The sequence below is a fragment of the Schistocerca gregaria genome, chromosome X (genome assembly GCF_023897955.1).
Source record: "Schistocerca gregaria isolate iqSchGreg1 chromosome X, iqSchGreg1.2, whole genome shotgun sequence".
Lineage (NCBI taxonomy): Eukaryota > Metazoa > Arthropoda > Insecta > Orthoptera > Acrididae > Schistocerca > Schistocerca gregaria.
In genome coordinates this window covers 143,982,675-144,054,763 of record NC_064931.1, presented here as the reverse complement: position 1 = coordinate 144,054,763, position 72,089 = coordinate 143,982,675, and the positions used below count along the sequence as shown (strand labels likewise).

At 39.2% G+C, this 72,089-nt stretch overlaps 2 protein-coding genes across 2 annotated transcripts; both read right to left on the bottom strand.

The window, feature by feature from the left end:
• Positions 1-28,329: 28,329 nt before the first annotated feature.
• On the bottom strand, positions 28,330-33,456 carry LOC126297943 (uncharacterized). Its single transcript, XM_049989265.1, has 6 exons — positions 33,391-33,456; positions 32,063-32,208; positions 31,475-31,938; positions 30,953-31,059; positions 28,536-28,609; positions 28,330-28,441 (listed from the first exon to the last, which is right to left on the bottom strand). The coding sequence occupies exons 1-6, from the start codon at positions 33,454-33,456 to the stop codon at positions 28,330-28,332; spliced, it is 969 nt and encodes a 322-aa protein (XP_049845222.1).
• A 29,136-nt stretch (positions 33,457-62,592) lies between these two features.
• On the bottom strand, positions 62,593-67,720 carry LOC126297942 (uncharacterized). The gene is made up of 6 exons (XM_049989264.1): positions 67,655-67,720; positions 66,327-66,472; positions 65,736-66,202; positions 65,214-65,320; positions 62,799-62,872; positions 62,593-62,704 (listed from the first exon to the last, which is right to left on the bottom strand). Exons 1-6 carry the CDS (start codon positions 67,718-67,720, stop codon positions 62,593-62,595), a joined length of 972 nt encoding a protein of 323 aa, XP_049845221.1.
• Positions 67,721-72,089: the final 4,369 nt, after the last annotated feature.

Genomic DNA, 72,089 nt, shown 5'->3' with positions numbered 1-72,089 from the left:
AACAAATCAAAAGCTACACGGGGCATTGTGAAGGCTTCAACACAAAAGAGATGTGAAGACCTAGACATAATTCTCAAAAACACAGAAAATGTCAATATTAAATAACAATATTTGCCAAATCATATAAACACTTATTTCATTAAGTTCTAAATTTACAAACCAAGAAAAACAAGAAATTCCAACAGCTGCTTATAGCGTGAGAGTAGAGCCCAAAAATATATATATATATTGTGCCTCTCTACCGGCGCTTTCCCGCTTGGTAAGTCATGGAATCTTTGTTTTTAATATATTTTTCCCATGTGGAATGTTTCTTTCTATGTCAGGGCCCACCTTGCAGATTTTCAAACAAATGCTGACTTCCATTAATACAAAATAGCACAGCACTCTATATTACACAAATAAAAAAATAAAATAAAATAAACACTCAATGGCACTGGTACCAAACTTTACAACAGACTGCCAGTCAACATCAGCAAGTTAGAAGATGAAAACAAATTTACAGCAGAATTAAAAAAGTTTCTACTCAAACAATTCTTCTACTTGGTTAATTACCATTTAGGCAGTAAACACTTTTCTGAATGTTTATATTCAGGGAAAACTGAAAATATTGTCTTTTTCTCCTAAACATTTTATTATATTAGCACATGTGATGGACAGCTGTCATGTCATGAAAAATCTTTTCTTAATTAATTTAATGTATATAAGGATTTGCTGTCTAGGAAGGACAAAACCAAAGCCCTATGGAAAACATACTATGCCACTGCAATACCACAAATATACATGTATATAAAGTTGTTTTACTATGTATTTTATGATTTTGTATTATCCGGTGTTACTATGTATTGTACAATCTTGCATTATTCTGTGTTACTACGTATTGTATAACCCAATATATTTTTGTCTATTTTTTTTATTTACACATTTGTATGTTCCATTTCCATGAAGTGGTTTCCCATAAATTTACATGTACATTTGGGCAACACCCATAAAATATTTATTGTCTACAGAAGATTTAATGAAACAGTTAAAAAATAAATAAATCAATGTTGAATTGTGTCATTTTATTTATATTAAATACAGTATATTAAAATATCATAATATAAAGCATCACATTTACATAAATCTATCACACATAATCAGAAAAAGTTCTTCAGTTATTGAAAGTCATAAACAGTCATTCATATCTAGCATTCAGTAACACATTAAATAACTAGTTAAAACTCCATATCATCATTATCTTGTGGGGGAGTCAAATTAGTTTATCCTCATCTGGTACGACAAATGTTAAAAATTGTCATTACTCTTTAAATTCTACACCACCATAATCTTGTTTGGGGGTCATAGCTGGTATATCCTCTTCTGGTCCTGCAAACTCCAAACAATGTGCTCACTCTTCAGATTCTGTATCAGAATCATCTTGTGGTACAGATATCACTAGCGTACCCTCCACTGATCTAACAAACTCTACAGGTTCACTGTCACTATCACTTTGCAATGGATTGTTTGCTGATGTATGTACTTCTGTTTCCACAATCTCTTCATATAGCGTTACATAGTCACATTCCATGTCACTATCATTTTCATATGGTGACATTTCTGGTGTGATTTCTTCTGGATCCACTAGCTCAATAGGGCTTTGTACAGGTGTTAATGATGCTGCCAACTCTGCTAAAATTAAGAGGTTTGCAAAAATATTTGAATTGGTGTTTTCTTCAGTTTTATTGTCTGATTCACATTTTCTGTTGTCCTCATATAGAGGTGAACAGTGTATGCTGGAGTGATGTGGTGACTGAACTGCATCCTGACCTGTTGCCACATGTGCAACAAGCGGTCGTAACAATGATGTCACCAACTCGGCCAATATTAAAAATCCTGCAAAGGCACTGACCTGAACTGTTTCCTCAACATTTTTATTGGGCATATTTCTGCTGGTCCCCTCATCTACATTTGATTGTTCCTTCTCAGAGTGTAGTTGGACAATTTGATTTACCCCATGACTGTCTGTAAGTTTAACTCCTTGATCAACATTCTTGTCATGTGGCATGCTCTTTAGTTCTGTTGCATTATATGTGTCTTCTTGTAGTTCGTTTGTCTCCATACTCATCCTGTTAGGGAGAGAAAAAACAATGACTATCAAAAATGAAAGATTAACCAATATATATAGCTGTGTGCTAGAAATCTGTACTGTTACATATGTTGTCAATGTCGGGGGGGGGGGGGGGGGGGGGGATTGGCAATCATCCTTTAAAAGAAGATATCCTTGCATTTGTCTGAAGTTATTTAGGTAAATCATGAGGGAAATAATTCTGGTTGGTGAAACAGCAATTTTCCTGATGTATGTGCTTATAGCAGACCTAGCAGGCATGCGGGACAAATGCTGAAGGAAAAGAAGAAGAAGATATATGTGCTTATGAATAAAAATACTCTGAGGTGTACATGTGACAGTAAAAGTGAAAAATAAATAACTCAGAAAGTATTGTCAGTGGTCTGAGGTGTCACTTAACAAAACGCTCAGGTTAAGACATGGAGTTATTATTTGAATAGAAATAATGCATCTATCAATAACTCCAGTAGGTGGTAATAGTATCCTACCCATAGCTCTAAGGAAATCAATGCACAAGCAGGGGAAATGAAAATTCAATACTCAAGTAATACTTCCACACATGTAATAGACTGAATGCACAAGTTAGAACAATGAATTTCTGATGATGATGGAATAGAAATCCCACTAACTATATTCAGTCTCTAAATGAATCAATAAAATTTTGTTACAAAAGTAGCAAATTGTGAAGTTACAAGTCAACAACCTGTTATAATAAAGCACTAACTAAATAGTTTGCATTTCAACATTTATACATCAAGGGTCACAGAGGAATTAGAGGATTAGAGGAAATGGACAGGAAGAAAAAAATTAATCGCAAGGGTTCTGGATAATGCACTCATGAGTAGTTATAATCGTTTCAAAAAGTGGTAGCCCTCAGGGCAGTGCTCTGAAGACATTTTTGAAACAATCATGATGGACATGGAATAGAGCTGTAAATACTACTCGAGGCACATAAATGTGGAAGAAGTACTGTCCGACATGAAACAGACTATGACAAAGTGGACTGAAACAGGTTTAACACCAGGAAAAAAACTGAGTTGTTAATGGGAAATCCTGAATGAAATACAGAACAAACACAACACATGTGCTGTACAGTGGCTTTCAGTGTATATATGTAGATCATTTTTGGAAGGTGACTATCAACAGCCATCAACTAATGCATAAAATGCATGTTTGACCATCACCTGTTTTTATATTAAACACAAATATCAACTGGTTTCAGTCTTGGGCCATTTTCACGGATAAGGGTTAAAATGGTTTAAGCCAGCAAGTGTCAAGAACTGGGATGCACTTATGATGGAATTTCTTTTTATGATTCATGAAGTACATTCAAAGTTTTTGTTGTGTACTTGGAAGAACTGATTTGATGTGGAACTAATATTGTATTTCACTCTATATGAAAGTAAGACTGAGGTTTCAAGATCCCTTTGATAATAATATCATTAGAGATTGAGTACAAGTTTAGATTGGGAAAGGACAGGGAAGGAAATCACGTATGCCATTTCGTGGCACGTAATGACAAATGTAATGTGGTGGCTTAAGCCATTTTAGCCCTTATCCATGAAGATGGTTCAAGACTGAAACCAGTTAATATTTGGGTTTAAAATGAAAACAGCTGATGGTCAAACATACATTTTATAAATATATGCAGGTGGCTACATTGTCCCAGTTGACTACACCGTACCAGTTCTGCAGCCATTAGAGAACATCAAGCCATGTAGTGAATGATTTATTCTGCAATCTGTTTGAACAGATATGCAGGGTGAACCCTAACTCCACAATAAAATTTTGAAGGTTGTTCAGGAATATTTTCTAAGTATTTTGGTATGAGGTACCTGAAGTCTCCAGTGTCTCATTTACATATTAATTGTATTTCACGTGATTTCTTACCCCCACTTCTCTTTGCATTTGTATTGCACTGACAATACTGTCCACTTAACTTTTTATCCTAGAACTTGCATTCAGTACAAGTACTGATAGATTCTGTTTCAGGTTTGCTGCGTGCTAACAAGGATACACAGGAGAACGGAGAAGTTTACTGATAAAGAGTTGGATATATCTACCTTGTGCATGTGTACAGTGTATGTAGCGAAGGAGTGGCACAATGGTGCTAGATTAACCTACTCCCACAGTGATGGGAACCACAACATATTGCTTTTGTGTCTCGAGCTTTCTACATTACTCTGTGTTTTGTGTTGTACACTTTGGTGATTGTATATTACATACTTTTTCATTGCTGTGGATATATTTTCAAAGAGGCAAATGTACCTAAGGTAACAAATCAAATAACTAAATTATTTTACTACTCTGTAATGAACCATGAGAGACCATGTGTCCATTGTACCAAAATACTCAGTAACTATCTCCAAACAAACTGAAATTTTCTCAGTGGTGTTCATATTCATACCCTACAAGAAGGGACCAATACTGCCTGACTTTAGAAGGGACATCAACACTATACATTAACATAAAGAAGATGCACAGGGATGTGACATTCACAGGATAGTCTTAAGTCCTGAAAAATATGATGAAAGGCAATTTACACAAGTTTTAAGTTGGACTGTGGATTGCAAACAAACAGTAAATTTTTATGAACTTCTGTTTATTTTTGACACTATCCCATTTCATGGTACATCCTTACCAATTTCAGCCCATAAGGACAATCTCCAGACGGTATTGGTCATAGGCAGAATGATCTCCTTAAACGGAATGTCAGTTTCTTCCAAAAACAGTACTCCTTTATGCCAAGAAAATTATATGACTGAACAATAATAAGTTTTTAGTGTAAGACAACAGCTTGAAGCAAAAATGTTAAGAGACACCAAGCCAACTTAGAAAACAAAAATTAAAAAATATGCTACATTCTAAAAAGACTTGACCCATCCATCAATGCTCGTTATGTACCTACCAGCCCTGTAAGTAAAAGCAGGCAGGGCAAGATTATGCCATTGTGGCAACTTACTTCGTACAATATGTCTCAAAGGGTCAAGATTAGGTCTTTGCAATGGTCAGTCCTGCAAATCTGCTTGTCTTCTAAACACTATACCCTGAGATAAGAAAAGTCATGGGATACCTCCTAATACTGTATCGGGCCTTCTTTTGCCAAATTTAGTGCAGCAGCTTGATATGGCATGGACTCAAAAAGTTGTTGGAAGACTCCTGCAGGAATATTCAGCCATGCAGCCTCTATAGTTGTCCATAACTGTGAAAGAGTTGCTGGTGCCAGATTTTGTGCATGAACTAACCTTTCAATTGTGGCCCATAAGCGTTCAATAGGGTTCATGTTGCAGGATCTGAGTAGCTAAATCATTTATTTGATTTGTCGAGAATGTTCTTCGAACCAATCGCAAACTGGTGAGTGACATTGTTGTTTAGGAAAATGAAGTCCATGTATGCAAATGGTCTTCAAGTACACGAACACAACCATTTCTAGTCAATAATCAGTTTCGCTGGACAAGAGGAACCAGTCCATTCCATGTAAACAGAGCCCACACCTTTATGGAGCTACCACCGATTTGCACAGTCCCTTGTTGACAACTTGAGTCCATGGCTTCATGAGGTCTGCAACACACTCAGACCCTACCAACAGCTCTTACCAACTGAAATGGGCACTCATCTGATCAGGCCACAATTCTCCAGGCCATATGGTCATGAGCCCAGGAGAGGCACAATAGGTTATGTTGCACTTTTAGCAGGGGCACTTACATCAGTCAACTGCTGCCATAGCCTATTTATGCCAAATTTTGCCATACTGTCCTAATGGATACATTTGTCGTATGTCCCACATTGATTTCTGCAGGTGTTTTACACATCTTTTCTGTTGGCACTGACAACTCAACGCAATCACCACCACTCTCAGTTGGTAAGTGAAGGCTGTTAGCTACTGTGTTATCCAGGCTGAGAGGTAATGCCTGAAATTTGCTTTTCTCGGCACACTATTGACGCTGTGGATCTCGGAATATTGAATTCCCTAACAATTTTCAAAATGCAATGACCCATGCATTTAGCTCCAACTACCATTCCGCATTGAGAGTCTGTTAATTCCCACCATGTGGCCACAGTCATATCAGACACCTTTACACAAGAATCACCGAGAATAAATGACAGCCCTGTCAATGAACTGCCTTTTATACCTTGTGTACATGAAACTATTGCCATCTGTAAATTTGCATATCGCTATGCTGTGACTTTCATCACCGCAGTATTTAATGTGTTTTGTAGACTGGAGCATTGTCAAGTTGACACAGTATACCAGCACTATAGAATGTGTATAATGAACATTATGATTTAAACAATGGCTACTAGGAGAGGGGATATTAATAGATGTCAGATAATTTTGAGCTAGTATTGATATGTTTCTGGTAATTATAACCTTACAATACTTTCAACATTAGGATTCTAATGGACAATATGAAAACAATGATTAGTCCAGTATCAGTGCTGAATAAATTATCTATTATTTTATCTGAAAATGAGTAATGAAGCTTTTGCCACTGACTGATGATTTCTGCCATAAGAGCAGGGTACTTATTGTTCCAGTTTTTATATGGATTCTCTTGACAGTGCACATGTATTGGCAAAGCAATATTGCATGGGGGGAAAAAATCACACAGTGTAGGAAACGGTAAAGAATAAAATGCCAGAATAGTTTGCAACACATCAACAAATGTCTATGGAAAATAGGGATTGGTATGCAGTGAAGAATATGGAGCTTTAAAATTTTGCTTGTACCTTCTTAAATTTACTAAGGTAGCAAAATAAAATATTGCAGCAGGCAGATGATGAAGATGTTTTCCATCATCAATCTGGTTTTCATGTTTCAAGTATTCTAAGAAGACTTCTGCTTCTCTTTAAGAATGGAGTGGTTTACTTGGCTTCACCACTGCAGTAAAGGAGACCATGCTTGACATGGCTATTGCTATTTCATAGAAATATTTTTAAGTAGCATTAGATTCACTGGTAGTGATTTTGATCATTTTTAATGATAATATGAGGCATTACTTGTAACACACGGAAAGTTTTTGGAAATATGCGTATCTAGGATGCTAAATGTTTGGAATGAAGCAGCTAGCCAATTCCATTATTATTAATGAAAGCAGCTTCACCATCAAATGCAAAGAGGTGCAAAGTCTACAGTAGCGGTTCCAAAACTTTTCCACTGATGGAATATTTTGAGAATACTCTGATGGAACAGCTTTTTTATTTTGAAGCTAAAATGATAAAAAATGAGAAAAACTTTTTTACTTACTGATTACTTCAATTTTACATCACAACTAATAGCATATAAATCATAATAAAATTGTATAAAAATAATTATTATCATTAATATGTCAAAAAACATCCAAAGCTATTAACATTTTTTCATGGAACATTTTTTTACTTCCCGCAGAACATCAATGCTTCTTGGAAGACAGTCCGAGAAACCCTGGTAAACAGCAAAGATAATGGTAATTTACTTTTCCAAATACTGAGAAAGGTGTAAGGGCACGCTGTCCTGTTCCTCCTTCCCTCTTTGTAGAACGGACACCAAAGCATGCTGCATGTCAGTTTCAAAGATACTGAATAAATACATGTTGAAAATAGCTTGAAATGTGTCGACCTGCTTGGAACCTGCCCCCTTACTGCCAAACATGTTACTCTATCAACTAAGTTCTTGCCCTGGGTGGCTTATCATTTAATGTGTGTGTGTGTGTGTGTGTGTGTGTGTGTGTGTGTGTGTGTGTGTGTGTGTGTGTGTGTATGTGAGGAAGAGAGAGAGAGAGAGAGAGAGAGATATTTACCTGGTCATTGCTACAAGCAGATGCAACAACTATTATTTTTATACTGTGTATTTGTTGAAGAAAAAATGTGTGACAGAATGTTGTGCAAAAATTTGTATATCACAATGATGCAAATGAGATTTATTTCAGTGTCCTGCTGTTTATGGTTAGTACCTCCAATTGTAGCCCACACAAAACATTATAGACTTTTGCTGTTGTAGTCAGCAACAAGCATAACAGTCAAGAACTGGTACGTAGGACTTATTGGTTAAAATCCCACTTATATCCCAGCCAGAACTCAAGGCCACACTGCCTTTCACTTCAGTTCCTATTGTAAGGCTAATATCAGCCTGCAAATAATGCATACAGCATCAGTTCTTGTAATAACAATGTCATGTTACATGTAATGTTATTGGATTGTGTTACATATGAGGGGATGAAACTGAAATACCCAGTTTCAGTGATGCAAATAAATAGCAATATTTATGATATTGCCATAGGCTGATATATAACTGCCAGAATGTGAACATATTGATCTGAAATATATTTCTGTAGCGGCAAAATGTGTTCTGCAACAAAGGGGCGTCGCCATAAATGATAAGTAAAGTGATTTTTGATGCTGGAATATGAACGAAATTAACACCACTGAAATGAATCTCCCTTGTAGATGTATCTGAAGAACAAGTCGTTGGACACCATAAGGACTACCAGTAATACGTGGTAAGCAATAACTGATTATCTACTTCCAGGGACTCAGTTTTAAGTACCTCGTCGAAACTAAGAGTGGAATATTTTCCTGGTACGTTTCCTTAAAAGTGCAGCTCCTGTTTCCGAAAACGTCATAGTTGTGCACGGAGAGAATGGCGGCAAAGAAAGAAATAGAGGTAATCGTGATTGCCGAAGCGTGCGTTCGTTCACCATATTTCAAATGGCGGCGCGTCCTGTTAACGCTGTGGTTGTATTCTGCAGCTATGACAATTATGTTTAAAGCCCTTTACCAGCAAACTATAACGAACCAATATTTTAGAGAAATGTAATTCTACTGCTAGACGAGGCTATTATAAAGAATAGGTCAGGGAACACATGTGGCCACACCCATTGTGGGAAATACTGCGCGACGAAGTGTACCCAAGAACTGATCTTGTCAAACACGAATCTGCAGAAATTCTGAAAAAAACATCATCTATTTGCAACCTACATACACCTATTTCTATAATAAGGCGTACTTTAGTACTAGTATTGTATCAGCACACTTCACAACAGCAATGGCAACAAATACGAAGAACTCCTAGGGAAAGTGTTACATACGCTGTACGTAAAGTTGCATGCAAATGAGATTAAGTTAGGAAACTTGCTTTAGAGTCCCGCAATGAGCCTCAAATTTAAAGAGCAGCGACACTGCACGTAATGTCGCGGTGGTGTAGTGCGTTCAGAAATGGCAAACGCAACGGTGCCAATGCTGTCACCGGCTGCTTCTGCGGGAAAAAAAGAAAATATTAACATCATAATTCCCACAATGCAGTTACAACTACTGTAAGTGAATTTAAAATAATCCTACAGGAATTTTATTAAGAGTCTACAGTAACTAGTCACTACAGTAACTTAGTCACAAATTTGCAGTGCAGACCAATGAAAAGCAGAAAATACACCTGCCAATTTAACCACAATTTTACTAGTACCTTTCACCAGATTAGTTTACTTGTTGCATTGATTTATCGTCCTTTCTCAAGAGGCGCTCAACACACTGCGACACTAAGATGTCCATTGAAGCTTCCTTAATGGTTGATGAGCATCAGTAAACTGTTCCGTTTCAGAATCGAACTTTGTCGATATCTCCTTTTTACTCCAGTTGATGGATGCGGCAGTGTACATGTAGTTGTTCAGTCACAAACACATAAAAAGTTATAAATTTAAAACATAACTAATTTTTTGACTTTATTAACAGATTTAGATGTCCTATCTCGTCCTACTGGAAAATTAGCTCTGTGAGAAATAACACTATACACTAAAAAAAAGCCCATGGAAACTATCGACTGATTCTAGTTAGTCGTTCTCGCTAATACAGCTCGATTAAAACCAGTCCTTGTGTGAAACTTCCTCTACTCAGAAAATTTTGTCTAATATGAACTGAATCCACTACAGAACGGCTGCCTATAATGATTCTCGTAGATTAACAGTCGGCTCCAAGGTAATGCTCTAAATTATCTCGTACAGGTGTCTCATAGAAAGACTGACAGAGTCAATTTTCTATACTAGAGAAAAATGCAGAACTTTTGGCTTATCAGTAAATAATTATTTCTAATTAAAAAATATATTAATATTTGAAACGTGTTCCGGAGCCGTTTTATTTTAGATGTTGGAACAAGTGCAAGACAGAGGGCAGCAAATGTAGTGAATAATTCGTACTTCAGATTACTCCGTTTTCCTGTTACTGAAGCACGTATGTAGGCAAATTTATTGTCTAGGTGGAACATGATTTGTCCAACACAGGTGGCGCAGTGGTCAAGCACTGCATTCATAGCGGAGGAGCAACATTAAAATCCATATCCAGCCATTCACACTAGGGCATTGCACTGTTTCCTTGAATCATTTAATGCCAATACCGCAGTGTTTTAGGACATGGTCCATTTCTTTCGCCAATTAGGTCTTGTGCTTCGTCTGGACTGGACGTTCAACTTTCACGTCTTTCGTACGGTACTTATTTCTTTTGCAATCTCGGACTCTTCTCACGAATCTTCCCATACACTTGGTCTAGGGTAGTAGCAAATTATTCGTCAATTATTGTTTTATCATTTGCATATTAAATAGAAACAATTTTACCAAATACTGTCCATGAAATTTTCGGCAGATGAAAATGACTTCATCTGTTTTGATTCAGGATCATCTGCATCTCTCCACTTCTTTGACCGTTCTTCCTTTTCTGAAGTGATGGAACTGGAGGATTCTTGCCAAGACTTCCTATTCATTCGCGAGAAATCCGTTTTTTGCGTTTGCTCCTGGTCAGGATTCAAGAAGCGCAATAAATGCAGTATTCGTACTGTACAGAAGGTCACTTACAATGGAAACATATTAGATCTAATGGCAACAAATAGCCCTTGACCTCCTTCGGGATGCCCTCATTGAAATTGGTATCAGTGTGCATGTAGCAGTTATAACAAACAATAATTACCAAGATACAAGCTGCAACTGAAACAAATAAGTATTATAACAATGCCGATTCAGGCACCAAATTAAAGGTCACAGTTCATCATGACACCATGATCACGCCTCTGAAACAGTTGTATGTGGTACATTCAAGGAGAGGATGTAATTTTATATTCATCACATGTTCCCCTCCAAGGCCACCCATCGTCATTTACCACTCCAGTCCGTCTCCGATCAATACTACATAGTCCATTGACAACATCACACAAATTAAGCACTTCTCGGTCATCGTTTATAGGAATTTATTTTACATAAAAGCTCACAACTGCAAATAAGTATTGACTTAGTAAACTTAAAATAACTCCACTATACAGGATGGTCCATTGATAGTGACCGGACCAAATATCTCACGAAATAAGCATCAAATGAAAAAACTACAAAGAACGAAACTCGTCTAGCTTGAAGGGGGAAACCAGATGGCGCTATGGTTGGCCCGCTAGATGGCGCTGCCATAGATCAAACGGATATCAACTATGTTTTTTAAATAGGAACCCCTATTTTTTATTACATATTCGTTTAGTACGTAAAGATATATGAATGTTTTAGTTGGACCACTTTTTTCGCTTTGTGATAGATGGCACTGAAATAGTCACAAACATATGGCTCACAATTTTAGACGAACAGTTGGTAACAGGTAGTTTTTTTTAAATTAAAATGTAGAACGTAGGTACGTTTGAACATTTTATTTCGGTTGTTCCAATGTGATACACGTATCTTTGCAAACATATCATTTCTGAGAACGCATGGTGTTACAGTGAGATTACCTGTAAATACCACAGTAATGCAATAAATGCTCAAAATGATGTCCGTCAACCTCGATGCATTCGGCAATACGTGTAACGACATTCCTCTCAAAGGACCACCCTGTATAACCATGAGCTCAGTGGAGGTACGTTGTCTACTTGCATAAGAGAATTGGACAGGAATTGCTGGGGAGATAGAGTCTGTCCGTAACTGGAAAATCGAGCAGTGCTTGTGATGGAGAAGGTCGCCGTTCCCCGAAGAAAGCTACAGCTGCGATACAGTATGACTAGGCACCAGTTTCCCCTCTAGCAGTGTAGAAGAGTGTGCAGAGATCTACATAGAATGTGTCCATATGGGGAAATGCCTGATCGCTCTCCATTTTGCAGACCTGTGATGGAAGGAACAGAAAAGTGGATGACCATAATCCGGTGCCCTACCTTTCATCCACCTTGTTAAACCCCAGAACTCCCCTTAATACTGCTCTGCTACACTTCGACACAGTACATTCATTTAATACTTGTCCTTTAACCCATTTCATTTATCAATAAACATCAGTTTTATACCATCGAAACACCATTTTTAACAATCTGCGATTTTTCCTTCCCCTGTAATGTGGCAACTATTATTCTTAAAAAAAAATGAATAAGTATATTTCTTCTAGGAAATTTGATGTACTGTAATTTGGTACCGAGAAATATTATCGCTAGAGACTACGGTTTATGAGATTTTCAACAAAAACCTAAAATATTGACCTATCCACATTCCCCAACCGCCACACTTACACTCCATCAGTCAGGATTTTTAGGACGTTGTTCATGACGCTCCCCGCTGCTGCTGTACACAAATTTGTCATTACACGGATTTCCCTCCCAGACGACATTATTTACTCTTTGTTGACTGGGCTATATAAACTGTAAGTTGGGTTACCAATATATAAGTTGCTTTTAAAAATAAAAACTTTTTCCTACTCAGCTCTTCCTCTACAATTGACAGGTTTCAAGACATCCGAATTTTCGACTGCACATGTTGCATTTGGCGTTCATCAAGGATAGGAGATATAATTTTACATGTGCCATGAAATAGGTGATAGCAGGTTCACAACCGATTGTATTAAGATAGGGAATCAATTGTCAGAAAGCATTATTTTTGTATTATGGGCATATGTAGTGTGCATCGCATAACAACAATGTAGCTCATGGTAACTGTTCAAAGTGATGACCACCACTCTGAACACATGTATTGCAACAGCTCATGTAGTTCTGTCACACTTTCACAAAGATCACAGGTGTCTGTTGTATGTTGGAACAGCATACACCCCTGGCCAAAAAACTGACATAGTGTACAAAAATTAACTTACAGTGGGTGTGTCATGCCACGACTGTATGCATCACACAGGCATATTAACCTGTGCCACACACACACCACTATCCCTGATGTCCATTGTCCATTACATCAGACATGGTGAGGTGGGTTACTGTGTACAGTGCATGGTGTCTAGTCAAAGATGGAACATTATTCGGCATGTGTGTTGGCAGACATTCATTTCATGTATTGTGTGGCAAGATGTAGTACCCATAAATCCACGTGAACATACAGAGAACACTTTCCCAACAGGTTTCATCTAACTGGAAGAACTTTACCTCAGTGGATACAAACCTATGAGAGATTAGAGCCAGCCAGGGTTTCTGCCAGAGACATGTTCAAACAATAGTCTTTGAGAAGACGGTGTTGGATCATGTGGCTGACCATCCAGCACGAAGTACCATCAACTTTCCCATGAAACATATACTTCAAAGGGTATAGTGTGGAGAGCAGTGGTGGAAGAAGCAAATACACCCAATCATAAAGAACGTGTGGAAGCTCCGGGATCAATGACTTTGAGCCCCGTATTAACATCTGTCAATAGATTACCCATTGCAGTGCCGAACTTTGTTCAGTTTGTGTTGTTCAAAGCTGGGGCCTCATTGAGCCATGATGGTGTTTTCAACAGCCACAGCAATCATGTCTGGAGAGAGGACAGTCTTCATGCCATCCACGTCAGTGGCCACCAGCAAAGATTTTCTGTAAACATATGGGCAGGCATTTTCCATGATCAAAGATCACCTAATAGGACGTTATCTCCTGCCTACTGACTTGACTGGTCCACATTATCTGGTATTCCTGTGAAATGTGCTGCCACAGTTCTTGGAGACTGTACCCTCATTCACCACAAAAGGATGTGGGTGCAATATAATGGTGTACTGGCCTCACTTCGATGTTAATGTTCATGAGGACATGAACAACGTGTACCTTAATCACTGTATCCTGTCCCACACCCAGCAGGATTGCCACACCTTTCGCCACTGGACTTTTCCTTTACGGTTTTGTCAAGATAATGTTACATTAAATACCCACAGTAATGGATGAAGACCTGTGGGATAAGGTCCAAGCCTCCTGCCTCCTAGTACAGCAGGGATCTTTGAGAGAGTGCAGCAGAATATCATGTGCCATTGAATTGCATGTACTGAGACTGGTAATACTCACTTTTAACAATTACTTTGAGCTACAAATGTGCATTTCCGATCATTGGTTCCCTACCTCAATATAATCGGTTGTGGGCCTACTATTGCATGTTTCAGTTTGTCTCAAAAGGTTTGGCATGTCTTTGGGATCCCTCACTTCCTGTTGCCAAGAACTTATTAGAGGAGTGTTGGAACCATCCAGAGGCAGGCTTGGCAAACACCACAGCTCAGTCCCTAGACAATGACATGACCCTGACCTGGCCCAATAAATGAGACTCATGACCAAGTGGTGCTGTATGCAATGCTAAGAGATGACATAGCAATAGATGATGTAATGAGATGCATGTATTTCAGCAATAAGGATGCTGACGATTTTCATAATATAAATCATCATTTTTATTGGCATACGTGTATGATTCTTGTTACACACTACATACTTACCAACGTAATTTCGTTTTCTTTGTTGAGTGAATTTTGTTAGTTTGGATCTTGCTTTCAACAATATCATACTTTGAGCCATCAATGATGCATTCACTGTGCACACCAGAGCTGCTCTCTCCACGCCTGGGCCCACTGATGATGCATTCACTGCACCCTGGACCATATTGCTCATCTCAGCATTGGCCATCACCTCACCCAGGCCATCCTGCCCACCTCATCTTCGACCTTGCAGCACCCTAGCCCATGCTGTTAATGAGCACCAGGTTAGTCGAACACCTGCTTTCAACACCAGGTTAGCTTAACACTTGCTTTCAACTACTCGATGGTTGCAGGGGATTTTGGGAACCGTATCTTGCATGGACTCGTACATAACTGTAATGGAGGCTATCACGACCCTGCCATTTTCCTAAATGCATTACTACCCATTTTGGAAAGGGAGCATCCCAGAATAGTTAACAACACGTGTATCCTGCCAGTAAGTGTTAATGTGGTTCTTCACTGCAAGGTCACATACCCCCAAAAGTAGGTGGTGATGTATTAGCAACATCTGAAGGGAAAATTGTGCGTATAACAGGGTGACTCAGTTGTAAAGTTGTTCAGAACTTTTACCTTCAGCGTCATACTGAGTCTTTTTTTCAGCCATTTACTCCACCTTGTATATTCGCATGTTTTCGATCCCAATGATATTGCTGCTAAAAAGGCATGTATTAATGTCGTGAAATGATATGAGTGTGGTGAATTATGCTTTGCACGGGCGCTTCTGACTTGTGAAAGAAATTACAAGAAACACGCAAAGCATGTGAGTAGAAATCAAAAATCTAATGTTTGTCAGCTTTATAAAATCAATATCATTCAATTTCCTGTTAAAATTCATGACATACTTAAATTTAAAAGGCAGAATTTTCGTACATCCATTCATGTTTTCAGCCTGGAGGTAGACGAAAGCAAGCCAGAAGAAGACGACGACAATGTGCAGAACAAGAAAGCTAACGTTCAAAATGCCAGATAGCACTCCAAACACATAGTTTTGATGTTATTCTCCAAGGGGAAGAAACACTATACAGGGTGATGGTCAGTAATTCACACATGGGAACTACAGGCCAAAAGTAAGTTGTCGAGATGCAACAAATTTTCTGTTGCAGTTCATCAGTGTCTAGGGACACATGGCATGTTTAAAGGGTAAAGGAGGTGTTCGAAATGTTGTCCATGCATCTGAATGCAACATCGAACTCGTCTCTGAAATGAGTTGCGAATCCTCTCAGGCAGTCCTGGGGAATTCTGTAAATGCTAGAAGGCTACTTCAGTCCGCAAGCGTAATTCTTCAAGAGATCTGACCTCGATAGTGTAGACAAGGCTTTTGGCATGACCCCACACACATAAACCCGTGGGATTTAAATCTGGAGACCTTGGAGACCATGGCACAGGCCCTCCTCTACCTATACAATGTTGACCGACTTAGAAGCCAGCGCACTCGTAAATGAAAGTCTGCTGGAGCACCATCACACATGATGTCATTCATTGGGACACCATCATGTACATATTGCTGGGAAAGTGACCCTGGTAGACCACGTAGGAAAGGTCATCACCACAACGCTGCTCCATTAAGGTTTCATAAACCACAATCAGAGGAGACTGGCTATCATGTTGTTCTCCAAGGGGAAGAAACACTATACAGGGTGATGGTCAGTAATTCACACATGGGAACTACAGGCCAAAAGTAAGTTGTCAAGATGCAACACATTTTCTGTTGCAGTTCATCAGTGTCTAGGGACACATGGCATGTTTAAAGGGTAAAGGAGGTGTTCGAAATGTTGTCCATGCATCTGAATGCAACATCGAACTCGTCTCTGAAATGAGTTGCGAATCCTCTCAGGCAGTCCTGGGATGGGATTCATTGTTCTGCACATCAAGAAGCACTTTGTGATAAATTTGCAGGAATCTGGTTCCACGAAAAGTATGGATACTTTATACACTTAAGAGCCAAAGAAACTGGTATACATCCCTAATATCGTGCAGGCCCCTGCTTTATAGATCATCACACTGGCTGTGGAGACGGGGTGGCGTGTGACAGTGGCGGAGAAACTAAACCATTCAACAGGTTGTCTGTATACCTGTATGTGGTTATCCTCCGTCGCCCAAATGAATTAGGATTCACCACGAAAAATCACATTTAGCCAACCTGTGGACGTTCTCGATGTTCTGACTTGGCACAACCGTAGACGGAGTGATAATGGCAGTACACGATAAGGGCACCTGGATTGCAAATTCGCATCTGCAAGCCATCTGGAAATGGTTTGTGGAACAACTGGCACCAGTAGATCTGCTTGTAATGTGGAGACAGTCACTGTAGGACCCTGACCCCTTGCCGCATGATCCTTCGATCCTCTCTTCTCGTCCTATCCTTGGTTGATCCAGACCCGGTACATTGCACGCGGCTTTCACTGTCTATTGCTCCCAACATAGCCCGACAAAACACTCAGAACGATCGATCTGGCGAACCACGTCGCGTGTCGACCAGCTGATGATTAGGCTTAACTGTGAGAAATGTCGTCTAACACGTCTACCTGGCATTCTGCACCTTCTAACGTCCTCTTCGAATTTCGATGTGATCGTCACGCTTGTGACTCGTCCGCTATGTGCCCTTTAATAGGACCCTCTGCTCTTTTGCAGCAACACTGCAGGAACTGTGAGCACTCACATTGGCACCAAACATTGATAATTTTCATATCAGGTCTCACTGTATTTATTTACAAAGTTTCGCATTTGTAGCTTTCTTCTCACTGGCTGTGCTATTTTCAATGCTGCTGAGTGTATATTATGCATCCACATGAGCGACGGTTACTGCAGATTTGCTATGAAATGACATTACAATACCATGAAGAAAGAATTTAAAGATTTATTTGACAATGAAAGAACAAACAATTGCAACGATCGAGAGATGGGATTCATTGTTCTGCACATCAAGAAGCACTTTGTGCTAAATTTGTGGGAATCTGGTGCCACGAAAAGTATGGATACTTTATACACTTAAGAGCCAAAGAAACTGGTATACATCCCTAATATCGTGCAGGGCCCTCGGGCACACAGAAATGCCACAACACGACGTGCCGTGGACTCGAATTACGTTTGAAGTAGTGCTGGAGGGAATTGACACCATTAATTGGGCAGGGCTGTCCGTAAATCCGTAGAGTATGAGGAGGTGCAAATCTCTTCTGAACAGCACGTTGCAAGGCATCCCAGATATGCTCAATAATGTACATGTCTAACGAAGCTTCATGGCTAGAGGAAATGTTTAAACGCAAAAGAATGTTGCTATAGCCACTCTGTAGCAATTTTCGACGTGCAGCGTGTCGCATTGTCCTGCTGGAATTGCCCAAGTCCGTCGGAATGCACAATGGACATGAATGGATGCAGGTGATGGTTCAAATGGTTCAAATGGCTCTGAGCACTCTGGAACTTAACTTCTGTGGTCATCAGTCCCCTAGAACTTAGAACTACTTAAATCTAACTAACCTAGGGGCATCACACACATCCATGCCCGTGGCAGGATTCGAACCTGCGACCGCAGCGGTCTCGCGGTTCCAGATGGCAGCGCCTAGAACCACTCTGCCACTTCGGCCAGCGATGCAGGTGATCAGACAGGATGCTTACATACGTGTCACTTGTCAGAGTCGTATCTAGATGTATCAGGAGTCCCACATGACTCCGATTGCACACGTCCTACACCAGTACAGTGCCTCTATCAGCTTGAACAGTCCCCTGCTGACATGCAGGGTCCATAAATTCATGAGGTTGTCACCATACCCGTACACGTCCATCCGCTCGATACAATTTGAAATGCGATTCATCCGACCCAACAACATGTTTCGAGCCATCAATAGTCCAATATCGTTTTCTGACGGGCCGAGGCGAGACGTAAAGCTTTGTGTCATGCAGTCATCAAGGGTGCACGAGTAGGTTTTCGGCTCCGTAAACCCATATCGATGATGTTCTGTTGAATAGTTCGCACGCTGACACTTGTTGGATCAGCACTGAAATCTGGAGCAGTTAGCAGAAGGGTTGCTATTATGTCACGATGAACGATTCTCTTCAGTCTTCGTTGGTCCCGTTCTTGCAGGGTTTTTTTTCCGGCTGCAGCGATATCGATGATTTGATGTTTTATCGGATTCCTGATATTCACGGTACACTCATGAAATGGTCGTACCCGAAAATCCCCACTTCATCGCTACCTCGGAGATGCTGTGACGCGTCGCTCGTGCGCCTACTATAACACCACGTTGAAACTCACTTAAATCTTGACAACCTGCCATTGTAGCAGCAGTCACCGATCTAACAACTGCGCCAGACACTTGTCTTATATAGGCGTGACCGACCACAACGCCATATTCTGCCTGTTTACATATCTCTGTATATGCATGCCTATACCAATTTCTTTGGTGCTTCAGTGTATATTACTTCAAACTACGTTGGTTAAGTCAAGAGGCATGCCTGCAACGATTTTTCGATTTGAAACTCACTGTTGCTGGATTTCTAAAGGAAAAAGGAGTGCAGGAACGAAAATTAGAACATCCGGAATGGATAGGAGACCTCGCATTTTAAGTGGACTTGACTGCACACTGCCCATAGTAAGAAACTGCAAGGCGAGAAACTGAGTTTATGGGGATACATTTAAAAATAAAATCGCGTTGTAGAAGGCACACAGTCTGACAAACACAGTCCAGCTCACTAAATCGGCTGGCGTTAAAGGAAACGCAAGGTTAGAAGAATTCACCGTGGGCTTGACAGAATTACAAGGATAATTTCCTGAGGGTTTTGAAGACACCGCCAACCGAACATATGATTTCCAGTTGTTTTTGAGACCGTTTGCCGTTTCAGTTGAAAGCGCCCTTGGGCATGTGCAGATATAACTGATTGGACTGCAGTGTATTCCCCGTTTTTAAGGACAAATAGTTTTACGTTGAAATCGCCCTGGCCTTCTGCCTTGTTTTGTTCAGGTAGACATTCCATGTAACTGCAATTAGTTGCAAAGGTATTACAATATTTCGATCAAAGTGTGTGTGTGAAAGAGCTTATTTCGATTAAAAAACTGAATAAGTCACAATTATATGACAACCTTACTGAGAAAAACTGTGAAATTGTTTGCGACTGTTGATATTTCAACAGTTTCTACCGGATAAAAATTGTATTACATCTTCAGCATTCCAAAAATACACTACTGGCCCTTAAAATTGTTACACCAAGAAGAAATGCGGATTACAAACGGGTATTCATTGGACAAATATATTATTCTAGAACTGACATGTGATTACATTTTCACGCAATTTGGGTGCATAGATCCTGAGAAATCAATACCCTGAACAACAACCTCTGACCGTAATAACTGCCTTGAGACGCCTGGGCATTAAGTCAAACAGAGCTTGGATGGCGTGTACAGGTACAGCTACCCACGCAACTTCAAATCGTTACCACAGCTCATCAAGAGTAGTGACTGACGTATTGTGACTAGCCAGTTGCTCAGCCACCATTGACCAGACGTTTTCAGTTGGTGAGAGATCTGGAGAATGTGCTGGCCAGCGCAGCAATCGAACATTTTCTGTATCCAGAAAGGCCCGTACAGGACCTGCAACATGCGGTCGTGCAATATCCTGCTGAAATGTAGGGTTTCGCAGGGATTGAATGAAGGGTAGAGCCACGAGTCGTAACACATCTGAAATGTAACGTCCACTGTTTAAAGTGCCGTCAATGCGAACAAGAGGTAACCGAGACGTGTAACCAATGGCACCCCATACCATCATGCCGGGTGATACGATAGTAGGCCGATGACGAATACACGCTTCAAATGTGCGTTCACCGCGATGTCGCCAAACATGGATGCGACCATCACGGTGCTGTAAACAGAACCTGGATTCATCTCTTTTTTTTCTTTATTGTTATTTTAAAACCTGTACAACAGGCACGCTGGCAGCAGCGTTCTATGCTGCTCTTCAGCCAGAGGATACACAATGAGGAAATACAGAGAGATTACACATAGGTTACAGAACGGCGGGCAAGAAAACAGTTGACACAGAAAGACAAACACGGAGCCGTTCACACTCGACGATAATCCACACTTGAAACTGTTGACACGACGCACAAACACTGAAGACGGTGATGGCACAGGTGAACGATGGAGTGTGACAGTGAACACTGAACACTAAACACGACGGCACACACGAGACACTGATGGCGACGATCTCCGGCACGCAAAAGTCCACGTAGCATGTGCAAGTCCGGGGACCTTCTAAGAGGGGAAGAAGGGCTGCGGTGGTGGAGAGGGTGGAGAGGGGAGAACAAAGACGCCAATGGCTGAGGAGATGGGAGGAGGAGTAGAGGGACAGGGGAGGGGAAGCCTGGCGGAGGAGTGGGGAGAAAGGGAGGAGGGAGGAGGGAGGGAGGGTGCCCAAAGGAACAGACACAGGAAGAGGGAAGGAGGATCAAAGTTGGTAGGAGGGGTATATGGAGGGGAGGAGGACATCATCAGGGAGGGGGAGCTGGCGAAAGCCACCTTGGGAGAGGGTAAGGAGGGTGGAGAGATGGAGACCGGGTGGGATGTGGGAATACAGGTGCAGCAGCGGGTGGGGGTTGGAGAGGATGGGCGAGATAAGCAGGTGAGGAGGATCGAGTTTGCGGGAGGTCTACAGGATCCGTATCCTCTTAAGGAAAAGGAGGAAGTGGGGGAAGGAATGAGATCATACAGGATCCGCATGGGGGAGGGGAGTCGGATGCGATACGCGAGGCGAAGAGCATGGCGTTCAAGGATTTTGAGGGATTTGAAAAGGTAGGGGGGGCGGAGATACAGGCCGGGAGGGCGTAACAAAGCATAGTGCGGATGAGGGATTTATAGGTGTGGAGTATGGTGGAGGGGTCTGGACCCCACGTACGGCCAGAAAGGAGCTTGAGGAGATGGGAGTCAGGAGCGTGCCTTGGCTTGGATTGCCCGGAGATGGGGGGTCCAGGAGAGGCGACGGTCGGTGGTGACGTCAAGGTACTTGAGGGAATACATAACTGAGGCACACAGACAGTTTTACAGTGAATTGTGTCAAGACTGAACAGTAAAATGATTACTGAAGGTAGAAATATTACAAAACTTGTTTGGTGGACTTAGCCCATTTAGCATTTCAGTGAAAATTTATCTAGAAAAGTCAGTGGTTATTTGTTATTTTGTATCATGCCAAATGATAACTTGCAATGGGCAAGCCTTAATGTGAAGTTAGAGCATATGTATGTTCACATTATTTGGATAAAACTTATTTTGTTACTTAGGCTCTTTAGCATGATAACCCTTCAATCGACACCTGAGGAATATCAGCCCATAGTGATAGTGCCAGCAATATATCAGGAAAAATTCATAGAATTTTACATGAACACAAAATCAAGTGCATGCTCAAGCCACTAGCCGATACTAAATCCCTCCCTAAGTCAGTAAAGGATTATCTGGTACTTGGTAAACCTTATGCATGTCACATAACATGTGAGCTGTGCTGAAAAGTATATGTTTGACAAACCATTCATGTGGCTGAAGAAAGATACATTGAATGTAAATGACACACCAACCTCAAGTGGACAAAAAATCAGAAATTGCTCAACATTGCCTAGTGTTAAACCACACAAAATGAGGTTTTGAAGCACATAATTCTTGAAAAACACATCTCTCAGCTGTGTATACAAGAAAGCCATAAAAATTCAGCTTTTAATAAAACAACTCAAAATATTCAAGCATGGAATCCACCTCTGAAGCTGCTACATGTGGCAGAGGCAGAAAACCAACCAGGGTGAAAGTGAAGTTCAGACTCAGGCCCACCACTTGACTTCGAATAGCAAGCCACCCCTACCACCATACTAGGCATATCATGTGGTCCAATATGGAACAGAAGAATAGGAGAGAAAATGGCAACTACGTGTGTCACACCCACCAGCTCAGGACATCAATCAGTCAGTGGGAGTAACTTGATGATATGAGCACATTATACCACTGAAAATTTTGTTCTACAATGACCAATCAATCCATCTGCAAACCCCAGTATCTTTCCAATCTGTCCACAGATGTTTTTCATACATCAAGACAGCATCTTTACGAGAATTATATACTTTCTACTTTAATCTTACCTACTTAACAGAATGCAGCATTTCGTTTATCCTTAGAGAAATAAAAGTAGCTTCAGATCTATTCCACAAAAGGTAACATACATTATACAGTTTACCAATCGTTTCAGTCTTACTCTCAATTTATTTTATGCTGTGTCAAAATATTGACATCAAAGATATATGTGGAATAAGTATACTTTAAATGACCTATTTTTCAAAGACATTCATTAATATTTTAGATGGACTGGTAACAGAAAAGAAATAAGCTTTTAAAATTGCATGCATATAGACTGTTTTGTCCATTGCTGGCAAAATGATTAACCATTTAGTTTCACTATGACTAAGAAGCTTCTTATAAGTAATATCTACAAAATTATAATCTCCATGTCTATGTAGAAATGTAACTAAAGCTAAAGAAAAGTACATTGATAATCAGTGTCTAAATTATATTACTCATTTTGAATGCTGTTGTGGATGGTATCTGCTGTGTACAAAGTGAACTGTGTTATTTATAGATGTAATGTGTCACAAACACTTTTGCCCACAAGTTATTTGATGCCACTAAAGTAATTGCCAGTAATAGTACACATTTCTTTCACTTACCTCAACACTAATGTATCTCTAATGTAAGACATAATTGTTTCACCAGCTAAATTTAGAGTTGCTTTAATTTCAGATACCTTGGACAGTATATCTCCAGCTTTTTAACTAAAGCACTACACTTAGATGAGGAAAACTTTCTGGGAATCATAGTTACCACCTTCGGTGCATCACAAGAAATACCATGAAGAAACTTAATACACAAAAATGAGAAGCACCCAGAAGTGGTGAAGAAAACAAAATGAAACTTCATGAGCTGAGAAGGTATGTGATATTATTTCAGCGATCGCAAAATCAAGTCAAATTTATAAAAAACTTGACAGTCTGTGCCCACTTTTCAGTAAGGTGTTTCACTTCCAAAACTGATTCAGTTGTGGAAGGAATCATGAAGTCATTATATCCTGTCATAAAACAAGCTGGACCACAAATATAGTCACTGGTCCTTCTTATCCCAAATACTGGCAGTGGTCCCACACACATTCTATTGGGGACAGATCTGGGTACCTTGCTAATCACATGAGTACCTCAACATCACACAGACAGTTCATAGAGATAAGTGCCATGTGTGGATGAGCATAGTTGTGTTGAAAAATAGTGCCACAATTGAGGGTGCACATACAATAGTTTGTTTGGGGGGAGGGAGGGCTAGACCTGGGGCTATGTAATATTTTTAATACTTTGGAAGATGAATGAAGCCATGTTAACAGTTATAAAAAAGTTCCAGTTATGATCCTGTTAGAAACTTGCATAACACCAACTTTTAAATCTTTTTCGTGGAAGAAAAACACCATATTACATATATTTTTTCCTTTCCCTGAGAGCTGATTTGGGGGTACAGTGGCCTCCCCTTGCCCCAGGTACGGGTGCCCTTGGCCACGACACTGTCAAGTGAGAGGTGTTACCTCTGCATACAGAGATGCAGGATGTCCATGTTGTACTACTGTGCTGTCAAAGCTCCCTCAATCGCTACTATCCATCACCTGAAGTTATTTATACCTGATGGCTTCCTACTTCATGTTGCCTGGAGTAGTACCGCTGAGCCCCTCCAGAGCATTGAAAGCAGGGACCTCTTCCAAGGTCACTACCATACTCACCATTGATAGTCATCTTGGGCAATGCAGAACCTTGATTCAACGTTGAACTCAATGTGATGCCATTCATCAGCAGTCCATGTTTCCCAGTCATGGCACCACTCCAAGCACAGTCTTTTGTCTTGTACTGTTAATGGCAGTATATGTGTGGGATAGTAATTCCTTAATGCTGATAGTCTCTGACAGTGTGGGATAACAAAAAAATGTTGCAGGGAGTCCATTATTCGTTCTTGGATGGTAGGCACACGTGTAAAGTGGCAATAATGTGCTTGGTGCATAATACAGAGGCCTTTGCTTGTGCTGGTCATACGTGTTGATCAGAACCTTCACACTGATTATGCCTGTATTCATATACCCATGCAGTCCAGCATCAAGCCACTGTCAGATCCAAATGCCCCACAAAACTGTAGATTGCATGATTCGACGAGCCAGTCATATGGAGACCCACAATGAGGTCTCTTTCAAACTCAGTCACATACTGATAACACTGTCTCACATGAGTACACACCATCTCTATGTCTGTCACAGTGATCACTCACGATACTGTTCACATACTGAGTGAGGTGTCACAGTGATTAGGGCACAGGGCTCACATTTGGGAGGATGATGGTTCAAATCTGCATCGGGATTCCAGACTTATGTTTTCCATAATTTCGTTAAATTGCTCCAGGCAAATGCTGGCTTGGCTCCTTTCAAAGAACACAGCTGATTTCTTATCCCACTCTTGAAACAGTCCACGTTTGTTCTCCATCTCCAATGACCTCAATGTCAATGGGTCATCAAAAATTCCTTCCTTCTTCCTTACTGTTCACACCCCTTGTATGCCCCACCAGGACTGGTAGTAACACTAGACACAATGTACACTAACGGCTTCTGGTGGATATACTGCCTGTCATAGAAAATTACTGCTCTAACGATCTACACATCCACAGTGCTGTCTAAGTGTATGGAGTTACATTCACATCTGTGCACATTTTCTGGGTGCTTCACCATTTTGTCAATCATTGAAGTTCCATCAATAGAATGTTGTGCAAATACCTTATTTACAACTTTTTCAGTGTTTGTCCTCACATAGGACACTTTTCTTACAATCGTAGATCCCCAAAATATTTTATAATTTAAATTTGATGAACTGTCTATGGATTTATATTAAGCAAGATGTCGAACAGCATTAAATGGGAGCATCATCTCAGCTCCACCAGTATGCAGTGTTGATTTTTTGATTACACAAAAAATTCTATAATCTCAGCAATTCCATATGTTACTTGCCTTAAAATAAGCACAATTTTATAGTATCTTTTAAAATTGTAAATTTAATGTGTTTTATCAGAAATTAATTTACTGTAGATGCCCTCATATCTGGTATCAGTTTAAATAGCTGCTCAGTTGAGTGACTAGCACTGGACATATTGCAGCATATTTGCTTACTCAAGTTAGTTACTGAAAGTTTTTTTTTCTGTTGATGAGCAGTGAATGTCCATTCAAATGAAACATGATCAGTGCATCCACCTTTGCCTTACACATAACACAGCACCATGTAACTGCAGGTATGGTGGCGCCATTTATTGGCAGAGAGACTGACGTGTGCACACTGTTTGATGTTGCATAGCGCCAGGTTAGTTTCACACCGAAGAGAAGGTGGCCACACAAGTTGTCATCCACCACTGAACATGCAGACGAGTAAGCAGGAACAACAAGGAGTGATTCGATTTTTGGAGGGAGTTGGAGGCCATGTAATGTATTGATGGATGAAGGCTGTGTATGATGAGTACAGTCTGAGTCATTCAAGTGTTGCAGAATTGCACAAACGATTCCGTGAGAGGTGCGAGTCACTGGAAGACAATGCTTATCCTGGACAGTCTCATAATGTCATCACATCTGAAATGGTTGAGGAAGTGAATGCTTTAGTCTTGGACAAACATAGAATCACTGTGGATGAGATCCATTGGTTAGTGGGTATAAGTGTGAGCCTCACCCACACCATAATGAATCAACACTTGAACTTTCGAAAAATCTGTGCACAGTAGTTTTCCACCAACTGACCACTGAACAGTGCAAAACTTGAATGGTGCTATCTTTGAGTCATCTCCAGTGTTATCATGAGGAGGAATACAGCTTTTTGTTGCGTATTGTCACAGGTGGCAAAACATGGTGTCACCAGTTTGAACCGGAAAGCAAGCATCAGTCCAAGCAGTGGAAACATGCATCTTCACTACCTCCAAAGAAATCAAAGGCCATGCACACCAGTTCTGGACAGATAACCACCATCAATGCCCATTGTTATCAAGCCACTTTACAGAATTTTAGACAAGCCATAAAGTCGAAACGATAAGGTATGTTGTCCAATGACGTTATACTCCTACATAATAATGCCCGCCCACACATGGCCAATCTGGTGAAGATGATATTGTAGTAGTTTCGGTGGGAAATGCTGGAACTTCCACCATACAGTCCTGACCTTTCACCATGTGACTTTCATGTGTTTGGACCTCTAAAACAAGCTATTCGCGGACATTGGTTCACAAAGGATGACTCGGTCCAAGCCTGGATCTGACAGCAGCCTACTCACTTCTTCAAGGATGGAATGGGATAAATGTGCCAACACTTTTTGGGACTGTTTTTGAGTATGTGTACTGTGTATAACTACATTTTTGAGTTAATGAAATCATCATCGTTACTTTACTGTAGTGACTAGGTTTCATTCGAATGCCCCTTATATTTTCACATGCACATAATATGTTTTGTGTGATTATTTCTAACTGGTCACTGTAATTTATTACAGGTAGATCCTGATGATAGATACATTCTGCAAAAGCACCATACATAAGAAAATAACATAAAATTGGAGTATTTACATTTTTAAAAAGCATTAATGTGTCTCTTAACATCATTTTTCACAGTGTTTAGACTACATAGAATAAAAGTCGTCCTTCTGTAACTAATTTTAATGGAGAAAATAAAAAATGAAAATACAGTTCAACTTCATTTATCTAGAATAACTTGGACTAATGATTTGCAAACAATGTTTGGAAAACATCAAAGGCAGTGCTGCAAGGCAAAGTGGTAGTCCTCCTTACACTCAGTGTGATAATCAGACAGCAATGCCGTACAAGCAACAAGGTGAAATATCAGTCTTCCCTAGTGGTGAGATAACTGAGCAGGATGTTTATGCTGCCGTTAGTAGAAGATCCCATGTTGACAGCAAAATAAGGAATAAGAATCATACTTCATACCACAAATTTTGGAGACACTATCGCTTTGCCTTTTGAATGCCACCAGAAATCAATAAAAGAATTCCCAGTTAAGATTGTAATATTGTGCTGCTCATGTAACTGTGTCATCTGTGTCTAAGGCATTAACAGAACTGTGTTTCGTGCAAAGAGGATGGCTCAGTGACAAGGCATATGCTTAACGCTGAATAGCCTTCAGCAGAAAAAATAATACTTTGATAACCAATTCATTTATCTTTATATGCCGCAGAAACTTATATCCATTAATCACAAAGTAGACATTATGCTCATTTCTTTCTGCTTCAAACACTTTTATCTAATTAGATACAATTTCACCATTTTACAGTTCCCCTTCTACATTTTATCGCGATACATTTCAGGTAAGCAAGAAACAATCAGCAAACATATGCTGTAAAATGGCTTCTAATGGTCTTCCCTCTCCTCTACTCCCTGAGACCTGCATTGGCTCAAACATCGTTAACCTTCAATAATGAGGGCTACTTTGCCAATTACAACTATATCCAAATGGCTTTATTTCTCATTGGACATGGGTCGGTCATACACAGAACCATCATAATTGGCCATAATATCTAAAAGCTTTTCTGCAATATCAATAACAATAATGATAATAATAATAAAATTTCTGCGAATGAAAAGAAATTAAAAATCTTTCTTGAATTCTTCAAAGACATGAGACAGAATATTAAAATATAGTACGTCTCTAGGAATTTCTGTACATCTGGTGACTACACATTTCACTTAATGAAGTATAACACAGCCAACTCTTAACTGTACTGTCTCTATATGCTCTCTAAATATTGTCAAATATTCCTTAAATGCATATATTTTGCATATGACTTTTATTATTAGAGATATATGTCTTTTTGTGCATTTCTTTTGAAAATTTTACTAATCAGTCTGAATACCATGGAATACAGTACTGCTCACAATTCTAACAAACTATTTTTCATAGTGTATTACAGATGAATGTTTTTGACATTGATCTTGTTCTTATGCTGTGACAAGTTTCATGAAAAGTTAATTAGTTCAGTATCACAGGACTATCAGTTTACTATAGATGTGATCTTATGCTATGGAGCTTCTGTGCCTTCCCATAGAAAATAACATGTAGATATTTACTGAGCAGTGAGAAGAACAAATGCAGTATTGCATGGTTTTAAACTGGCCCTCCTTTGAAGGTGAACACATACACATGTTAAGTAAGTAGTCATATTTGCAGAATCACTATCATTTCTTTTGTGTCAAATCTTGTACATGTCTGCAGTAAACTGCTAGTCCACTATCGTTAGGTCAATTCTAGTGTGTGAGTTCAGTTCTCAGCTTAGATCCATGATGTCATGAGGTTATGATGCGAAACATGTAAGCGGCCTCTTGTTAAATGTTATCTGTGGTAATCTTAGTTACTGGTATAAACTGTGCCTATTTATTCTGAATACATCACAATTTCTGATGGGTAAAACATTTACAAGTACTGGTGCATGTTTGACTCCAGAAATTCCCAGACATACTCTACATTTTAATCATCTGTCTCGTGTCTGGGAGGAATTCAAGAACAATTGTGAATGTATTACATTTATAGAATTTTTATTATCATTAGTATTATTTTTTGATACAGTAGAAAATCTTTTAGATATTAAGCACCAAGCGGTGACAGGAGGATGCACACATAAAACAAGGTTATACTTATGCAAGCTTTTGGAGAAGGGTTGAAGGGGAAGGAAGAGGGGTAAAGAAAAAGGACTTCAGAAGTTTTTGAAAAGGGGTAGGTTTTGGAAAGGTCACCCAGAACCGTGGGTCAGGGGAGACTAAGAAGACGGGATGAGAAGAAAAGACTGATTGTTAGGGACTGCATCAGACGAGGTTTGAAAACATGAGAGCTTATAGGTGGAAGACAGGTAATAAGCAAGACAGAGATTACTGCAAAAACAACGTGCATGAGTTAATAAGAGTGAAAAGCTAAATTCATTTCATGTAATAGAGGGGTTTAGCGAAAAATTAACAGGTCAGAAAATGAAAGATGTAGAAAAATAAATGGAGTAGAGAAAGGAGTAGTTACTGTGAAGAAATGCTGAGACAGAAGAAATTAACATATATTAAGGCCACATGGGTGGCGAGAGCCAAGGACATGTTTTAGCACTAGTTCTCACCTGAAGAGTTCTGAGAAACTGGTGTCTGGGGGAAGAATTAAGATGGTGCATGTGGTGAAACAGGCACCAAGATTACAGCTGTCATGCTATACAGCATTCTCAGCAGCAGGATATTGTGTGTAGCCAGTATACACCCTCTGTATATGCCCATTCATCCTGACTGATAACTTGGTGATAATCATGCCAATGTAAAAGACCAAACAGTGTTTACACAACAGCTGGTATATGAGATGTCATTTCACAGGTGGCTATCTCTTTGATAGTATATGTAGATATAGTACTCATCTAGGGAATAAAAACAGTTTTCAATTAGAATCCTTTTTAGCTGATCTTTTAATTTGTTAGTAGGAAGGGCTGTGAGACTTTCTGGCATTGCATACCTTCAGCCCAGTATGAAGTGCATTTTTTTTTTCATATAAAGCTGTTCTGTGGCTATTTAAATGGTACCTAAACTATTGCCTTGTATCTTACTGGTGCAGTTCAGAGTTGAAATTTGGATTTATTGTCTTCACGAGCAATATAACTTTCAATATGTATACCCCTACCAATTCCGACACGATTCTCTAGGTTTGCCACCACAAATAATTCTGGTAACTTTTTTCTGTAGTATTAATAACGTTCTTAGGTTACTTGAGTTGTTGCACCCCATATTTCTACGTCATAGTTTAAATTTGATGAGAATAGGGCATGATAAGTAGGTTTTAGTACACCCAAAGCCTTACAATATTTGCTAATCAAATTTATAGCAAATACATTCTTCGACAGCTTACAGTCCAAGGAATTAATATGCATGTCCTATTTGAGGCTGTCCTGGATTGTAATTCCCAAGAACTTTGTCCATTTTTCCTTTTTTACAATGTAATTTCCTATGCATAATTTCATGCCAAATTCTATTTGTTTCCTTGTGTTAAATTCCATCATTGCGGTCTTTGAATTACTTACATTTAGATGGCGTTCATTAAAATACTTGACTATTTCATAGTTACACTGTTGAACAGCACCTCCAGACTGTCATAGTCTTCGTGTTTACACACAATTGATGTATCATCTGCATACAATATTTTTGTACAATTATCAGAACGATACTGTATATCTAGAATTAAATTTTCACTCTACAGCGGAGTGTGCACTGATATGAAACTTCCTGGTAGATTAAAACTGTGTGCTGGACCAAGACTCGAACTTGGGACCTTTGCCTTTCGCAGGCATGTGCTCTACCGACTGAGCTACCCAAGCACGACTCACACCCCATCCTCACAGCTTTAATTCCGCCAGTACCTCGTCCCCTACCTTCCAAACTTAACAGAAGCTCTGCTGCAAACCTTGCAAGCTGTGAGGATGGGGCGTGAGTCGTGCTTGGGTAGCTCAGTCGGTAGAGCACTTGCCTGTGAAAGGCAAAGGTCCTGAGTTTGAGTCTCAGTCTGGCACACAGTTTTAATCTGCCAGGAAGTTTTGATACTGTATATAATTAACATAAATCAAGTAAAGAAGGGGTCCCAAGACAGAACCTTGAGGGCCTCCATATTTGATATTAGTAATTTTAGATTTGAAAGACCCACTGTTTGTTTTAAGCAAGACAAATTGTTTTCTATTGCTCATATATGATTTTATTAACTCATGGCCAGTCTCTCTAATACTCAGGTTCCACAGATTGTCAAGTTTTATGGTGATGTTGACACAATCAGAAGCCTTTTCTAGATCAAGGAACACTCCAGTTACATACTCCTTGTTCTCTATGGCAGTAATTATTTTGTCTATTAATTGTGGTGTGGCTACTGAAGTTGACTTGTTTTTCATAAAACTACTCTGATTTCCAAATATTAAATTGTCACTCAGGAATGTCATTAGTCTGGTATAAATAAGTTTCTCAACTACCTTAGAAAATGCAGGTATGATTGAGATGGGGCGGTAGTTTTCAATTTTAGATTTATCACCTATCTTGTAAATCAGGGTTATTTGTGCTATCTTTAGACTATCTGGGAAACAACCTGATGCAATTACATCATGGCATCAGATATGTTGTCTATGCATCTTTTCAGTGTACTGATAGACAATCCATCATAGCCAGCTGATTTTGTATTTTTTAATGACCTTACTAAGTTTTTGATTTCCTTGCTTTGGTTGGGGCCAAGTTTATGCTTCGTTTGATTGGATTGCCCTTATATCTATACTGAATATTCTTAAAATGGTCATTGACAGATTTTCCAACAGAAGAAATGTACTCATTAAAAACATTTGCAATCTGACATTGACATTTCGTGATATGCTCTTTATGGCTTATAGTAAAATCCCTAAAGGTATTTATTACTTTCCAAACAGCTAAACCAGTATTAGTACAGTTTCTTAACATTGTGGCTACATATTTACTTTTAGTTTCTAGCAGCAGATCTTTATAATAATCATGATAGTTCTTATATTCTTCCTTTATTCTATTATTATTATTATTATTTACCACTGCATATTGGAAAAGTAGAGTTTCTCTCTTGCCGTTTTTCAAATCAAATGGTTCAAATGGCTCTGAGCACTATGCTGTGGTCATCAGTCCCCTAGAACTTAGAACTACTTAAACCTAACTAACTTAAGGACATCACACACATCCATGCCCGAGGCAAGATTCGAACCTGCGACCGTAGCAGTCACACGGTTCCGGACTGCGCGCCTAGAACCGCAAGACCACCGCTTCACCACTTCATGATTTATCCAGTTATTGTTTTGTATCTTTTTGCAGTCATTTACTGTAAAGGTCATTTCTGGGCATGGGACACTGAAGCACTAATAAAAATCTGATGCAAATTCACTGACAGTACTGCTGTTTCTTTAACCCCATTGTAAGCTTTTCAGCAGACTGTTGAGATCTTTAACATTGTCACCATTGGTAATTCTTTTTTTCACATATTGTTTCTCTTTTCTATTGACATGATGATTTTCAGCTTCTATTGATACCTGTATTCCATGGTGGTCAGAAATGGAAAGCTTCAGAGCTGATGCACTGCATGTAAAGTGAGACATGTTAGTTATAATGTTGTTAATGCATGATTTTATACTATTGACGTTCCTAGTGGGCTCGTTTATCAGAAATGTTAAGTTAAATTCAGCTAATATTAGCATTAGTTTTTTAGATACAGAGTCATTGGACAGCAAGTAAATGTTTATATCTCCAGTTAGTATTATGTTAACCCAGCCATTTTTATTGCAGTGTTTACTGTCAGTGTCAATAAGCAGGTCATTAAGAATATCAAAGAAAATATCTAGGCTACCAGATTGAGGTCTGTATAGGCCTAAAAAAATTAATTTTTAATAAAAATGAAACTCCTCCAACTGTACTTAAGATTTTATATTTATTTTGCTACTAGTTTCGACTTTGCGTCAACGCCATCTTCAGGGTCATACACTTTGATGAAATCAGTTGTGTGTGGTTCAGTACTAGAAGTCCACGACTATCTTTGACCCACTGGTTTAAACTTCGCACTAGTTGCTGCCCGACATCCATGTGGAGCATGTGTTGGTCTCACCATGGACTTCTAGTACTGAGCCACACACAACTGATTTCATCAAAGTGTACGGGCCTGAAGATGACATTGACGCAGTGTCAAAACTAGTAGCAAAATAAATATAAAATCTTATGTACAGCTGGAAGACTTTTATTTTTAATAAAAATTATACCAGCTGATTCCCACTTTCATCCAATTTAAATATGGATGTACAAAGATTATAATAATTAAGTTCTCTTTCCCTCACTTATAATTAATTGCTGCTAGTTCTATTACATACTCAATGCTGAAAGCACTTACATCTATTACACTATAATTACTACTGCTGGCTGCAAAGATTGCTACCCCACTACCATGTTTCTCTTTTCTAGTGAAGGCAGAGCAAAAGATCATGGATAGTGGCTTACGTACACTAATTAGCACATCTGTGTACCAGTGTTCGCTTATAACTAAAACATCAGGGTTATCATTTGCTGCAGTGGTGTACAACTCATTGTGCTTATTGCTAAGACTTTGAAAGTTCTGCTGAATTAATTTGAATGTGAGTTTGGATCGTTGAACACTCGATGGGTGTGTCACCCTACCAGATTGATTCTGTACTTCTGGTTCTTCTCGCTTCTTCTACTGCCGTTTTGGAAGAGTTTCTTGCATACATTTTCATGGATTACATTGTCATTTCTTTCATGGATTTCACTATAATTACATTGAACATTTTAAGTAATAGTTAATTTTAAGTAATTGTTAAAACAAAATTTACAAGTGGTGACAGCTTAATAAGACAGTCTGAAAACAAATCAAAAGCTACACGGGGCATTGTGAAGGCTTCAACACAAAAGAGATGTGAAGACCTAGACATAATTCTCAAAAACACAGAAAATGTCAATATTAAATAACAATATTTGCCAAATCATATAAACACTTATTTCATTAAGTTCTAAATTTACAAACCAAGAAAAACAAGAAATTCCAACAGCTGCTTATAGCGTGAGAGTAGAGCCCAAAAATATATATATATTGTGCCTCTCTACCGGCGCTTTCCCGCTTGGTAAGTCATGGAATCTTTGTTTTTAATATATTTTTCCCATGTGGAATGTTTCTTTCTATGTCAGGGCCCACCTTGCAGATTTTCAAACAAATGCTGACTTCCATTAATACAAAATAGCACAGCACTCTATATTACACAAATAAAAAAATAAAATAAAATAAACACTCAATGGCACTGGTACCAAACTTTACAACAGACTGCCAGTCAACATCAGCAAGTTAGAAGATGAAAACAAATTTACAGCAGAATTAAAAAAGTTTCTACTCAAACAATTCTTCTACTTGGTTAATTACCATTTAGGCAGTAAACACTTTTCTGAATGTTTATATTCAGGGAAAACTGAAAATATTGTCTTTTTCTCCTAAACATTTTATTATATTAGCACATGTGATGGACAGCTGTCATGTCATGAAAAATCTTTTCTTAATTAATTTAATGTATATAAGGATTTGCTGTCTAGGAAGGACAAAACCAAAGCCCTATGGAAAACATACTATGCCACTGCAATACCACAAATATACATGTATATAAAGTTGTTTTACTATGTATTTTATGATTTTGTATTATCCGGTGTTACTATGTATTGTACAATCTTGCATTATTCTGTGTTACTACGTATTGTATAACCCAATATATTTTTGTCTATTTTTTTTATTTACACATTTGTATGTTCCATTTCCATGAAGTGGTTTCCCATAAATTTACATGTACATTTGGGCAACACCCATAAAATATTTATTGTCTACAGAAGATTTAATGAAACAGTTAAAAAATAAATAAATCAATGTTGAATTGTGTCATTTTATTTATATTAAATACAGTATATTAAAATATCATAATATAAAGCATCACATTTACATAAATCTATCACACATAATCAGAAAAAGTTCTTCAGTTATTGAAAGTCATAAACAGTCATTCATATCTAGCATTCAGTAACACATTAAATAACTAGTTAAAACTCCATATCATCATTATCTTGTGGGGGAGTCAAATTAGTTTATCCTCATCTGGTACGACAAATGTTAAAAATTGTCATTACTCTTTAAATTCTACACCACCATAATCTTGTTTGGGGGTCATAGCTGGTATATCCTCTTCTGGTCCTGCAAACTCCAAACAATGTGCTCACTCTTCAGATTCTGTATCAGAATCATCTTGTGGTACAGATATCACTAGCGTACCCTCCACTGATCTAACAAACTCTACAGGTTCACTGTCACTATCACTTTGCAATGGATTGTTTGCTGATGTATGTACTTCTGTTTCCACAATCTCTTCATATAGCGTTACATAGTCACATTCCATGTCACTATCATTTTCATATGGTGACATTTCTGGTGTGATTTCTTCTGGATCCACTAGCTCAATAGGGCTTTGTACAGGTGTTAATGATGCTGCCAACTCTGCTAAAATTAAGAGGTTTGCAAAAATATTTGAATTGGTGTTTTCTTCAGTTTTATTGTCTGATTCACATTTTCTGTTGTCCTCATATAGAGGTGAACAGTGTATGCTGGAGTGATGTGGTGACTGAACTGCATCCTGACCTGTTGCCACATGTGCAACAAGCGGTCGTAACAATGATGTCACCAACTCGGCCAATATTAAAAATCCTGCAAAGGCACTGACCTGAACTGTTTCCTCAACATTTTTATTGGGCATATTTCTGCTGGTCCCCTCATCTACATTTGATTGTTCCTTCTCAGAGTGTAGTTGGACAATTTGATTTACCCCATGACTGTCGGTAAGTTTAACTCCTTGATCAACATTCTTGTCATGTGGCATGCTCTTTAGTTCTGTTGCATTATATGTGTCTTCTTGTAGTTCGTTTGTCTCCATACTCATCCTGTTAGGGAGAGAAAAAACAATGACTATCAAAAATGAAAGATTAACCAATATATATAGCTGTGTGCTAGAAATCTGTACTGTTACATATGTTGTCAATGTTGGGGGGGGATTGGCAATCATCCTTTAAAAGAAGATATCCTTGCATTTGTCTGAAGTTATTTAGGTAAATCATGAGGGAAATAATTCTGGTTGGTGAAACAGCAATTTTCCTGATGTATGTGCTTATAGCAGACCTAGCAGGCATGCGGGACAAATGCTGAAGGAAAAGAAGAAGAAGATATATGTGCTTATGAATAAAAATACTCTGAGGTGTACATGTGACAGTAAAAGTGAAAAATAAATAACTCAGAAAGTATTGTCAGTGGTCTGAGGTGTCACTTAACAAAACGCTCAGGTTAAGACATGGAGTTATTATTTGAATAGAAATAATGCATCTATCAATAACTCCAGTAGGTGGTAATAGTATCCTACCCATAGCTCTAAGGAAATCAATGCACAAGCAGGGGAAATGAAAATTCAATACTCAAGTAATACTTCCACACATGTAATAGACTGAATGCACAAGTTAGAACAATGAATTTCTGATGATGATGGAATAGAAATCCCACTAACTATATTCAGTCTCTAAATGAATCAATAAAATTTTGTTACAAAAGTAGCAAATTGTGAAGTTACAAGTCAACAACCTGTTATAATAAAGCACTAACTAAATAGTTTGCATTTCAACATTTATACATCAAGGGTCACAGAGGAATTAGAGGATTAGAGGAAATGGACAGGAAGAAAAAAATTAATCGCAAGGGTTCTGGATAATGCACTCATGAGTAGTTATAATCGTTTCAAAAAGTGGTAGCCCTCAGGGCAGTGCTCTGAAGACATTTTTGAAACAATCATGATGGACATGGAATAGAGCTGTAAATACTACTCGAGGCACATAAATGTGGAAGAAGTACTGTCCGACATGAAACAGACTATGACAAAGTGGACTGAAACAGGTTTAACACCAGGAAAAAAACTGAGTTGTTAATGGGAAATCCTGAATGAAATACAGAACAAACACAACACATGTGCTGTACAGTGGCTTTCAGTGTATATATGTAGATCATTTTTGGAAGGTGACTATCAACAGCCATCAACTAATGCATAAAATGCATGTTTGACCATCACCTGTTTTTATATTAAACACAAATATCAACTGGTTTCAGTCTTGGGCCATTTTCACGGATAAGGGTTAAAATGGTTTAAGCCAGCAAGTGTCAAGAACTGGGATGCACTTATGATGGAATTTCTTTTTATGATTCATGAAGTACATTCAAAGTTTTTGTTGTGTACTTGGAAGAACTGATTTGATGTGGAACTAATATTGTATTTCACTCTATATGAAAGTAAGACTGAGGTTTCAAGATCCCTTTGATAATAATATCATTAGAGATTGAGTACAAGTTTAGATTGGGAAAGGACAGGGAAGGAAATCACGTATGCCATTTCATGGCACGTAATGACAAATGTAATGTGGTGGCTTAAGCCATTTTAGCCCTTATCCATGAAGATGGTTCAAGACTGAAACCAGTTAATATTTGGGTTTAAAATGAAAACAGCTGATGGTCAAACATACATTTTATAAATATATGCAGGTGGCTACATTGTCCCAGTTGACTACACCGTACCAGTTCTGCAGCCATTAGAGAACATCAAGCCATGTAGTGAATGATTTATTCTGCAATCTGTTTGAACAGATATGCAGGGTGAACCCTAACTCCACAATAAAATTTTGAAGGTTGTTCAGGAATATTTTCTAAGTATTTTGGTATGAGGTACCTGAAGTCTCCAGTGTCTCATTTACATATTAATTGTATTTCACGTGATTTCTTACCCCCACTTCTCTTTGCATTTGTATTGCACTGACAATACTGTCCACTTAACTTTTTATCCTAGAACTTGCATTCAGTACAAGTACTGATAGATTCTGTTTCAGGTTTGCTGCGTGCTAACAAGGATACACAGGAGAACGGAGAAGTTTACTGATAAAGAGTTGGATATATCTACCTTGTGCATGTGTACAGTGTATGTAGCGAAGGAGTGGCACAATGGTGCTAGATTAACCTACTCCCACAGTGATGGGAACCACAACATATTGCTTTTGTGTCTCGAGCTTTCTACATTACTCTGTGTTTTGTGTTGTACACTTTGGTGATTGTATATTACATACTTTTTCATTGCTGTGGATATATTTTCAAAGAGGCAAATGTACCTAAGGTAACAAATCAAATAACTAAATTATTTTACTACTCTGTAATGAACCATGAGAGACCATGTGTCCATTGTACCAAAATACTCAGTAACTATCTCCAAACAAACTGAAATTTTCTCAGTGGTGTTCATATTCATACCCTACAAGAAGGGACCAATACTGCCTGACTTTAGAAGGGACATCAACACTATACATTAACATAAAGAAGATGCACAGGGATGTGACATTCACAGGATAGTCTTAAGTCCTGAAAAATATGATGAAAGGCAATTTACACAAGTTTTAAGTTGGACTGTGGATTGCAAACAAACAGTAAATTTTTATGAACTTCTGTTTATTTTTGACACTATCCCATTTCATGGTACATCCTTACCAATTTCAGCCCATAAGGACAATCTTCAGACGCTATTGGTCATAGGCAGAATGATCTCCTTAAACAGAATGTCAGTTTCTTCCAAAAACAGTACTCCTTTATGCCAAGAAAATTATATGACTGAACAATAATAAGTTTTTAGTGTAAGACAACAGCTTGAAGCAAAAATGTTAAGAGACACCAAGCCAACTTAGAAAACAAAAATTAAAAAATATGCTACATTCTAAAAAGACTTGACCCATCCATCAATGCTCGTTATGTACCTACCAGCCGTGTAAGTAAAAGCAGGCAGGGCAAGATTATGCCATTGTGGCAACTTACTTCGTACAATATGTCTCAAAGGGTCAAGATTAGGTTTTTACAATGGTCAGTCCTGCAAATCTGCTTGTCTTCTAAACACTATACCCTGAGATAAGAAAAGTCATGGGATACCTCCTAATACTGTATCGGGCCTTCTTTTGCCAAATTTAGTGCAGCAGCTTGATATGGCATGGACTCAAAAAGTTGTTGGAAGACTCCTGCAGGAATATTCAGCCATGCAGCCTCTATAGTTGTCCATAACTGTGAAAGAGTTGCTGGTGCCAGATTTTGTGCATGAACTAACCTTTCAATTGTGGCCCATAAGCGTTCAATAGGGTTCATGTTGCAGGATCTGAGTAGCTAAATCATTTATTTGATTTGTCGAGAATGTTCTTCGAACCAATCGCAAACTGGTGAGTGACATTGTTGTTTAGGAAAATGAAGTCCATGTATGCAAATGGTCTTCAAGTACACGAACACAACCATTTCTAGTCAATAATCAGTTTCGCTGGACAAGAGGAACCAGTCCATTCCATGTAAACAGAGCCCACACCTTTATGGAGCTACCACCGATTTGCACAGTCCCTTGTTGACAACTTGAGTCCATGGCTTCATGAGGTCTGCAACACACTCAGACCCTACCAACAGCTCTTACCAACTGAAATGGGCACTCATCTGATCAGGCCACAATTCTCCAGGCCATATGGTCATGAGCCCAGGAGAGGCACAATAGGTTATGTTGCACTTTTAGCAGGGGCACTTACATCAGTCAACTGCTGCCATAGCCTATTTATGCCAAATTTTGCCATACTGTCCTAATGGATACATTTGTCGTATGTCCCACATTGATTTCTGCAGGTGTTTTACACATCTTTTCTGTTGGCACTGACAACTCAACGCAATCACCACCACTCTCAGTTGGTAAGTGAAGGCTGTTAGCTACTGTGTTATCCAGGCTGAGAGGTAATGCCTGAAATTTGCTTTTCTCGGCACACTATTGACGCTGTGGATCTCGGAATATTGAATTCCCTAACAATTTTCAAAATGCAATGACCCATGCATTTAGCTCCAACTACCATTCCGCATTGAGAGTCTGTTAATTCCCACCATGTGGCCACAGTCATATCAGACACCTTTACACAAGAATCACCGAGAACAAATGACAGCCCTGTCAATGAACTGCCTTTTATACCTTGTGTACATGAAACTATTGCCATCTGTAAATTTGCATATCGCTATGCTGTGACTTTCATCACCGCAGTATTTAATGTGTTTTGTAGACTGGAGCATTGTCAAGTTGACACAGTATACCAGCACTATAGAATGTGTATAATGAACATTATGATTTAAACAATGGCTACTAGGAGAGGGGATATTAATAGATGTCAGATAATTTTGAGCTAGTATTGATATGTTTCTGGTAATTATAACCTTACAATACTTTCAACATTAGGATTCTAATGGACAATATGAAAACAATGATTAGTCCAGTATCAGTGCTGAATAAATTATCTATTATTTTATCTGAAAATGAGTAATGAAGCTTTTGCCACTGACTGATGATTTCTGCCGTAAGAGCAGGGTACTTATTGTTCCAGTTTTTATATGGATTCTCTTGACAGTGCACATGTATTGGCAAAGCAATATTGCATGGGGGAAAAAAATCACACAGTGTAGGAAACAGTAAAGAATAAAATGCCAGAATAGTTTGCAACACATCAACAAATGTCTATGGAAAATAGGGATTGGTATGCAGTGAAGAATATGGAGCTTTAAAATTTTGCTTGTACCTTCTTAAATTTACTAAGGTAGCAAAATAAAATATTGCAGCAGGCAGATGATGAAGATGTTTTCCATCATCAATCTGGTTTTCATGTTTCAAGTATTCTAAGAAGACTTCTGCTTCTCTTTAAGAATGGAGTGGTTTACTTGGCTTCACCACTGCAGTAAAGGAGACCATGCTTGACATGGCTATTGCTATTTCATAGAAATATTTTTAAGTAGCATTAGATTCACTGGTAGTGATTTTGATCATTTTTAATGATAATATGAGGCATTACTTGTAACACACGGAAAGTTTTTGGAAATATGCGTATCTAGGATGCTAAATGTTTGGAATGAAGCAGCTAGCCAATTCCATTATTATTAATGAAAGCAGCTTCACCATCAAATGCAAAGAGGTGCAAAGTCTACAGTAGCGGTTCCCAAACTTTTCCACTGATGGAATATTTTGAGAATACTCTGATGGAACAGCTTTTTTATTTTGAAGCTAAAATGATAAAAAATGAGAAAAACTTTTTTACTTACTGATTACTTCAATTTTACATCACAACTAATAGCATATAAATCATAATAAAATTGTATAAAAATAATTATTATCATTAATATGTCAAAAAACATCCAAAGCTATTAACATTTTTTCATGGAACATTTTTTTACTTCCCGCAGAACATCAATGCTTCTTGGAAGACAGTCCGAGAAACCCTGGTAAACAGCAAAGATAATGGTAATTTACTTTTCCAAATACTGAGAAAGGTGTAAGGGCACGCTGTCCTGTTCCTCCTTCCCTCTTTGTAGAACGGACACCAAAGCATGCTGCATGTCAGTTTCAAAGATACTGAATAAATACATGTTGAAAATAGCTTGAAATGTGTCGACCTGCTTGGAACCTGCCCCCTTACTGCCAAACATGTTACTCTATCAACTAAGTTCTTGCCCTGGGTGGCTTATCATTTAATGTGTGTGTGTGTGTGTGTGTGTGTGTGTGTGTGTGTGTGTGTGTGTGTGTGTGTGTGTGTGTGTATGTGAGGAAGAGAGAGAGAGAGAGAGAGATATTTACCTGGTCATTGCTACAAGCAGATGCAACAACTATTATTTTTATACTGTGTATTTGTTGAAGAAAAAATGTGTGACAGAATGTTGTGCAAAAATTTGTATATCACAATGATGCAAATGAGATTTATTGCAGTGTCCTGCTGTTTATGGTTAGTACCTCCAATTGTAGCCCACACAAAACATTATAGACTTTTGCTGTTGTAGTCAGCAACAAGCATAACAGTCAAGAACTGGTACGTAGGACTTATTGGTTAAAATCCCACTTATATCCCAGCCAGAACTCAAGGCCACACTGCCTTTCACTTCAGTTCCTATTGTAAGGCTAATATCAGCCTGCAAATAATGCATACAGCATCAGTTCTTGTAATAACAATGTCATGTTACATGTAATGTTATTGGATTGTGTTACATATGAGGGGATGAAACTGAAATACCCAGTTTCAGTGATGCAAATAAATAGCAATATTTATGATATTGCCATAGGCTGATATATAACTGCCAGAATGTGAACATATTGATCTGAAATATATTTCTGTAGCGGCAAAATGTGTTCTGCAACAAAGGGGCGTCGCCATAAATGATAAGTAAAGTGATTTTTGATGCTGGAATATGAACGAAATTAACACCACTGAAATGAATCTCCCTTGTAGATGTATCTGAAGAACAAGTCGTTGGACACCATAAGGACTACCAGTAATACGTGGTAAGCAATAACTGATTATCTACTTCCAGGGACTCAGTTTTAAGTACCTCGTCGAAACTAAGAGTGGAATATTTTCCTGGTACGTTTCCTTAAAAGTGCAGCTCCTGTTTCCGAAAACGTCATAGTTGTGCACGGAGAGAATGGCGGCAAAGAAAGAAATAGAGGTAATCGTGATTGCCGAAGCGTGCGTTCGTTCACCATATTTCAAATGGCGGCGCGTCCTGTTAACGCTGTGGTTGTATTCTGCAGCTATGACAATTATGTTTAAAGCCCTTTACCAGCAAACTATAACGAACCAATATTTTAGAGAAATGTAATTCTACTGCTAGACGAGGCTATTATAAAGAATAGGTCAGGGAACACATGTGGCCACACCCATTGTGGGAAATACTGCGCGACGAAGTGTACCCAAGAACTGATCTTGTCAAACACGAATCTGCAGAAATTCTGAAAAAAACATCATCTATTTGCAACCTACATACACCTATTTCTATAATAAGGCGTACTTTAGTACTAGTATTGTATCAGCACACTTCACAACAGCAATGGCAACAAATACGAAGAACTCCTAGGGAAAGTGTTACATACGCTGTACGTAAAGTTGCATGCAAATGAGATTAAGTTAGGAAACTTGCTTTAGAGTCCCGCAATGAGCCTCAAATTTAAAGAGCAGCGACACTGCACGTAATGTCGCGGTGGTGTAGTGCGTTCAGAAATGGCAAACGCAACGGTGCCAATGCTGTCACCGGCTGCTTCTGCGGGAAAAAAAGAAAATATTAACATCATAATTCCCACAATGCAGTTACAACTACTGTAAGTGAATTTAAAATAATCCTACAGGAATTTTATTAAGAGTCTACAGTAACTAGTCACTACAGTAACTTAGTCACAAATTTGCAGTGCAGACCAATGAAAAGCAGAAAATACACCTGCCAATTTAACCACAATTTTACTAGTACCTTTCACCAGATTAGTTTACTTGTTGCATTGATTTATCGTCCTTTCTCAAGAGGCGCTCAACACACTGCGACACTAAGATGTCCATTGAAGCTTCCTTAATGGTTGATGAGCATCAGTAAACTGTTCCGTTTCAGAATCGAACTTTGTCGATATCTCCTTTTTACTCCAGTTGATGGATGCGGCAGTGTACATGTAGTTGTTCAGTCACAAACACATAAAAAGTTATAAATTTAAAACATAACTAATTTTTTGACTTTATTAACAGATTTAGATGTCCTATCTCGTCCTACTGGAAAATTAGCTCTGTGAGAAATAACACTATACACTAAAAAAAGCCCATGGAAACTATCGACTGATTCTAGTTAGTCGTTCTCGCTAATACAGCTCGATTAAAACCAGTCCTTGTGTGAAACTTCCTCTACTCAGAAAATTTTGTCTAATATGAACTGAATCCACTACAGAACGGCTGCCTATAATGATTCTCGTAGATTAACAGTCGGCTCCAAGGTAATGCTCTAAATTATCTCGTACAGGTGTCTCATAGAAAGACTGACAGAGTCAATTTTCTATACTAGAGAAAAATGCAGAACTTTTGGCTTATCAGTAAATAATTATTTCTAATTAAAAAATATATTAATATTTGAAACGTGTTCCGGAGCCGTTTTATTTTAGATGTTGGAACAAGTGCAAGACAGAGGGCAGCAAATGTAGTGAATAATTCGTACTTCAGATTACTCCGTTTTCCTGTTACTGAAGCACGTATGTAGGCAAATTTATTGTCTAGGTGGAACATGATTTGTCCAACACAGGTGGCGCAGTGGTCAAGCACTGCATTCATAGCGGAGGAGCAACATTAAAATCCATATCCAGCCATTCACACTAGGGCATTGCACTGTTTCCTTGAATCATTTAATGCCAATACCGCAGTGTTTTAGGACATGGTCCATTTCTTTCGCCAATTAGGTCTTGTGCTTCGTCTGGACTGGACGTTCAACTTTCACGTCTTTCGTACGGTACTTATTTCTTTTGCAATCTCGGACTCTTCTCACGAATCTTCCCATACACTTGGTCTAGGGTAGTAGCAAATTATTCGTCAATTATTGTTTTATCATTTGCATATTAAATAGAAACAATTTTACCAAATACTGTCCATGAAATTTTCGGCAGATGAAAATGACTTCATCTGTTTTGATTCAGGATCATCTGCATCTCTCCACTTCTTTGACCGTTCTTCCTTTTCTGAAGTGATGGAAGTGGAGGATTCTTGCCAAGACTTCCTATTCATTCGCGAGAAATCCGTTTTTTGCGTTTGCTCCTGGTCAGGATTCAAGAAGCGCAATAAATGCAGTATTCGTACTGTACAGAAGGTCACTTACAATGGAAACATATTAGATCTAATGGCAACAAATAGCCCTTGACCTCCTTCGGGATGCCCTCATTGAAATTGGTATCAGTGTGCATGTAGCAGTTATAACAAACAATAATTACCAAGATACAAGCTGCAACTGAAACAAATAAGTATTATAACAATGCCGATTCAGGCACCAAATTAAAGGTCACAGTTCATCATGACACCATGATCACGCCTCTGAAACAGTTGTATGTGGTACATTCAAGGAGAGGATGTAATTTTATATTCATCACATGTTCCCCTCCAAGGCCACCCATCGTCATTTACCACTCCAGTCCGTCTCCGATCAATACTACATAGTCCATTGACAACATCACACAAATTAAGCACTTCTCGGTCATCGTTTATAGGAATTTATTTTACATAAAAGCTCACAACTGCAAATAAGTATTGACTTAGTAAACTTAAAATAACTCCACTATACAGGATGGTCCATTGATAGTGACCGGACCAAATATCTCACGAAATAAGCATCAAATGAAAAAACTACAAAGAACGAAACTCGTCTAGCTTGAAGGGGGAAACCAGATGGCGCTATGGTTGGCCCGCTAGATGGCGCTGCCATAGATCAAACGGATATCAACTATGTTTTTTAAATAGGAACCCCTATTTTTTATTACATATTCGTTTAGTACGTAAAGATATATGAATGTTTTAGTTGGACCACTTTTTTCGCTTTGTGATAGATGGCACTGAAATAGTCACAAACATATGGCTCACAATTTTAGACGAACAGTTGGTAACAGGTAGTTTTTTTTAAATTAAAATGTAGAACGTAGGTACGTTTGAACATTTTATTTCGGTTGTTCCAATGTGATACACGTATCTTTGCAAACATATCATTTCTGAGAACGCATGGTGTTACAGTGAGATTACCTGTAAATACCACAGTAATGCAATAAATGCTCAAAATGATGTCCGTCAACCTCGATGCATTCGGCAATACGTGTAACGACATTCCTCTCAAAGGACCACCCTGTATAACCATGAGCTCAGTGGAGGTACGTTGTCTACTTGCATAAGAGAATTGGACAGGAATTGCTGGGGAGATAGAGTCTGTCCGTAACTGGAAAATCGAGCAGTGCTTGTGATGGAGAAGGTCGCCGTTCCCCGAAGAAAGCTACAGCTGCGATACAGTATGACTAGGCACCAGTTTCCCCTCTAGCAGTGTAGAAGAGTGTGCAGAGATCTACATAGAATGTGTCCATATGGGGAAATGCCTGATCGCTCTCCATTTTGCAGACCTGTGATGGAAGGAACAGAAAAGTGGATGACCATAATCCGGTGCCCTACCTTTCATCCACCTTGTTAAACCCCAGAACTCCCCTTAATACTGCTCTGCTACACTTCGACACAGTACATTCATTTAATACTTGTCCTTTAACCCATTTCATTTATCAATAAACATCAGTTTTATACCATCGAAACACCATTTTTAATAATCTGCGATTTTTCCTTCCCCTGTAATGTGGCAACTATTATTCTTAAAAAAAAATGAATAAGTATATTTCTTCTAGGAAATTTGATGTACTGTAATTTGGTACCGAGAAATATTATCGCTAGAGACTACGGTTTATGAGATTTTCAACAAAAACCTAAAATATTGACCTATCCACATTCCCCAACCGCCACACTTACACTCCATCAGTCAGGATTTTTAGGACGTTGTTCATGACGCTCCCCGCTGCTGCTGTACACAAATTTGTCATTACACGGATTTCCCTCCCAGACGACATTATTTACTCTTTGTTGACTGGGCTATATAAACTGTAAGTTGGGTTACCAATATATAAGTTGCTTTTAAAAATAAAAACTTTTTCCTACTCAGCTCTTCCTCTACAATTGACAGGTTTCAAGACATCCGAATTTTCGACTGCACATGTTGCATTTGGCGTTCATCAAGGATAGGAGATATAATTTTACATGTCTCTTCTATGCACGGTGTCTCAAACCTTTCGGGTCAAGTTGAAATAGGTGATAGCAGGTTCACAACCGATTGTATTAAGATAGGGAATCAATTGTCAGAAAGCATTATTTTTGTATTATGGGCATATGTAGTGTGCATCGCATAACAACAATGTAGCTCATGGTAACTGTTCAAAGTGATGACCACCACTCTGAACACATGTATTGCAACAGCTCATGTAGTTCTGTCACACTTTCACAAAGATCACAGGTGTCTGTTGTATGTTGGAACAGCATACACCCCTGACCAAAAAACTGACATAGTGTACAAAAATTAACTTACAGTGGGTGTGTCATGCCACGACTGTATGCATCACACAGGCATATTAACCTGTGCCACACACACACCACTATCCCTGATGTCCATTGTCCATTACATCAGACATGGTGAGGTGGGTTACTGTGTACAGTGCATGGTGTCTAGTCAAAGATGGAACATTATTCGGCATGTGTGTTGGCAGACATTCATTTCATGTATTGTGTGGCAAGATGTAGTACCCATAAATCCACGTGAACATACAGAGAACACTTTCCCAACAGGTTTCATCTAACTGGAAGAACTTTACCTCAGTGGATACAAACCTATGAGAGATTAGAGCCAGCCAGGGTTTCTGCCAGAGACATGTTCAAACAATAGTCTTTGAGAAGACGGTGTTGGATCATGTGGCTGACCATCCAGCACGAAGTACCATCAACTTTCCCATGAAACATATACTTCAAAGGGTATAGTGTGGAGAGCAGTGGTGGAAGAAGCAAATACACCCAATCATAAAGAACGTGTGGAAGCTCCGGGATCAACGACTTTGAGCCCCGTATTAACATCTGTCAATAGATTACCCATTGCAGTGCCGAACTTTGTTCAGTTTGTGTTGTTCAAAGCTGGGGCCTCATTGAGCCATGATGGTGTTTTCAACAGCCACAGCAATCATGTCTGGAGAGAGGACAGTCTTCATGCCATCCACGTCAGTGGCCACCAGCAAAGATTTTCTGTAAACATATGGGCAGGCATTTTCCATGATCAAAGATCACCTAATAGGACGTTATCTCCTGCCTACTGACTTGACTGGTCCACATTATCTGGTATTCCTGTGAAATGTGCTGCCACAGTTCTTGGAGACTGTACCCTCATTCACCACAAAAGGATGTGGGTGCAATATAATGGTGTACTGGCCTCACTTCGATGTTAATGTTCATGAGGACATGAACAACGTGTACCTTAATCACTGTATCCTGTCCCACACCCAGCAGGATTGCCACACCTTTCGCCACTGGACTTTTCCTTTACGGTTTTGTCAAGATAATGTTACATTAAATACCCACAGTAATGGATGAAGACCTGTGGGATAAGGTCCAAGCCTCCTGCCTCCTAGTACAGCAGGGATCTTTGAGAGAGTGCAGCAGAATATCATGTGCCATTGAATTGCATGTACTGAGACTGGTAATACTCACTTTTAACAATTACTTTGAGCTACAAATGTGCATTTCCGATCATTGGTTCCCTACCTCAATATAATCGGTTGTGGGCCTACTATTGCATGTTTCAGTTTGTCTCAAAAGGTTTGGCATGTCTTTGGGATCCCTCACTTCCTGTTGCCAAGAACTTATTAGAGGAGTGTTGGAACCATCCAGAGGCAGGCTTGGCAAACACCACAGCTCAGTCCCTAGACAATGACATGACCCTGACCTGGCCCAATAAATGAGACTCATGACCAAGTGGTGCTGTATGCAATGCTAAGAGATGACATAGCAATAGATGATGTAATGAGATGCATGTATTTCAGCAATAAGGATGCTGACGATTTTCATAATATAAATCATCATTTTTATTGGCATACGTGTATGATTCTTGTTACACACTACATACTTACCAACGTAATTTCGTTTTCTTTGTTGAGTGAATTTTGTTAGTTTGGATCTTGCTTTCAACAATATCATACTTTGAGCCATCAATGATGCATTCACTGTGCACACCAGAGCTGCTCTCTCCACGCCTGGGCCCACTGATGATGCATTCACTGCACCCTGGACCATATTGCTCATCTCAGCATTGGCCATCACCTCACCCAGGCCATCCTGCCCACCTCATCTTCGACCTTGCAGCACCCTAGCCCATGCTGTTAATGAGCACCAGGTTAGTCGAACACCTGCTTTCAACACCAGGTTAGCTTAACACTTGCTTTCAACTACTCGATGGTTGCAGGGGATTTTGGGAACCGTATCTTGCATGGACTCGTACATAACTGTAATGGAGGCTATCACGACCCTGCCATTTTCCTAAATGCATTACTACCCATTTTGGAAAGGGAGCATCCCAGAATAGTTAACAACACGTGTATCCTGCCAGTAAGTGTTAATGTGGTTCTTCACTGCAAGGTCACATACCCCCAAAAGTAGGTGGTGATGTATTAGCAACATCTGAAGGGAAAATTGTGCGTATAACAGGGTGACTCAGTTGTAAAGTTGTTCAGAACTTTTACCTTCAGCGTCATACTGAGTCTTTTTTTCAGCCATTTACTCCACCTTGTATATTCGCATGTTTTCGATCCCAATGATATTGCTGCTAAAAAGGCATGTATTAATGTCGTGAAATGATATGAGTGTGGTGAATTATGCTTTGCACGGGCGCTTCTGACTTGTGAAAGAAATTACAAGAAACACGCAAAGCATGTGAGTAGAAATCAAAAATCTAATGTTTGTCAGCTTTATAAAATCAATATCATTCAATTTCCTGTTAAAATTCATGACATACTTAAATTTAAAAGGCAGAATTTTCGTACATCCATTCATGTTTTCAGCCTGGAGGTAGACGAAAGCAAGCCAGAAGAAGACGACGACAATGTGCAGAACAAGAAAGCTAACGTTCAAAATGCCAGATAGCACTCCAAACACATAGTTTTGATGTTATTCTCCAAGGGGAAGAAACACTATACAGGGTGATGGTCAGTAATTCACACATGGGAACTACAGGCCAAAAGTAAGTTGTCGAGATGCAACAAATTTTCTGTTGCAGTTCATCAGTGTCTAGGGACACATGGCATGTTTAAAGGGTAAAGGAGGTGTTCGAAATGTTGTCCATGCATCTGAATGCAACATCGAACTCGTCTCTGAAATGAGTTGCGAATCCTCTCAGGCAGTCCTGGGGAATTCTGTAAATGCTAGAAGGCTACTTCAGTCCGCAAGCGTAATTCTTCAAGAGATCTGACCTCGATAGTGTAGACAAGGCTTTTGGCATGACCCCACACACATAAACCCGTGGGATTTAAATCTGGAGACCTTGGAGACCATGGCACAGGCCCTCCTCTACCTATACAATGTTGACCGACTTAGAAGCCAGCGCACTCGTAAATGAAAGTCTGCTGGAGCACCATCACACATGATGTCATTCATTGGGACACCATCATGTACATATTGCTGGGAAAGTGACCCTGGTAGACCACGTAGGAAAGGTCATCACCACAACGCTGCTCCATTAAGGTTTCATAAACCACAATCAGAGGAGACTGGCTATCATGTTGTTCTCCAAGGGGAAGAAACACTATACAGGGTGATGGTCAGTAATTCACACATGGGAACTACAGGCCAAAAGTAAGTTGTCAAGATGCAACACATTTTCTGTTGCAGTTCATCAGTGTCTAGGGACACATGGCATGTTTAAAGGGTAAAGGAGGTGTTCGAAATGTTGTCCATGCATCTGAATGCAACATCGAACTCGTCTCTGAAATGAGTTGCGAATCCTCTCAGGCAGTCCTGGGATGGGATTCATTGTTCTGCACATCAAGAAGCACTTTGTGATAAATTTGCAGGAATCTGGTTCCACGAAAAGTATGGATACTTTATACACTTAAGAGCCAAAGAAACTGGTATACATCCCTAATATCGTGCAGGCCCCTGCTTTATAGATCATCACACTGGCTGTGGAGACGGGGTGGCGTGTGACAGTGGCGGAGAAACTAAACCATTCAACAGGTTGTCTGTATACCTGTATGTGGTTATCCTCCGTCGCCCAAATGAATTAGGATTCACCACGAAAAATCACATTTAGCCAACCTGTGGACGTTCTCGATGTTCTGACTTGGCACAACCGTAGACGGAGTGATAATGGCAGTACACGATAAGGGCACCTGGATTGCAAATTCGCATCTGCAAGCCATCTGGAAATGGTTTGTGGAACAACTGGCACCAGTAGATCTGCTTGTAATGTGGAGACAGTCACTGTAGGACCCTGACCCCTTGCCGCATGATCCTTCGATCCTCTCTTCTCGTCCTATCCTTGGTTGATCCAGACCCGGTACATTGCACGCGGCTTTCACTGTCTATTGCTCCCAACATAGCCCGACAAAACACTCAGAACGATCGATCTGGCGAACCACGTCGCGTGTCGACCAGCTGATGATTAGGCTTAACTGTGAGAAATGTCGTCTAACACGTCTACCTGGCATTCTGCACCTTCTAACGTCCTCTTCGAATTTCGATGTGATCGTCACGCTTGTGACTCGTCCGCTATGTGCCCTTTAATAGGACCCTCTGCTCTTTTGCAGCAACACTGCAGGAACTGTGAGCACTCACATTGGCACCAAACATTGATAATTTTCATATCAGGTCTCACTGTATTTATTTACAAAGTTTCGCATTTGTAGCTTTCTTCTCACTGGCTGTGCTATTTTCAATGCTGCTGAGTGTATATTATGCATCCACATGAGCGACGGTTACTGCAGATTTGCTATGAAATGACATTACAATACCATGAAGAAAGAATTTAAAGATTTATTTGACAATGAAAGAACAAACAATTGCAACGATCGAGAGATGGGATTCATTGTTCTGCACATCAAGAAGCACTTTGTGCTAAATTTGTGGGAATCTGGTGCCACGAAAAGTATGGATACTTTATACACTTAAGAGCCAAAGAAACTGGTATACATCCCTAATATCGTGCAGGGCCCTCGGGCACACAGAAATGCCACAACACGACGTGCCGTGGACTCGAATTACGTTTGAAGTAGTGCTGGAGGGAATTGACACCATTAATTGGGCAGGGCTGTCCGTAAATCCGTAGAGTATGAGGAGGTGCAAATCTCTTCTGAACAGCACGTTGCAAGGCATCCCAGATATGCTCAATAATGTACATGTCTAACGAAGCTTCATGGCTAGAGGAAATGTTTAAACGCAAAAGAATGTTGCTATAGCCACTCTGTAGCAATTTTCGACGTGCAGCGTGTCGCATTGTCCTGCTGGAATTGCCCAAGTCCGTCGGAATGCACAATGGACATGAATGGATGCAGGTGATGGTTCAAATGGTTCAAATGGCTCTGAGCACTCTGGAACTTAACTTCTGTGGTCATCAGTCCCCTAGAACTTAGAACTACTTAAATCTAACTAACCTAGGGGCATCACACACATCCATGCCCGTGGCAGGATTCGAACCTGCGACCGCAGCGGTCTCGCGGTTCCAGATGGCAGCGCCTAGAACCACTCTGCCACTTCGGCCAGCGATGCAGGTGATCAGACAGGATGCTTACATACGTGTCACTTGTCAGAGTCGTATCTAGATGTATCAGGAGTCCCACATGACTCCGATTGCACACGTCCTACACCAGTACAGTGCCTCTATCAGCTTGAACAGTCCCCTGCTGACATGCAGGGTCCATAAATTCATGAGGTTGTCACCATACCCGTACACGTCCATCCGCTCGATACAATTTGAAATGCGATTCATCCGACCCAACAACATGTTTCGAGCCATCAATAGTCCAATATCGTTTTCTGACGGGCCGAGGCGAGACGTAAAGCTTTGTGTCATGCAGTCATCAAGGGTGCACGAGTAGGTCTTCGGCTCCGTAAACCCATATCGATGATGTTCTGTTGAATAGTTCGCACGCTGACACTTGTTGGATCAGCACTGAAATCTGGAGCAGTTAGCAGAAGGGTTGCTACTATGTCACGATGAACGATTCTCTTCAGTCTTCGTTGGTCCCGTTCTTGCAGGGTTTTTTTTCCGGCTGCAGCGATATCGATGATTTGATGTTTTATCGGATTCCTGATATTCACGGTACACTCATGAAATGGTCGTACCCGAAAATCCCCACTTCATCGCTACCTCGGAGATGCTGTGACGCGTCGCTCGTGCGCCTACTATAACACCACGTTGAAACTCACTTAAATCTTGACAACCTACCATTGTAGCAGCAGTCACCGATCTAACAACTGCGCCAGACACTTGTCTTATATAGGCGTGACCGACCACAACGCCATATTCTGCCTGTTTACATATCTCTGTATATGCATGCCTATACCAATTTCTTTGGTGCTTCAGTGTATATTACTTCAAACTACGTTGGTTAAGTCAAGAGGCATGCCTGCAACGATTTTTCGATTTGAAACTCACTGTTGCTGGATTTCTAAAGGAAAAAGGAGTGCAGGAACGAAAATTAGAACATCCGGAATGGATAGGAGACCTCGCATTTTAAGTGGATTTGACTGCACACTGCCCATAGTAAGAAACTGCAAGGCGAGAAACTGAGTTTATGGGGATACATTTAAAAATAAAATCGCGTTGTAGAAGGCACACAGTCTGACAAACACAGTCCAGCTCACTAAATCGGCTGGCGTTAAAGGAAACGCAAGGTTAGAAGAATTCACCGTGGGCTTGACAGAATTACAAGGATAATTTCCTGAGGGTTTTGAAGACACCGCCAACCGAACATATGATTTCCAGTTGTTTTTGAGACCGTTTGCCGTTTCAGTTGAAAGCGCCCTTGGGCATGTGCAGATATAACTGATTGGACTGCAGTGTATTCCCCGTTTTTAAGGACAAATAGTTTTACGTTGAAATCGCCCTGGCCTTCTGCCTTGTTTTGTTCAGGTAGACATTCCATGTAACTGCAATTAGTTGCAAAGGTATTACAATATTTCGATCAAAGTATGTGTGTGAAAGAGCTTATTTCGATTAAAAAACTGAATAAGTCACAATTATATGACAACCTTACTGAGAAAAACTGTGAAATTGTTTGCGACTGTTGATATTTCAACAGTTTCTACCGGATAAAAATTGTATTACATCTTCAGCATTCCAAAAATACACTACTGGCCCTTAAAATTGTTACACCAAGAAGAAATGCGGATTACAAACGGGTATTCATTGGACAAATATATTATTCTAGAACTGACATGTGATTACATTTTCACGCAATTTGGGTGCATAGATCCTGAGAAATCAATACCCTGAACAACAACCTCTGACCGTAATAACTGCCTTGAGACGCCTGGGCATTAAGTCAAACAGAGCTTGGATGGCGTGTACAGGTACAGCTACCCACGCAACTTCAAATCGTTACCACAGCTCATCAAGAGTAGTGACTGACGTATTGTGACTAGCCAGTTGCTCAGCCACCATTGACCAGACGTTTTCAGTTGGTGAGAGATCTGGAGAATGTGCTGGCCAGCGCAGCAATCGAACATTTTCTGTATCCAGAAAGGCCCGTACAGGACCTGCAACATGCGGTCGTGCAATATCCTGCTGAAATGTAGGGTTTCGCAGGGATTGAATGAAGGGTAGAGCCACGGGTCGTAACACATCTGAAATGTAACGTCCACTGTTTAAAGTGCCGTCAATGCGAACAAGAGGTAACCGAGACGTGTAACCAATGGCACCCCATACCATCATGCCGGGTGATACGATAGTAGGCCGATGACGAATACACGCTTCAAATGTGCGTTCACCGCGATGTCGCCAAACATGGATGCGACCATCACGGTGCTGTAAACAGAACCTGGATTCATCTCTTTTTTTTCTTTATTGTTATTTTAAAACCTGTACAACAGGCACGCTGGCAGCAGCGTTCTATGCTGCTCTTCAGCCAGAGGATACACAATGAGGAAATACAGAGAGATTACACATAGGTTACAGAACGGCGGGCAAGAAAACAGTTGACACAGAAAGACAAACACGGAGCCGTTCACACTCGACGATAATCCACACTTGAAACTGTTGACACGACGCACAAACACTGAAGACGGTGATGGCACAGGTGAACGATGGAGTGTGACAGTGAACACTGAACACTAAACACGACGGCACACACGAGACACTGATGGCGACGATCTCCGGCACGCAAAAGTCCACGTAGCATGTGCAAGTCCGGGGACCTTCTAAGAGGGGAAGAAGGGCTGCGGTGGTGGAGAGGGTGGAGAGGGGAGAACAAAGACGCCAATGGCTGAGGAGATGGGAGGAGGAGTAGAGGGACAGGGGAGGGGAAGCCTGGCGGAGGAGTTGGGAGAAAGGGAGGAGGGAGGAGGGAGGGAGGGTGCCCAAAGGAACAGACACAGGAAGAGGGAAGGAGGATCAAAGTTGGTAGGAGGGGTATATGGAGGGGAGGAGGACATCATCAGGGAGGGGGAGCTGGCGAAAGCCACCTTGGGAGAGGGTAAGGAGGGTGGAGAGATGGAGACCGGGTGGGATGTGGGAATACAGGTGCAGCAGCGGGTGGGGGTTGGAGAGGATGGGCGAGATAAGCAGGTGAGGAGGATCGAGTTTGCGGGAGGTCTACAGGATCCGTATCCTCTTAAGGAAAAGGAGGAAGTGGGGGAAGGAATGAGATCATACAGGATCCGCATGGGGGAGGGGAGTCGGATGCGATACGCGAGGCGAAGAGCATGGCGTTCAAGGATTTTGAGGGATTTGAAAAGGTAGGGGGGGCGGAGATACAGGCCGGGAGGGCGTAACAAAGCATAGTGCGGATGAGGGATTTATAGGTGTGGAGTATGGTGGAGGGGTCTGGACCCCACGTACGGCCAGAAAGGAGCTTGAGGAGATGGGAGTCAGGAGCGTGCCTTGGCTTGGATTGCCCGGAGATGGGGGGTCCAGGAGAGGCGACGGTCGGTGGTGACGTCAAGGTACTTGAGGGAATACATAACTGAGGCACACAGACAGTTTTACAGTGAATTGTGTCAAGACTGAACAGTAAAATGATTACTGAAGGTAGAAATATTACAAAACTTGTTTGGTGGACTTAGCCCATTTAGCATTTCAGTGAAAATTTATCTAGAAAAGTCAGTGGTTATTTGTTATTTTGTATCATGCCAAATGATAACTTGCAATGGGCAAGCCTTAATGTGAAGTTAGAGCATATGTATGTTCACATTATTTGGATAAAACTTATTTTGTTACTTAGGCTCTTTAGCATGATAACCCTTCAATCGACACCTGAGGAATATCAGCCCATAGTGATAGTGCCAGCAATATATCAGGAAAAATTCATAGAATTTTACATGAACACAAAATCAAGTGCATGCTCAAGCCACTAGCCGATACTAAATCCCTCCCTAAGTCAGTAAAGGATTATCTGGTACTTGGTAAACCTTATGCATGTCACATAACATGTGAGCTGTGCTGAAAAGTATATGTTTGACAAACCATTCATGTGGTTGAAGAAAGATACATTGAATGTAAATGACACACCAACCTCAAGTGGACAAAAAATCAGAAATTGCTCAACATTGCCTAGTGTTAAACCACACAAAATGAGGTTTTGAAGCACATAATTCTTGAAAAACACATCTCTCAGCTGTGTATACAAGAAAGCCATAAAAATTCAGCTTTTAATAAAACAACTCAAAATATTCAAGCATGGAATCCACCTCTGAAGCTGCTACATGTGGCAGAGGCAGAAAACCAACCAGGGTGAAAGTGAAGTTCAGACTCAGGCCCACCACTTGACTTCGAATAGCAAGCCACCCCTACCACCATACTAGGCATATCATGTGGTCCAATATGGAACAGAAGAATAGGAGAGAAAATGGCAACTACGTGTGTCACACCCACCAGCTCAGGACATCAATCAGTCAGTGGGAGTAACTTGATGATATGAGCACATTATACCACTGAAAATTTTGTTCTACAATGACCAATCAATCCATCTGCAAACCCCAGTATCTTTCCAATCTGTCCACAGATGTTTTTCATACATCAAGACAGCATCTTTACGAGAATTATATACTTTCTACTTTAATCTTACCTACTTAACAGAATGCAGCATTTCGTTTATCCTTAGAGAAATAAAAGTAGCTTCAGATCTATTCCACAAAAGGTAACATACATTATACAGTTTACCAATCGTTTCAGTCTTACTCTCAATTTATTTTATGCTGTGTCAAAATATTGACATCAAAGATATATGTGGAATAAGTATACTTTAAATGACCTATTTTTCAAAGACATTCATTAATATTTTAGATGGACTGGTAACAGAAAAGAAATAAGCTTTTAAAATTGCATGCATATAGACTGTTTTGTCCATTGCTGGCAAAATGATTAACCATTTAGTTTCACTATGACTAAGAAGCTTCTTATAAGTAATATCTACAAAATTATAATCTCCATGTCTATGTAGAAATGTAACTAAAGCTAAAGAAAAGTACATTGATAATCTGTGTCTAAATTATATTACTCATTTTGAATGCTGTTGTGGATGGTATCTGCTGTGTACAAAGTGAACTGTGTTATTTATAGATGTAATGTGTCACAAACACTTTTGCCCACAAGTTATTTGATGCCACTAAAGTAATTGCCAGTAATAGTACACATTTCTTTCACTTACCTCAACACTAATGTATCTCTAATGTAAGACATAATTGTTTCACCAGCTAAATTTAGAGTTGCTTTAATTTCAGATACCTTGGACAGTATATCTCCAGCTTTTTAACTAAAGCACTACACTTAGATGAGGAAAACTTTCTGGGAATCATAGTTACCACCTTCGGTGCATCACAAGAAATACCATGAAGAAACTTAATACACAAAAATGAGAAGCACCCAGAAGTGGTGAAGAAAACAAAATGAAACTTCATGAGCTGAGAAGGTATGTGATATTATTTCAGCGATCGCAAAATCAAGTCAAATTTATAAAAAACTTGACAGTCTGTGCCCACTTTTCAGTAAGGTGTTTCACTTCCAAAACTGATTCAGTTGTGGAAGGAATCATGAAGTCATTATATCCTGTCATAAAACAAGCTGGACCACAAATATAGTCACTGGTCCTTCTTATCCCAAATACTGGCAGTGGTCCCACACACATTCTATTGGGGACAGATCTGGGTACCTTGCTAATCACATGAGTACCTCAACATCACACAGACAGTTCATAGAGATAAGTGCCATGTGTGGATGAGCATAGTTGTGTTGAAAAATAGTGCCACAATTGAGGGTGCACATACAATAGTTTGTTTGGGGGGAGGGAGGGCTAGACCTGGGGCTATGTAATATTTTTAATACTTTGGAAGATGAATGAAGCCATGTTAACAGTTATAAAAAAGTTCCAGTTATGATCCTGTTAGAAACTTGCATAACACCAACTTTTAAATCTTTTTCGTGGAAGAAAAACACCATATTACATATATTTTTTCCTTTCCCTGAGAGCTGATTTGGGGGTACAGTGGCCTCCCCTTGCCCCAGGTACGGGTGCCCTTGGCCACGACACTGTCAAGTGAGAGGTGTTACCTCTGCATACAGAGATGCAGGATGTCCATGTTGTACTACTGTGCTGTCAAAGCTCCCTCAATCGCTACTATCCATCACCTGAAGTTATTTATACCTGATGGCTTCCTACTTCATGTTGCCTGGAGTTGTACCGCTGAGCCCCTCCAGAGCATTGAAAGCAGGGACCTCTTTCAAGGTCACCACCATACTCACCATTGATAGTCATCTTGGGCAATGCAGAACCTTGATTCAACGTTGAACTCAATGTGATGCCATTCATCAGCAGTCCATGTTTCCCAGTCATGGCACCACTCCAAGCACAGTCTTTTGTCTTGTACTGTTAATGGCAGTATATGTGTGGGATAGTAATTCCTTAATGCTGATAGTCTCTGACAGTGTGGGATAACAAAAAAATGTTGCAGGGAGTCCATTATTCGTTCTTGGATGGTAGGCACACGTGTAAAGTGGCAATAATGTGCTTGGTGCATAATACAGAGGTCTTCGCTTGTGCTGGTCATACGTGTTGATCAGAACCTTCACACTGATTATGCCTGTATTCATATACCCATGCAGTCCAGCATCAAGCCACTGTCAGATCCAAATGCCCCACAAAACTGTAGATTGCATGATTCGACGAGCCAGTCATATGGAGACCCACAATGAGGTCTCTTTCAAACTCAGTCACATACTGATAACACTGTCTCACATGAGTACACACCATCTCTATGTCTGTCACAGTGATCACTCACGATACTGTTCACATACTGAGTGAGGTGTCACAGTGATTAGGGCACAGGGCTCACATTTGGGAGGATGATGGTTCAAATCTGCATCGGGATTCCAGACTTATGTTTTCCATAATTTCGTTAAATTGCTCCAGGCAAATGCTGGCTTGGCTCCTTTCAAAGAACACAGCTGATTTCTTATCCCACTCTTGAAACAGTCCACGTTTGTTCTCCATCTCCAATGACCTCAATGTCAATGGGTCATCAAAAATTCCTTCCTTCTTCCTTACTGTTCACACCCCTTGTATGCCCCACCAGGACTGGTAGTAACACTAGACACAATGTACACTAACGGCTTCTGGTGGATATACTGCCTGTCATAGAAAATTACTGCTCTAACGATCTACACATCCACAGTGCTGTCTAAGTGTATGGAGTTACATTCACATCTGTGCACATTTTCTGGGTGCTTCACCATTTTGTCAATCATTGAAGTTCCATCAATAGAATGTTGTGCAAGTACCTTATTTACAACTTTTTCAGTGTTTGTCCTCACATAGGACACTTTTCTTACAATTGTAGATCCCCAAAATATTTTATAATTTAAATTTGATGAACTGTCTATGGATTTATATTAAGCAAGATGTCGAACAGCATTAAATGGGAGCATCATCTCAGCTCCACCAGTATGCAGTGTTGATTTTTTGATTACACAAAAAATTCTATAATCTCAGCAATTCCATATGTTACTTGCCTTAAAATAAGCACAATTTTATAGTATCTTTTAAAATTGTAAATTTAATGTGTTTTATCAGAAATTAATTTACTGTAGATGCCCTCATATCTGGTATCAGTTTAAATAGCTGCTCAGTTGAGTGACTAGCACTGGACATATTGCAGCATATTTGCTTACTCAAGTTAGTTACTGAAAGTTTTTTTTTCTGTTGATGAGCAGTGAATGTCCATTCAAATGAAACATGATCAGTGCATCCACCTTTGCCTTACACATAACACAGCACCATGTAACTGCAGGTATGGTGGCGCCATTTATTGGCAGAGAGACTGACGTGTGCACACTGTTTGATGTTGCATAGCGCCAGGTTAGTTTCACACCGAAGAGAAGGTGGCCACACAAGTTGTCATCCACCACTGAACATGCAGACGAGTAAGCAGGAACAACAAGGAGTGATTCGATTTTTGGAGGGAGTTGGAGGCCATGTAATGTATTGATGGATGAAGGCTGTGTATGATGAGTACAGTCTGAGTCATTCAAGTGTTGCAGAATTGCACAAACGATTCCGTGAGAGGTGCGAGTCACTGGAAGACAATGCTTATCCTGGACAGTCTCATAATGTCATCACATCTGAAATGGTTGAGGAAGTGAATGCTTTAGTCTTGGACAAACATAGAATCACTGTGGATGAGATCCATTGGTTAGTGGGTATAAGTGTGAGCCTCACCCACACCATAATGAATCAACACTTGAACTTTCGAAAAATCTGTGCACAGTAGTTTTCCACCAACTGACCACTGAACAGTGCAAAACTTGAATGGTGCTATCTTTGAGTCATCTCCAGTGTTATCATGAGGAGGAATACAGCTTTTTGTTGCGTATTGTCACAGGTGGCAAAACATGGTGTCACCAGTTTGAACCGGAAAGCAAGCATCAGTCCAAGCAGTGGAAACATGCATCTTCACTACCTCCAAAGAAATCAAAGGCCATGCACACCAGTTCTGGACAGATAACCACCATCAATGCCCATTGTTATCAAGCCACTTTACAGAATTTTAGACAAGCCATAAAGTCGAAACGATAAGGTATGTTGTCCAATGACGTTATACTCCTACATAATAATGCCCGCCCACACATGGCCAATCTGGTGAAGATGATATTGTAGTAGTTTCGGTGGGAAATGCTGGAACTTCCACCATACAGTCCTGACCTTTCACCATGTGACTTTCATGTGTTTGGACCTCTAAAACAAGCTATTCGCGGACATTGGTTCACAAAGGATGACTCGGTCCAAGCCTGGATCTGACAGCAGCCTACTCACTTCTTCAAGGATGGAATGGGATAAATGTGCCAACACTTTTTGGGACTGTTTTTGAGTATGTGTACTGTGTATAACTACATTTTTGAGTTAATGAAATCATCATCGTTAATTTACTGTAGTGACTAGGTTTCATTCGAATGCCCCTTATATTTTCACATGCACATAATATGTTTTGTGTGATTATTTCTAACTGGTCACTGTAATTTATTACAGGTAGATCCTGATGATAGATACATTCTGCAAAAGCACCATACATAAGAAAATAACATAAAATTGGAGTATTTACATTTTTAAAAAGCATTAATGTGTCTCTTAACATCATTTTTCACAGTGTTTAGACTACATAGAATAAAAGTCGTCCTTCTGTAACTAATTTTAATGGAGAAAATAAAAAATGAAAATACAGTTCAACTTCATTTATCTAGAATAACTTGGACTAATGATTTGCAAACAATGTTTGGAAAACATCAAAGGCAGTGCTGCAAGGCAAAGTGGTAGTCCTCCTTACACTCAGTGTGATAATCAGACAGCAATGCCGTACAAGCAACAAGGTGAAATATCAGTCTTCCCTAGTGGTGAGATAACTGAGCAGGATGTTTATGCTGCCGTTAGTAGAAGATCCCATGTTGACAGCAAAATAAGGAATAAGAATCATACTTCATACCACAAATTTTGGAGACACTATCGCTTTGCCTTTTGAATGCCACCAGAAATCAATAAAAGAATTCCCAGTTAAGATTGTAATATTGTGCTGCTCATGTAACTGTGTCATCTGTGTCTAAGGCATTAACAGAACTGTGTTTCGTGCAAAGAGGATGGCTCAGTGACAAGGCATATGCTTAACGCTGAATAGCCTTCAGCAGAAAAAATAATACTTTGATAACCAATTCATTTATCTTTATATGCCGCAGAAACTTATATCCATTAATCACAAAGTAGACATTATGCTCATTTCTTTCTGCTTCAAACACTTTTATCTAATTAGATACAATTTCACCATTTTACAGTTCCCCTTCTACATTTTATCGCGATACATTTCAGGTAAGCAAGAAACAATCAGCAAACATATGCTGTAAAATGGCTTCTAATGGTCTTCCCTCTCCTCTACTCCCTGAGACCTGCATTGGCTCAAACATCGTTAACCTTCAATAATGAGGGCTACTTTGCCAATTACAACTATATCCAAATGGCTTTATTTCTCATTGGACATGGGTCGGTCATACACAGAACCATCATAATTGGCCATAATATCTAAAAGCTTTTCTGCAATATCAATAACAATAATGATAATAATAATAAAATTTCTGCGAATGAAAAGAAATTAAAAATCTTTCTTGAATTCTTCAAAGACATGAGACAGAATATTAAAATATAGTACGTCTCTAGGAATTTCTGTACATCTGGTGACTACACATTTCACTTAATGAAGTATAACACAGCCAACTCTTAACTGTACTGTCTCTATATGCTCTCTAAATATTGTCAAATATTCCTTAAATGCATATATTTTGCATATGACTTTTATTATTAGAGATATATGTCTTTTTGTGCATTTCTTTTGAAAATTTTACTAATCAGTCTGAATACCATGGAATACAGTACTGCTCACAATTCTAACAAACTATTTTTCATAGTGTATTACAGATGAATGTTTTTGACATTGATCTTGTTCTTATGCTGTGACAAGTTTCATGAAAAGTTAATTAGTTCAGTATCACAGGACTATCAGTTTACTATAGATGTGATCTTATGCTATGGAGCTTCTGTGCCTTCCCATAGAAAATAACATGTAGATATTTACTGAGCAGTGAGAAGAACAAATGCAGTATTGCATGGTTTTAAACTGGCCCTCCTTTGAAGGTGAACACATACACATGTTAAGTAAGTAGTCATATTTGCAGAATCACTATCATTTCTTTTGTGTCAAATCTTGTACATGTCTGCAGTAAACTGCTAGTCCACTATCGTTAGGTCAATTCTAGTGTGTGAGTTCAGTTCTCAGCTTAGATCCATGATGTCATGAGGTTATGATGCGAAACATGTAAGCGGCCTCTTGTTAAATGTTATCTGTGGTAATCTTAGTTACTGGTATAAACTGTGCCTATTTATTCTGAATACATCACAATTTCTGATGGGTAAAACATTTACAAGTACTGGTGCATGTTTGACTCCAGAAATTCCCAGACATACTCTACATTTTAATCATCTGTCTCGTGTCTGGGAGGAATTCAAGAACGATTGTGAATGTATTACATTTATAGAATTTTTATTATCATTAGTATTATTTTTTGATACAGTAGAAAATCTTTTAGATATTAAGCACCAAGCGGTGACAGGAGGATGCACACATAAAACAAGGTTATACTTATGCAAGCTTTTGGAGAAGGGTTGAAGGGGAAGGAAGAGGGGTAAAGAAAAAGGACTTCAGAAGTTTTTGAAAAGGGGTAGGTTTTGGAAAGGTCACCCAGAACCGTGGGTCAGGGGAGACTAAGAAGACGGGATGAGAAGAAAAGACTGATTGTTAGGGACTGCATCAGATGAGGTTTGAAAACATGAGAGCTTATAGGTGGAAGACAGGTAATAAGCAAGACAGAGATTACTGCAAAAACAACGTGCATGAGTTAATAAGAGTGAAAAGCTAAATTCATTTCATGTAATAGAGGGGTTTAGCGAAAAATTAACAGGTCAGAAAATGAAAGATGTAGAAAAATAAATGGAGTAGAGAAAGGAGTAGTTACTGTGAAGAAATGCTGAGACAGAAGAAATTAACATATATTAAGGCCACATGGGTGGCGAGAGCCAAGGACATGTTTTAGCACTAGTTCTCACCTGAAGAGTTCTGAGAAACTGGTGTCTGGGGGAAGAATTAAGATGGTGCATGTGGTGAAACAGGCACCAAGATTACAGCTGTCATGCTATACAGCATTCTCAGCAGCAGGATATTGTGTGTAGCCAGTATACACCCTCTGTATATGCCCATTCATCCTGACTGATAACTTGGTGATAATCATGCCAATGTAAAAGACCAAACAGTGTTTACACAACAGCTGGTATATGAGATGTCATTTCACAGGTGGCTATCTCTTTGATAGTATATGTAGATATAGTACTCATCTAGGGAATAAAAACAGTTTTCAATTAGAATCCTTTTTAGCTGATCTTTTAATTTGTTAGTAGGAAGGGCTGTGAGACTTTCTGGCATTGCATACCTTCAGCCCAGTATGAAGTGCATTTTTTTTCATATAAAGCTGTTCTGTGGCTATTTAAATGGTACCTAAACTATTGCCTTGTATCTTACTGGTGCAGTTCAGAGTTGAAATTTGGATTTATTGTCTTCACGAGCAATATAACTTTCAATATGTATACCCCTACCAATTCCGACACGATTCTCTAGGTTTGCCACCACAAATAATTCTGGTAACTTTTTTCTGTAGTATTAATAACGTTCTTAGGTTACTTGAGTTGTTGCACCCCATATTTCTACGTCATAGTTTAAATTTGATGAGAATAGGGCATGATAAGTAGGTTTTAGTACACCCAAAGCCTTACAATATTTGCTAATCAAATTTATAGCAAATACATTCTTCGACAGCTTACAGTCCAAGGAATTAATATGCATGTCCTATTTGAGGCTGTCCTGGATTGTAATTCCCAAGAACTTTGTCCATTTTTCCTTTTTTACAATGTAATTTCCTATGCATAATTTCATGCCAAATTCTATTTGTTTCCTTGTGTTAAATTCCATCATTGCGGTCTTTGAATTACTTACATTTAGATGGCGTTCATTAAAATACTTGACTATTTCATAGTTACACTGTTGAACAGCACCTCCAGACTGTCATAGTCTTCGTGTTTACACACAATTGATGTATCATCTGCATACAATATTTTTGTACAATTATCAGAACGATACTGTATATCTAGAATGAAATTTTCACTCTACAGCGGAGTGTGCACTGATATGAAACTTCCTGGTAGATTAAAACTGTGTGCTGGACCAAGACTCGAACTTGGGACCTTTGCCTTTCGCAGGCATGTGCTCTACCGACTGAGCTACCCAAGCACGACTCACACCCCATCCTCACAGCTTTAATTCCGCCAGTACCTCGTCCCCTACCTTCCAAACTTAACAGAAGCTCTGCTGCAAACCTTGCAAGCTGTGAGGATGGGGCGTGAGTCGTGCTTGGGTAGCTCAGTCGGTAGAGCACTTGCCTGTGAAAGGCAAAGGTCCTGAGTTTGAGTCTCAGTCTGGCACACAGTTTTAATCTGCCAGGAAGTTTTGATACTGTATATAATTAACATAAATCAAGTAAAGAAGGGGTCCCAAGACAGAACCTTGAGGGCCTCCATATTTGATATTAGTAATTTTAGATTTGAAAGACCCACTGTTTGTTTTAAGCAAGACAAATTGTTTTCTATTGCTCATATATGATTTTATTAACTCATGGCCAGTCTCTCTAATACTCAGGTTCCACAGATTGTCAAGTTTTATGGTGATGTTGACACAATCAGAAGCCTTTTCTAGATCAAGGAACACTCCAGTTACATACTCCTTGTTCTCTATGGCAGTAATTATTTTGTCTATTAATTGTGGTGTGGCTACTGAAGTTGACTTGTTTTTCATAAAACTACTCTGATTTCCAAATATTAAATTGTATTGACTCAGGAATGTCATTAGTCTGGTATAAATAAGTTTCTCAACTACCTTAGAAAATGCAGGTATGATTGAGATGGGGCGGTAGTTTTCAATTTTAGATTTATCACCTATCTTGTAAATCAGGGTTATTTGTGCTATCTTTAGACTATCTGGGAAACAACCTGATGCAATTACATCATGGCATCAGATATGTTGTCTATGCATCTTTTCAGTGTACTGATAGACAATCCATCATAGCCAGCTGATTTTGTATTTTTTAATGACCTTACTAAGTTTTTGATTTCCTTGCTTTGGTTGGGGCCAAGTTTATGCTTCGTTTGATTGGATTGCCCTTATATCTATACTGAATATTCTTAAAATGGTCATTGACAGATTTTCCAACAGAAGAAATGTACTCATTAAAAACATTTGCAATCTGACATTGACATTTCGTGATATGCTCTTTATGGCTTATAGTAAAATCCCTAAAGGTATTTATTACTTTCCAAACAGCTAAACCAGTATTAGTACAGTTTCTTAACATTGTGGCTACATATTTACTTTTAGTTTCTAGCAGCAGATCTTTATAATAATCATGATAGTTCTTATATTCTTCCTTTATTCTATTATTATTATTATTATTTACCACTGCATATTGGAAAAGTAGAGTTTCTCTCTTGCCGTTTTTCAAATCAAATGGTTCAAATGGCTCTGAGCACTATGCTGTGGTCATCAGTCCCCTAGAACTTAGAACTACTTAAACCTAACTAACTTAAGGACATCACACACATCCATGCCCGAGGCAAGATTCGAACCTGCGACCGTAGCAGTCACACGGTTCCGGACTGCGCGCCTAGAACCGCAAGACCACCGCTTCACCACTTCATGATTTATCCAGTTATTGTTTTGTATCTTTTTGCAGTCATTTACTGTAAAGGTCATTTCTGGGCATGGGACACTGAAGCACTAATAAAAATCTGATGCAAATTCACTGACAGTACTGCTGTTTCTTTAACCCCATTGTAAGCTTTTCAGCAGACTGTTGAGATCTTTAACATTGTCACCATTGGTAATTCTTTTTTTCACATATTGTTTCTCTTTTCTATTGACATGATGATTTTCAGCTTCTATTGATACCTGTATTCCATGGTGGTCAGAAATGGAAAGCTTCAGAGCTGATGCACTGCATGTAAAGTGAGACATGTTAGTTATAATGTTGTTAATGCATGATTTTATACTATTGACGTTCCTAGTGGGCTCGTTTATCAGAAATGTTAAGTTAAATTCAGCTAATATTAGCATTAGTTTTTTAGATACAGAGTCATTGGACAGCAAGTAAATGTTTATATCTCCAGTTAGTATTATGTTAACCCAGCCATTTTTATTGCAGTGTTTACTGTCAGTGTCAATAAGCAGGTCATTAAGAATATCAAAGAAAATATCTAGGCTACCAGATTGAGGTCTGTATAGGCCTAAAAAAATTAATTTTTAATAAAAATGAAACTCCTCCAACTGTACTTAAGATTTTATATTTATTTTGCTACTAGTTTCGACTTTGCGTCAACGCCATCTTCAGGGTCATACACTTTGATGAAATCAGTTGTGTGTGGTTCAGTACTAGAAGTCCACGACTATCTTTGACCCACTGGTTTAAACTTCGCACTAGTTGCTGCCCGACATCCATGTGGAGCATGTGTTGGTCTCACCATGGACTTCTAGTACTGAGCCACACACAACTGATTTCATCAAAGTGTACGGGCCTGAAGATGACATTGACGCAGTGTCAAAACTAGTAGCAAAATAAATATAAAATCTTATGTACAGCTGGAAGACTTTTATTTTTAATAAAAATTATACCAGCTGATTCCCACTTTCATCCAATTTAAATATGGATGTACAAAGATTATAATAATTAAGTTCTCTTTCCCTCACTTATAATTAATTGCTGCTAGTTCTATTACATACTCAATGCTGAAAGCACTTACATCTATTACACTATAATTACTACTGCTGGCTGCAAAGATTGCTACCCCACTACCATGTTTCTCTTTTCTAGTGAAGGCAGAGCAAAAGATCATGGATAGTGGCTTACGTACACTAATTAGCACATCTGTGTACCAGTGTTCGCTTATAACTAAAACATCAGGGTTATCATTTGCTGCAGTGGTGTACAACTCATTGTGCTTATTGCTAAGACTTTGAAAGTTCTGCTGAATTAATTTGAATGTGAGTTTGGATCGTTGAACACTCGATGGGTGTGTCACCCTACCAGATTGATTCTGTACTTCTGGTTCTTCTCGCTTCTTCTACTGCCGTTTTGGAAGAGTTTCTTGCATACATTTTCATGGATTACATTGTCATTTCTTTCATGGATTTCACTATAATTACATTGAACATTTTAAGTAATAGTTAATTTTAAGTAATTGTTAAAACAAAATTTACAAGTGGTGACAGCTTAATAAGACAGTCTGAAAACAAATCAAAAGCTACACGGGGCATTGTGAAGGCTTCAACACAAAAGAGATGTGAAGACCTAGACATAATTCTCAAAAACACAGAAAATGTCAATATTAAATAACAATATTTGCCAAATCATATAAACACTTATTTCATTAAGTTCTAAATTTACAAACCAAGAAAAACAAGAAATTCCAACAGCTGCTTATAGCATGAGAGTAGAGCCCAAAAATATATATATATATTGTGCCTCTCTACCGGCGCTTTCCCGCTTGGTAAGTCATGGAATCTTTGTTTTTAATATATTTTTCCCATGTGGAATGTTTCTTTCTATGTCAGGGCCCACCTTGCAGGTTTTCAAACAAATGCTGACTTCCATTAATACAAAATAGCACAGCACTCTATATTACACAAATAAAAAAATAAAATAAAATAAACACTCAATGGCACTGGTACCAAACTTTACAACAGACTGCCAGTCAACATCAGCAAGTTAGAAGATGAAAACAAATTTACAGCAGAATTAAAAAAGTTTCTACTCAAACAATTCTTCTACTTGGTTAATTACCATTTAGGCAGTAAACACTTTTCTGAATGTTTATATTCAGGGAAAACTGAAAATATTGTCTTTTTCTCCTAAACATTTTATTATATTAGCACATGTGATGGACAGCTGTCATGTCATGAAAAATCTTTTCTTAATTAATTTAATGTATATAAGGATTTGCTGTCTAGGAAGGACAAAACCAAAGCCCTATGGAAAACATACTATGCCACTGCAATACCACAAATATACATGTATATAAAGTTGTTTTACTATGTATTTTATGATTTTGTATTATCCGGTGTTACTATGTATTGTACAATCTTGCATTATTCTGTGTTACTACGTATTGTATAACCCAATATATTTTTGTCTATTTTTTTTATTTACACATTTGTATGTTCCATTTCCATGAAGTGGTTTCCCATAAATTTACATGTACATTTGGGCAACACCCATAAAATATTTATTGTCTACAGAAGATTTAATGAAACAGTTAAAAAATAAATAAATCAATGTTGAATTGTGTCATTTTATTTATATTAAATACAGTATATTAAAATATCATAATATAAAGCATCACATTTACATAAATCTATCACACATAATCAGAAAAAGTTCTTCAGTTATTGAAAGTCATAAACAGTCATTCATATCTAGCATTCAGTAACACATTAAATAACTAAAGGAGTGGCACAATGGTGCTAGATTAACCTACTCCCACAGTAATGGGAACCACAACATATTGCTTTTGTGTCTCGAGCTTTCTACATTACTCTGTGTTTTGTGTTGTACACTTTGGTGATTGTATATTACATACTTTTTCATTGCTGTGGATATATTTTCAAAGAGGCAAATGTACCTAAGGTAACAAATCAAATAACTAAATTATTTTACTACTCTGTAATGAACCATGAGAGACCATGTGTCCATTGTACCAAAATACTCAGTAACTATCTCCAAACAAACTGAAATTTTCTCAGTGGTGTTCATATTCATACCCTACAAGAAGGGACCAATACTGCCTGACTTTAGAAGGGACATCAACACTATACATTAACATAAAGAAGATGCACAGGGATGTGACATTCACAGGATAGTCTTAAGTCCTGAAAAATATGATGAAAGGCAATTTACACAAGTTTTAAGTTGGACTGTGGATTGCAAACAAACAGTAAATTTTTATGAACTTCTGTTTATTTTTGACACTATCCCATTTCATGGTACATCCTTACCAATTTCAGCCCATAAGGACAATCTCCAGACGGTATTGGTCATAGGCAGAATGATCTCCTTAAACGGAATGTCAGTTTCTTCCAAAAACAGTACTCCTTTATGCCAAGAAAATTATATGACTGAACAATAATAAGTTTTTAGTGTAAGACAACAGCTTGAAGCAAAAATGTTAAGAGACACCAAGCCAACTTAGAAAACAAAAATTAAAAAATATGCTACATTCTAAAAAGACTTGACCCATCCATCAATGCTCGTTATGTACCTACCAGCCCTGTAAGTAAAAGCAGGCAGGGCAAGATTATGCCATTGTGGCAACTTACTTCGTACAATATGTCTCAAAGGGTCAAGATTAGGTCTTTGCAATGGTCAGTCCTGCAAATCTGCTTGTCTTCTAAACACTATACCCTGAGATAAGAAAAGTCATGGGATACCTCCTAATACTGTATCGGGCCTTCTTTTGCCAAATTTAGTGCAGCAGCTTGATATGGCATGGACTCAAAAAGTTGTTGGAAGACTCCTGCAGGAATATTCAGCCATGCAGCCTCTATAGTTGTCCATAACTGTGAAAGAGTTGCTGGTGCCAGATTTTGTGCATGAACTAACCTTTCAATTGTGGCCCATAAGCGTTCAATAGGGTTCATGTTGCAGGATCTGAGTAGCTAAATCATTTATTTGATTTGTCGAGAATGTTCTTCGAACCAATCGCAAACTGGTGAGTGACATTGTTGTTTAGGAAAATGAAGTCCATGTATGCAAATGGTCTTCAAGTACACGAACACAACCATTTCTAGTCAATAATCAGTTTCGCTGGACAAGAGGAACCAGTCCATTCCATGTAAACAGAGCCCACACCTTTATGGAGCTACCACCGATTTGCACAGTCCCTTGTTGACAACTTGAGTCCATGGCTTCATGAGGTCTGCAACACACTCAGACCCTACCAACAGCTCTTACCAACTGAAATGGGCACTCATCTGATCAGGCCACAATTCTCCAGGCCATATGGTCATGAGCCCAGGAGAGGCACAATAGGTTATGTTGCACTTTTAGCAGGGGCACTTACATCAGTCAACTGCTGCCATAGCCTATTTATGCCAAATTTTGCCATACTGTCCTAATGGATACATTTGTCGTATGTCCCACATTGATTTCTGCAGGTGTTTTACACATCTTTTCTGTTGGCACTGACAACTCAACGCAATCACCACCACTCTCAGTTGGTAGGTGAAGGCTGTTAGCTACTGTGTTATCCAGGCTGAGAGGTAATGCCTGAAATTTGCTTTTCTCGGCACACTATTGACGCTGTGGATCTCGGAATATTGAATTCCCTAACAATTTTCAAAATGCAATGACCCATGCATTTAGCTCCAACTACCATTCCGCATTGAGAGTCTGTTAATTCCCACCATGTGGCCACAGTCATATCAGACACCTTTACACAAGAATCACCGAGAACAAATGACAGCCCTGTCAATGAACTGCCTTTTATACCTTGTGTACATGAAACTATTGCCATCTGTAAATTTGCATATCGCTATGCTGTGACTTTCATCACCGCAGTATTTAATGTGTTTTGTAGACTGGAGCATTGTCAAGTTGACACAGTATACCAGCACTATAGAATGTGTATAATGAACATTATGATTTAAACAATGGCTACTAGGAGAGGGGATATTAATAGATGTCAGATAATTTTGAGCTAGTATTGATATGTTTCTGGTAATTATAACCTTACAATACTTTCAACATTAGGATTCTAATGGACAATATGAAAACAATGATTAGTCCAGTATCAGTGCTGAATAAATTATCTATT

Bases quoted from the DNA above. Each gene is read 5' to 3' on its own strand.
- LOC126297943 (XM_049989265.1), bottom strand. From the start codon at position 33,456: ATGGATGTCGGGCAGCAACTAGTGCGAAGTTTAAACCAGTGGGTCAAA. The intron at 31,939-32,062 runs GTAAGGTCATTA...TTTCCCAGATAG, and splicing joins GCAAGGAAATCAAAAACTTA to TCTAAAGATAGCACAAATAA. The intron at 28,610-30,952 runs GTAACTATGAAA...GACAATATTTAG, and splicing joins TGGAGGTGCTGTTCAACAGT to AGAGCATATAGAGACAGTAC.
- LOC126297942 (XM_049989264.1), bottom strand. From the start codon at position 67,720: ATGGATGTCGGGCAGCAACTAGTGCGAAGTTTAAACCAGTGGGTCAAA. The intron at 66,203-66,326 runs GTAAGGTCATTA...TTTCCCAGATAG, and splicing joins GCAAGGAAATCAAAAACTTA to TCTAAAGATAGCACAAATAA. The intron at 62,705-62,798 runs GTACAGAAATTC...TTTCATTCGCAG, and splicing joins GAAATGTGTAGTCACCAGAT to AAATTTTATTATTATTATCA.